Here is a 72,089-nt window from a genome sequence, read left to right as displayed (position 1 = left end):
ATATGTTTGCTATACATGAATTCTGAACACACGACCATATATGTTTGCTATACCTGAATTATGAACACACGACCATATATGTTTGCTATACCTGAATTATGAAAATATATGTTTGCTATACCTGAATTATGAACACACGACCATATATGTTTGCTATACCTGAATTATGAAAATATATGTTTGCTATACCTGAATTATGAACACACGACCATATATGTTTGATATACCTGAATTATGAACACACGACCATATATGTTTGCTATACCTGAATTATGAAAATATATGTTTTCTATACATGAATTATGAACACACGACCATATATGTTTGCTATACATGAATTATGAAAATATATGTTTGCTATACCTGAATTATGAACACACGACCATATATGTTTGCTATACATGAATTCTGAACACACGACCATATATGTTTGCTATACCTGAATTATGAACACACGACCATATATGTTTGCTATACCTGAATTATGAAAATATATGTTTGCTATACCTGAATTATGAACACACGACCATATATGTTTGCTATACATGAATAATGAACACACGACCATATATGTTTGCTATACATGAATTATGAACACACGACCATATATGTTTGCTATACCTGAATTATGAACACACGACCATATATGTTTGATATACCTGAATTATGAACACACGACCATATATGTTTGCTATACCTGAATTATGAAAATATATGTTAGCTATACATGAATTATGAACACACGACCATATATGTTTGCTATACCTGAATTATGAAAATATATGTTTGCTATACCTGAATTATGAACAAACGACCATATATGTTTGATATACCTGAATTATGAACACACGACCATATATGTTTGCTATACCTGAATTATGAAAATATATGTTTGCTATACATGAATTATGAACACACGACCATATATGTTTGCTATACATGAATTATGAAAATATATGTTTGCTATACCTGAATTATGAACACACGACCATATATGTTTGCTATACATGAATTCTGAACACACGACCATATATGTTTGCTATACCTGAATTATGAACACACGACCATATATGTTTGCTATACCTGAATTATGAAAATATATGTTTGCTATACCTGAATTATGAACACACGACCATATATGTTTGCTATACCTGAATTATGAAAATATATGTTTGCTATACCTGAATTATGAACACACGACCATATATGTTTGATATACCTGAATTATGAACACACGACCATATATGTTTGCTATACCTGAATTATGAAAATATATGTTTGCTATACATGAAAATATATGTTTGCTATACATGAATTGTGAACACACGACCATATATGTTTGCTATACATGAATTATGAAAATATATGTTTGCTATACCTGAATTATGAACACACGACCATATATGTTTGCTATACATGAATTCTGAACACACGACCATATATGTTTGCTATACCTGAATTATGAACACACGACCATATATGTTTGCTATACATGAATTCTGAACACACGACCATATATGTTTGCTATACCTGAATTATGAACACACGACCATATATGTTTGCTATACCTGAATTATGAAAATATATGTTTGCTATACCTGAATTATGAACACACGACCATATATGTTTGCTATACATGAATAATGAACACACGACCATATATGTTTGCTATACATGAATTATGAACACACGACCATATATGTTTGCTATACATGAATTATGAACACACGACCATATATGTTTGCTATACCTGAATTATGAACACACGACCATATATGTTTGATATACCTGAATTATGAACACACGACCATATATGTTTGCTATACCTGAATTATGAAAATATATGTTTGCTATACATGAATTATGAACACACGACCATATATGTTTGCAATACATGAATTATGAAAATATATGTTTGCTATACATGAATTATGAACACACGACCATATATGTTTGCTATACATGAATTATGAACACACGACCATATATGTTTGATATACCTGAATTATGAACACACGACCATATATGTTTGCTATACCTGAATTATGAACACACGACCATATATGTTTGATATACCTGAATTATGAACACACGACCATATATGTTTGCTATACCTGAATTATGAAAATATATGTTTGCTATACCTGAATTATGAACACACGACCATATATGTTTGATATACCTGAATTATGAACACACGACCATATATGTTTGCTATACCTGAATTATGAAAATATATGTTTGCTATACATGAATTATGAACACACGACCATACATGTTTGCTATACATGAATTATGAAAATATATGTTTGCTATACCTGAATTATGAACACACGACCATATATGTTTGCTATACATGAATTCTGAACACACGACCATATATGTTTGCTATACCTGAATTATGAACACACGACCATATATGTTTGCTATACCTGAATTATGAAAATATATGTTTGCTATACCTGAATTATGAACACACGACCATATATGTTTGCTATACATGAATTCTGAACACACGACCATATATGTTTGCTATACCTGAATTATGAACACACGACCATATATGTTTGCTATACCTGAATTATGAAAATATATGTTTGCTATACCTGAATTATGAACACACGACCATATATGTTTGATATACCTGAATTATGAACACACGACCATATATGTTTGCTATACCTGAATTATGAAAATATATGTTTGCTATACATGAATTGTGAACACACGACCATATATGTTTGCTATACATGAATTATGAAAATATATGTTTGCTATACCTGAATTATGAACACACGACCATATATGTTTGCTATACATGAATTCTGAACACACGACCATATATGTTTGCTATACCTGAATTATGAACACACGACCATATATGTTTGCTATACCTGAATTATGAAAATATATGTTTGCTATACCTGAATTATGAACACACGACCATATATGTTTGCTATACATGAATAATGAACACACGACCATATATGTTTGCTATACATGAATTATGAACACACGACCATATATGTTTGCTATACATGAATTATGAACACACGACCATATATGTTTGCTATACCTGAATTATGAACACACGACCATATATGTTTGCTATACCTGAATTATGAACACACGACCATATATGTTTGATATACCTGAATTATGAACACACGACCATATATGTTTGCTATACCTGAATTATGAACACACGACCATATATGTTTGATATACCTGAATTATGAACACACGACCATATATGTTTGCTATACCTGAATTATGAAAATATATGTTTGCTATACATGAATTATGAACACACGACCATATATGTTTGCTATACAAGAATTATGAAAATATATGTTTGCTATACCTGAATTATGAACACACGACCATATATGTTTGCTATACATGAATTCTGAACACACGACCATATATGTTTGCTATACCTGAATTATGAACACACGACCATATATGTTTGCTATACCTGAATTATGAAAATATATGTTTGCTATACCTGAATTATGAACACACGACCATATATGTTTGCTATACCTGAATTATGAAAATATATGTTTGCTATACCTGAATTATGAACACACGACCATATATGTTTGCTATACCTGAATTATGAAAATATATGTTTGCTATACCTGAATTATGAACACACGACCATATATGTTTGATATACCTGAATTATGAACACACGACCATATATGTTTGCTATACCTGAATTATGAACACACGACCATATATGTTTGCTATACCTGAATTATGAAAATATATGTTTGCTATACCTGAATTATGAACACACGACCATATATGTTTGCTATACATGAATAATGAACACACGACCATATATGTTTGCTATACATGAATTATGAACACACGACCATATATGTTTGCTATACATGAATTATGAACACACGACCATATATGTTTGCTATACCTGAATTATGAACACACGACCATATATGTTTGATATACCTGAATTATGAACACACGACCATATATGTTTGCTATACCTGAATTATGAAAATATATGTTTGCTATACATGAATTATGAACACACGACCATATATGTTTGCTATACCTGAATTATGAAAATATATGTTTGCTATACCTGAATTATGAACACACGACCATATATGTTTGATATACCTGAATTATGAACACACGACCATATATGTTTGCTATACCTGAATTATGAAAATATATGTTTGCTATACCTGAATTATGAACACACGACCATATATGTTTGATATACCTGAATTATGAACACACGACCATATATGTTTGATATACATGAATTATGAAAATATATGTTTGCTATACCTGAATTATGAACACACGACCATATATGTTTGCTATACCTGAATTATGAAAATATATGTTTGCTATACCTGAATTATGAACACACGACCATATATGTTTGATATACCTGAATTATGAACACACGACCATATATGTTTGATATACATGAATTATGAACACACGACCATATATGTTTGATATACCTGAATTATGAACACACGACCATATATGTTTGATATACCTGAATTATGAACACACGACCATATATGTTTGCTATACCTGAATTATGAAAATATATGTTTGCTATACCTGAATTATGAACACACGACCATATATGTTTGATATACCTGAATTATGAACACACGACCATATATGTTTGCTATACCTGAATTATGAAAATATATGTTTGCTATACATGAATAATGAACACACGACCATATATGTTTGCTATACATGAATTATGAACACACGACCATATATGTTTGCTATACATGAATTATGAACACACGACCATATATGTTTGCTATACCTGAATTATGAACACACGACCATATATGTTTGCTATACCTGAATTATGAACACACGACCATATATGTTTGCTATACCTGAATTATGAACACACGACCATATATGTTTGCTATACCTGAATTATGAACACACGACCATATATGTTTGCTATACCTGAATTATGAACACACGACCATATATGTTTGCTATACCTGAATTATGAAAATATATGTTTGCTATACCTGAATTATGAAAATATATGTTTGCTATACATGAATTATGAACACACGACCATATATGTTTGCTATACATGAATTATGAACACACGACCATATATGTTTGCTATACATGAATTATGAAAATATATGTTTGCTATACCTGAATTATGAACACACGACCATATATGTTTGCTATACCTGAATTATGAACACACGACCATATATGTTTGCTATACCTGAATTATGAAAATATATGTTTGCTATACCTGAATTATGAACACACGACCATATATGTTTGCTATACCTGAATTATGAAAATATATGTTTGCTATACCTGAATTATGAACACACGACCATATATGTTTGATATACCTGAATTATGAACACACGACCATATATGTTTGCTATACCTGAATTATGAAAATATATGTTTGCTATACATGAATTGTGAACACACGACCATATATGTTTGCTATACATGAATTATGAAAATATATGTTTGCTATACCTGAATTATGAACACACGACCATATATGTTTGCTATACCTGAATTATGAACACACGACCATATATGTTTGCTATACCTGAATTATGAACACACGACCATATATGTTTGCTATACCTGAATTATGAACACACGACCATATATGTTTGCTATACCTGAATTATGAAAATATATGTTTGCTATACCTGAATTATGAACACACGACCATATATGTTTGCTATACATGAATAATGAACACACGACCATATATGTTTGCTATACATGAATTATGAACACACGACCATATATGTTTGCTATACCTGAATTATGAACACACGACCATATATGTTTGCTATACATGAATTCTGAACACACGACCATATATGTTTGCTATACCTGAATTATGAACACACGACCATATATGTTTGCTATACCTGAATTATGAAAATATATGTTTGCTATACCTGAATTATGAACACACGACCATATACGTTTGCTATACATGAATAATGAACACACGACCATATATGTTTGCTATACATGAATTATGAACACACGACCATATATGTTTGCTATACATGAATTATGAACACACGACCATATATGTTTGCTATACCTGAATTATGAACACACGACCATATATGTTTGATATACCTGAATTATGAACACACGACCATATATGTTTGCTATACCTGAATTATGAAAATATATGTTTGCTATACATGAATTATGAACACACGACCATATATGTTTGCAATACATGAATTATGAAAATATATGTTTGCTATACATGAATTATGAACACACGACCATATATGTTTGCTATACATGAATTATGAACACACGACCATATATGTTTGATATACCTGAATTATGAACACACGACCATATATGTTTGCTATACATGAATTATGAACACACGACCATATATGTTTGCTATACATGAATTATGAACACACGACCATATATGTTTGCAATACATGAATTATGAAAATATATGTTTGCTATACATGAATTATGAACACACGACCATATGTTTGCTATACCTGAATTATGAACACACGACCATATATGTTTGCTATACATGAATTATGAACACACGACCATATATGTTTGCTATACATGAATTATGAACACACGACCATATATGTTTGCTATACATGAATTATGAACACACGACCATATATGTTTGATATACCTGAATTATGAACACACGACCATATATGTTTGCTATACCTGAATTATGAACACACGACCATATATGTTTGCTATACATGAATTATGAACACACGACCATATATGTTTGCTATACCTGAATTATGAACACACGACCATATATGTTTGCTATACCTGAATTATGAACACACGACCATATATGTTTGCTATACATGAATTATGAACACACGACCATATATGTTTGCTATACATGAATTATGAACACACGACCATATATGTTTGCAATACATGAATTATGAAAATATATGTTTGCTATACATGAATTATGAACACACGACCATATATGTTTGCTATACATGAATTATGAACACACGACCATATATGTTTGATATACCTGAATTATGAACACACGACCATATATGTTTGCTATACCTGAATTATGAAAATATATGTTTGCTATACCTGAATTATGAACACACGACCATATATGTTTGCTATACATGAATAATGAACACACGACCATATATGTTTGCTATACATGAATTATGAACACACGACCATATATGTTTGCTATACATGAATTATGAACACACGACCATATATGTTTGCTATACATGAATTATGAACACACGACCATATATGTTTGCTATACCTGAATTATGAACACACGACCATATATGTTTGCTATACATGAATTATGAACACACGACCATATATGTTTGATATACCTGAATTATGAACACACGACCATATATGTTTGCTATACCTGAATTATGAACACACGACCATATATGTTTGCTATACATGAATTATGAACACACGACCATATATGTTTGCTATACATGAATAATGAACACACGACCATATATGTTTGCTATACATGAATTATGAACACACGACCATATATGTTTGCTATACATGAATTATGAACACACGACCATATATGTTTGCTATACCTGAATTATGAAAATATATGTTTGCTATACCTGAATTATGAACACACGACCATATATGTTTGATACACCTGAATTATGAACACACGACCATATATGTTTGCTATACCTGAATTATGAACACACGACCATATATGTTTGCTATACATGAATTATGAACACACGACCATATATGTTTGCTATACATGAATTATGAACACACGACCATATATGTTTGCTATACATGAATTATGAACACACGACCATATATGTTTGCTATACATGAATTATGAACACACGACCATATATGTTTGATATACCTGAATTATGAACACACGACCATATATGTTTGCTATACCTGAATTATGAACACACGACCATATATGTTTGCTATACCTGAATTATGAACACACGACCATATATGTTTGATATACCTGAATTATGAACACACGACCATATATGTTTGCTATACCTGAATTATGAAAATATATGTTTGCTATACATGAATTATGAACACACGACCATATATGTTTGCTATACATGAATTATGAACACACGACCATATATGTTTGCAATACATGAATTATGAAAATATATGTTTGCTATACATGAATTATGAACACACGACCATATATGTTTGCTATACATGAATTATGAACACACGACCATATATGTTTGATATACCTGAATTATGAACACACGACCATATATGTTTGCTATACCTGAATTATGAACACACGACCATATATGTTTGATATACCTGAATTATGAACACACGACCATATATGTTTGCTATACCTGAATTATGAAAATATATGTTTGCTATACCTGAATTATGAACACACGACCATATATGTTTGATATACCTGAATTATGAACACACGACCATATATGTTTGCTATACCTGAATTATGAAAATATATGTTTGCTATACATGAATTATGAACACACGACCATATATGTTTGCTATACATGAATTATGAAAATATATGTTTGCTATACCTGAATTATGAACACACGACCATATATGTTTGCTATACATGAATTCTGAACACACGACCATATATGTTTGCTATACCTGAATTATGAACACACGACCATATATGTTTGCTATACCTGAATTATGAAAATATATGTTTGCTATACCTGAATTATGAACACACGACCATATATGTTTGCTATACCTGAATTATGAAAATATATGTTTGCTATACCTGAATTATGAACACACGACCATATATGTTTGATATACCTGAATTATGAACACACAACCATATATGTTTGCTATACCTGAATTATGAAAATATATGTTTTCTATACATGAATTATGAACACACGACCATATATGTTTGCTATACATGAATTATGAAAATATATGTTTGCTATACCTGAATTATGAACACACGACCATATATGTTTGCTATACATGAATTCTGAACACACGACCATATATGTTTGCTATACCTGAATTATGAACACACGACCATATATGTTTGCTATACCTGAATTATGAAAATATATGTTTGCTATACCTGAATTATGAACACACGACCATATATGTTTGCTATACATGAATAATGAACACACGACCATATATGTTTGCTATACATGAATTATGAACACACGACCATATATGTTTGCTATACATGAATTATGAACACACGACCATATATGTTTGCTATACCTGAATTATGAACACACGACCATATATGTTTGATATACCTGAATTATGAACACACGACCATATATGTTTGCTATACCTGAATTATGAAAATATATGTTAGCTATACATGAATTATGAACACACGACCATATATGTTTGCTATACCTGAATTATGAAAATATATGTTTGCTATACCTGAATTATGAACACACGACCATATATGTTTGATATACCTGAATTATGAACACACGACCATATATGTTTGCTATACCTGAATTATGAAAATATATGTTTGCTATACATGAATTATGAACACACGACCATATATGTTTGCTATACATGAATTATGAAAATATATGTTTGCTATACCTGAATTATGAACACACGACCATATATGTTTGCTATACATGAATTCTGAACACACGACCATATATGTTTGCTATACCTGAATTATGAACACACGACCATATATGTTTGCTATACCTGAATTATGAAAATATATGTTTGCTATACCTGAATTATGAACACACGACCATATATGTTTGCTATACCTGAATTATGAAAATATATGTTTGCTATACCTGAATTATGAACACACGACCATATATGTTTGATATACCTGAATTATGAACACACGACCATATATGTTTGCTATACCTGAATTATGAAAATATATGTTTGCTATACATGAATTGTGAACACACGACCATATATGTTTGCTATACATGAATTATGAAAATATATGTTTGCTATACCTGAATTATGAACACACGACCATATATGTTTGCTATACATGAATTCTGAACACACGACCATATATGTTTGCTATACCTGAATTATGAACACACGACCATATATGTTTGCTATACCTGAATTATGAAAATATATGTTTGCTATACCTGAATTATGAACACACGACCATATATGTTTGCTATACATGAATAATGAACACACGACCATATATGTTTGCTATACATGAATTATGAACACACGACCATATATGTTTGCTATACATGAATTATGAACACACGACCATATATGTTTGCTATACCTGAATTATGAACACACGACCATATATGTTTGATATACCTGAATTATGAACACACGACCATATATGTTTGCTATACCTGAATTATGAAAATATATGTTTGCTATACATGAATTATGAACACACGACCATATATGTTTGCAATACATGAATTATGAAAATATATGTTTGCTATACATGAATTATGAACACACGACCATATATGTTTGCTATACATGAATTATGAACACACGACCATATATGTTTGATATACCTGAATTATGAACACACGACCATATATGTTTGCTATACCTGAATTATGAACACACGACCATATATGTTTGATATACCTGAATTATGAACACACGACCATATATGTTTGCTATACCTGAATTATGAAAATATATGTTTGCTATACCTGAATTATGAACACACGACCATATATGTTTGATATACCTGAATTATGAACACACGACCATATATGTTTGCTATACCTGAATTATGAAAATATATGTTTGCTATACATGAATTATGAACACACGACCATACATGTTTGCTATACATGAATTATGAAAATATATGTTTGCTATACCTGAATTATGAACACACGACCATATATGTTTGCTATACATGAATTCTGAACACACGACCATATATGTTTGCTATACCTGAATTATGAACACACGACCATATATGTTTGCTATACCTGAATTATGAAAATATATGTTTGCTATACCTGAATTATGAACACACGACCATATATGTTTGCTATACATGAATTCTGAACACACGACCATATATGTTTGCTATACCTGAATTATGAACACACGACCATATATGTTTGCTATACCTGAATTATGAAAATATATGTTTGCTATACCTGAATTATGAACACACGACCATATATGTTTGATATACCTGAATTATGAACACACGACCATATATGTTTGCTATACCTGAATTATGAAAATATATGTTTGCTATACATGAATTGTGAACACACGACCATATATGTTTGCTATACATGAATTATGAAAATATATGTTTGCTATACCTGAATTATGAACACACGACCATATATGTTTGCTATACATGAATTCTGAACACACGACCATATATGTTTGCTATACCTGAATTATGAACACACGACCATATATGTTTGCTATACCTGAATTATGAAAATATATGTTTGCTATACCTGAATTATGAACACACGACCATATATGTTTGCTATACATGAATAATGAACACACGACCATATATGTTTGCTATACATGAATTATGAACACACGACCATATATGTTTGCTATACATGAATTATGAACACACGACCATATATGTTTGCTATACCTGAATTATGAACACACGACCATATATGTTTGATATACCTGAATTATGAACACACGACCATATATGTTTGCTATACCTGAATTATGAAAATATATGTTTGCTATACATGAATTATGAACACACGACCATATATGTTTGCAATACATGAATTATGAAAATATATGTTTGCTATACATGAATTATGAACACACGACCATATATGTTTGCTATACATGAATTATGAACACACGACCATATATGTTTGATATACCTGAATTATGAACACACGACCATATATGTTTGCTATACCTGAATTATGAACACACGACCATATATGTTTTATATACCTGAATTATGAACACACGACCATATATGTTTCCTATACCTGAATTATGAAAATATATGTTTGCTATACCTGAATTATGAACACACGACCATATATGTTTGATATACCTGAATTATGAACACACGACCATATATGTTTGCTATACCTGAATTATGAAAATATATGTTTGCTATACATGAATTGTGAACACACGACCATATATGTTTGCTATACATGAATTATGAAAATATATGTTTGCTATACCTGAATTATGAACACACGACCATATATGTTTGCTATACCTGAATTATGAACACACGACCATATATGTTTGCTATACCTGAATTATGAACACACGACCATATATGTTTGCTATACCTGAATTATGAACACACGACCATATATGTTTGATATACCTGAATTATGAACACACGACCATATATGTTTGCTATACCTGAATTATGAACACACGACCATATATGTTTGATATACCTGAATTATGAACACACGACCATATATGTTTGCTATACCTGAATTATGAAAATATATGTTTGCTATACATGAATTATGAACACACGACCATATATGTTTGCTATACATGAATTATGAAAATATATGTTTGCTATACCTGAATTATGAACACACGACCATATATGTTTGCTATACATGAATTCTTAACACACGACCATATATGTTTGCTATACCTGAATTATGAACACACGACCATATATGTTTGCTATACCTGAATTATGAAAATATATGTTTGCTATACCTGAATTATGAACACACGACCATATATGTTTGCTATACCTGAATTATGAAAATATATGTTTGCTATACCTGAATTATGAAAATATATGTTTGCTATACCTGAATTATGAACACACGACCATATATGTTTGATATACCTGAATTATGAACACACGACCATATATGTTTGCTATACCTGAATTATGAACACACGACCATATATGTTTGCTATACCTGAATTATGAAAATATATGTTTGCTATACCTGAATTATGAACACACGACCATATATGTTTGCTATACATGAATAATGAACACACGACCATATATGTTTGCTATACATGAATTATGAACACACGACCATATATGTTTGCTATACATGAATTATGAACACACGACCATATATGTTTGCTATACCTGAATTATGAACACACGACCATATATGTTAGATATACCTGAATTATGAACACACGACCATATATGTTTGCTATACCTGAATTATGAAAATATATGTTTGCTATACATGAATTATGAACACACGACCATATATGTTTGCTATACCTGAATTATGAAAATATATGTTTGCTATACCTGAATTATGAACACACGACCATATATGTTTGATATACCTGAATTATGAACACACGACCATATATGTTTGCTATACCTGAATTATGAAAATATATGTTTGCTATACCTGAATTATGAACACACGACCATATATGTTTGATATACCTGAATTATGAACACACGACCATATATGTTTGATATACATGAATTATGAAAATATATGTTTGCTATACCTGAATTATGAACACACGACCATATATGTTTGCTATACCTGAATTATGAAAATATATGTTTGCTATACCTGAATTATGAACACACGACCATATATGTTTGATATACCTGAATTATGAACACACGACCATATATGTTTGATATACATGAATTATGAACACACGACCATATATGTTTGATATACCTGAATTATGAACACACGACCATATATGTTTGATATACCTGAATTATGAACACACGACCATATATGTTTGCTATACCTGAATTATGAAAATATATGTTTGCTATACCTGAATTATGAACACACGACCATATATGTTTGATATACCTGAATTATGAACACACGACCATATATGTTTGCTATACCTGAATTATGAAAATATATGTTTGCTATACATGAATAATGAACACACGACCATATATGTTTGCTATACATGAATTATGAACACACGACCATATATGTTTGCTATACATGAATTATGAACACACGACCATATATGTTTGCTATACCTGAATTATGAACACACGACCATATATGTTTGCTATACCTGAATTATGAACACACGACCATATATGTTTGCTATACCTGAATTATGAACACACGACCATATATGTTTGCTATACCTGAATTATGAACACACGACCATATATGTTTGCTATACCTGAATTATGAACACACGACCATATATGTTTGCTATACCTGAATTATGAAAATATATGTTTGCTATACCTGAATTATGAAAATATATGTTTGCTATACCTGAATTATGAACACACGACCATATATGTTTGCTATACCTGAATTATGAACACACGACCATATATGTTTGCTATACCTGAATTATGAAAATATATGTTTGCTATACCTGAATTATGAACACACGACCATATATGTTTGATATACCTGAATTATGAACACACGACCATATATGTTTGCTATACCTGAATTATGAAAATATATGTTTTCTATACATGAATTATGAACACACGACCATATATGTTTGCTATACATGAATTATGAAAATATATGTTTGCTATACCTGAATTATGAACACACGACCATATATGTTTGCTATACATGAATTCTGAACACACGACCATATATGTTTGCTATACCTGAATTATGAACACACGACCATATATGTTTGCTATACCTGAATTATGAAAATATATGTTTGCTATACCTGAATTATGAACACACGACCATATATGTTTGCTATACATGAATAATGAACACACGACCATATATGTTTGCTATACATGAATTATGAACACACGACCATATATGTTTGCTATACATGAATTATGAACACACGACCATATATGTTTGCTATACCTGAATTATGAACACACGACCATATATGTTTGATATACCTGAATTATGAACACACGACCATATATGTTTGCTATACCTGAATTATGAAAATATATGTTTGCTATACATGAATTATGAACACACGACCATATATGTTTGCTATACCTGAATTATGAAAATATATGTTTGCTATACCTGAATTATGAACACACGACCATATATGTTTGATATACCTGAATTATGAACACACGACCATATATGTTTGCTATACCTGAATTATGAAAATATATGTTTGCTATACATGAATTATGAACACACGACCATATATGTTTGCTATACATGAATTATGAAAATATATGTTTGCTATACCTGAATTATGAACACACGACCATATATGTTTGCTATACATGAATTCTGAACACACGACCATATATGTTTGCTATACCTGAATTATGAACACACGACCATATATGTTTGCTATACCTGAATTATGAAAATATATGTTTGCTATACCTGAATTATGAACACACGACCATATATGTTTGCTATACCTGAATTATGAAAATATATGTTTGCTATACCTGAATTATGAACACACGACCATATATGTTTGATATACCTGAATTATGAACACACGACCATATATGTTTGCTATACCTGAATTATGAAAATATATGTTTGCTATACATGAATTGTGAACACACGACCATATATGTTTGCTATACATGAATTATGAAAATATATGTTTGCTATACCTGAATTATGAACACACGACCATATATGTTTGCTATACATGAATTCTGAACACACGACCATATATGTTTGCTATACCTGAATTATGAACACACGACCATATATGTTTGCTATACCTGAATTATGAAAATATATGTTTGCTATACCTGAATTATGAACACACGACCATATATGTTTGCTATACATGAATAATGAACACACGACCATATATGTTTGCTATACATGAATTATGAACACACGACCATATATGTTTGATATACCTGAATTATGAACACACGACCATATATGTTTGATATACCTGAATTATGAACACACGACCATATATGTTTGCTATACCTGAATTATGAAAATATATGTTTGCTATACATGAATTATGAACACACGACCATATATGTTTGCTATACATGAATTATGAAAATATATGTTTGCTATACCTGAATTATGAACACACGACCATATATGTTTGCTATACATGAATTCTGAACACACGACCATATATGTTTGCTATACCTGAATTATGAACACACGACCATATATGTTTGCTATACCTGAATTATGAAAATATATGTTTGCTATACCTGAATTATGAACACACGACCATATATGTTTGCTATACCTGAATTATGAAAATATATGTTTGCTATACCTGAATTATGAACACACGACCATATATGTTTGATATACCTGAATTATGAACACACGACCATATATGTTTGCTATACCTGAATTATGAAAATATATGTTTTCTATACATGAATTATGAACACACGACCATATATGTTTGCTATACATGAATTATGAAAATATATGTTTGCTATACCTGAATTATGAACACACGACCATATATGTTTGCTATACATGAATTCTGAACACACGACCATATATGTTTGCTATACCTGAATTATGAACACACGACCATATATGTTTGCTATACCTGAATTATGAAAATATATGTTTGCTATACCTGAATTATGAACACACGACCATATATGTTTGCTATACATGAATAATGAACACACGACCATATATGTTTGCTATACATGAATTATGAACACACGACCATATATGTTTGCTATACATGAATTATGAACACACGACCATATATGTTTGCTATACCTGAATTATGAACACACGACCATATATGTTTGATATACCTGAATTATGAACACACGACCATATATGTTTGCTATACCTGAATTATGAAAATATATGTTAGCTATACATGAATTATGAACACACGACCATATATGTTTGCTATACCTGAATTATGAAAATATATGTTTGCTATACCTGAATTATGAACACACGACCATATATGTTTGATATACCTGAATTATGAACACACGACCATATATGTTTGCTATACCTGAATTATGAAAATATATGTTTGCTATACATGAATTATGAACACACGACCATATATGTTTGCTATACATGAATTATGAAAATATATGTTTGCTATACCTGAATTATGAACACACGACCATATATGTTTGCTATACATGAATTCTGAACACACGACCATATATGTTTGCTATACCTGAATTATGAACACACGACCATATATGTTTGCTATACCTGAATTATGAAAATATATGTTTGCTATACCTGAATTATGAACACACGACCATATATGTTTGCTATACCTGAATTATGAAAATATATGTTTGCTATACCTGAATTATGAACACACGACCATATATGTTTGATATACCTGAATTATGAACACACGACCATATATGTTTGCTATACCTGAATTATGAAAATATATGTTTGCTATACATGAATTGTGAACACACGACCATATATGTTTGCTATACATGAATTATGAAAATATATGTTTGCTATACCTGAATTATGAACACACGACCATATATGTTTGCTATACATGAATTCTGAACACACGACCATATATGTTTGCTATACCTGAATTATGAACACACGACCATATATGTTTGCTATACCTGAATTATGAAAATATATGTTTGCTATACCTGAATTATGAACACACGACCATATATGTTTGCTATACATGAATAATGAACACACGACCATATATGTTTGCTATACATGAATTATGAACACACGACCATATATGTTTGCTATACATGAATTATGAACACACGACCATATATGTTTGCTATACCTGAATTATGAACACACGACCATATATGTTTGATATACCTGAATTATGAACACACGACCATATATGTTTGCTATACCTGAATTATGAAAATATATGTTTGCTATACATGAATTATGAACACACGACCATATATGTTTGCAATACATGAATTATGAAAATATATGTTTGCTATACATGAATTATGAACACACGACCATATATGTTTGCTATACATGAATTATGAACACACGACCATATATGTTTGATATACCTGAATTATGAACACACGACCATATATGTTTGCTATACCTGAATTATGAACACACGACCATATATGTTTGATATACCTGAATTATGAACACACGACCATATATGTTTGCTATACCTGAATTATGAAAATATATGTTTGCTATACCTGAATTATGAACACACGACCATATATGTTTGATATACCTGAATTATGAACACACGACCATATATGTTTGCTATACCTGAATTATGAAAATATATGTTTGCTATACATGAATTATGAACACACGACCATACATGTTTGCTATACATGAATTATGAAAATATATGTTTGCTATACCTGAATTATGAACACACGACCATATATGTTTGCTATACATGAATTCTGAACACACGACCATATATGTTTGCTATACCTGAATTATGAACACACGACCATATATGTTTGCTATACCTGAATTATGAAAATATATGTTTGCTATACCTGAATTATGAACACACGACCATATATGTTTGCTATACATGAATTCTGAACACACGACCATATATGTTTGCTATACCTGAATTATGAACACACGACCATATATGTTTGCTATACCTGAATTATGAAAATATATGTTTGCTATACCTGAATTATGAACACACGACCATATATGTTTGATATACCTGAATTATGAACACACGACCATATATGTTTGCTATACCTGAATTATGAAAATATATGTTTGCTATACATGAATTGTGAACACACGACCATATATGTTTGCTATACATGAATTATGAAAAATCACTATGTTTGCTATACCTGAATTATGAACACACGACCATATATGTTTGCTATACATGAATTCTGAACACACGACCATATATGTTTGCTATACCTGAATTATGAACACACGACCATATATGTTTGCTATACCTGAATTATGAAAATATATGTTTGCTATACCTGAATTATGAACACACGACCATATATGTTTGCTATACATGAATAATGAACACACGACCATATATGTTTGCTATACATGAATTATGAACACACGACCATATATGTTTGCTATACATGAATTATGAACACACGACCATATATGTTTGCTATACCTGAATTATGAACACACGACCATATATGTTTGATATACCTGAATTATGAACACACGACCATATATGTTTGCTATACCTGAATTATGAAAATATATGTTTGCTATACATGAATTATGAACACACGACCATATATGTTTGCAATACATGAATTATGAAAATATATGTTTGCTATACATGAATTATGAACACACGACCATATATGTTTGCTATACATGAATTATGAACACACGACCATATATGTTTGATATACCTGAATTATGAACACACGACCATATATGTTTGCTATACCTGAATTATGAACACACGACCATATATGTTTGATATACCTGAATTATGAACACACGACCATATATGTTTGCTATACCTGAATTATGAAAATATATGTTTGCTATACCTGAATTATGAACACACGACCATATATGTTTGATATACCTGAATTATGAAACACACGACCATATATGTTTGCTATACCTGAATTATGAAAATATATGTTTGCTATACATGAATTGTGAACACACGACCATATATGTTTGCTATACATGAATTATGAAAATATATGTTTGCTATACCTGAATTATGAACACACGACCATATATGTTTGCTATACCTGAATTATGAACACACGACCATATATGTTTGCTATACCTGAATTATGAACACACGACCATATATGTTTGCTATACCTGAATTATGAACACACGACCATATATGTTTGATATACCTGAATTATGAACACACGACCATATATGTTTGCTATACCTGAATTATGAACACACGACCATATATGTTTGATATACCTGAATTATGAACACACGACCATATATGTTTGCTATACCTGAATTATGAAAATATATGTTTGCTATACATGAATTATGAACACACGACCATATATGTTTGCTATACATGAATTATGAAAATATATGTTTGCTATACCTGAATTATGAACACACGACCATATATGTTTGCTATACATGAATTCTGAACACACGACCATATATGTTTGCTATACCTGAATTATGAACACACGACCATATATGTTTGCTATACCTGAATTATGAAAATATATGTTTGCTATACCTGAATTATGAACACACGACCATATATGTTTGCTATACCTGAATTATGAAAATATATGTTTGCTATACCTGAATTATGAACACACGACCATATATGTTTGCTATACCTGAATTATGAAAATATATGTTTGCTATACCTGAATTATGAACACACGACCATATATGTTTGATATACCTGAATTATGAACACACGACCATATATGTTTGCTATACCTGAATTATGAACACACGACCATATATGTTTGCTATACCTGAATTATGAAAATATATGTTTGCTATACCTGAATTATGAACACACGACCATATATGTTTGCTATACATGAATAATGAACACACGACCATATATGTTTGCTATACATGAATTATGAACACACGACCATATATGTTTGCTATACATGAATTATGAACACACGACCATATATGTTTGCTATACCTGAATTATGAACACACGACCATATATGTTAGATATACCTGAATTATGAACACACGACCATATATGTTTGCTATACCTGAATTATGAAAATATATGTTTGCTATACATGAATTATGAACACACGACCATATATGTTTGCTATACCTGAATTATGAAAATATATGTTTGCTATACCTGAATTATGAACACACGACCATATATGTTTGATATACCTGAATTATGAACACACGACCATATATGTTTGCTATACCTGAATTATGAAAATATATGTTTGCTATACCTGAATTATGAACACACGACCATATATGTTTGATATACCTGAATTATGAACACACGACCATATATGTTTGATATACATGAATTATGAAAATATATGTTTGCTATACCTGAATTATGAACACACGACCATATATGTTTGCTATACCTGAATTATGAAAATATATGTTTGCTATACCTGAATTATGAACACACGACCATATATGTTTGATATACCTGAATTATGAACACACGACCATATATGTTTGATATACATGAATTATGAACACACGACCATATATGTTTGATATACCTGAATTATGAACACACGACCATATATGTTTGATATACCTGAATTATGAACACACGACCATATATGTTTGCTATACCTGAATTATGAAAATATATGTTTGCTATACCTGAATTATGAACACACGACCATATATGTTTGATATACCTGAATTATGAACACACGACCATATATGTTTGCTATACCTGAATTATGAAAATATATGTTTGCTATACATGAATAATGAACACACGACCATATATGTTTGCTATACATGAATTATGAACACACGACCATATATGTTTGCTATACATGAATTATGAACACACGACCATATATGTTTGCTATACCTGAATTATGAACACACGACCATATATGTTTGCTATACCTGAATTATGAACACACGACCATATATGTTTGCTATACCTGAATTATGAACACACGACCATATATGTTTGCTATACCTGAATTATGAACACACGACCATATATGTTTGCTATACCTGAATTATGAACACACGACCATATATGTTTGCTATACCTGAATTATGAAAATATATGTTTGCTATACCTGAATTATGAAAATATATGTTTGCTATACATGAATTATGAACACACGACCATATATGTTTGCTATACATGAATTATGAACACACGACCATATATGTTTGCTATACATGAATTATGAAAATATATGTTTGCTATACCTGAATTATGAACACACGACCATATATGTTTGCTATACCTGAATTATGAACACACGACCATATATGTTTGCTATACCTGAATTATGAAAATATATGTTTGCTATACCTGAATTATGAACACACGACCATATATGTTTGATATACCTGAATTATGAACACACGACCATATATGTTTGCTATACCTGAATTATGAAAATATATGTTTTCTATACATGAATTATGAACACACGACCATATATGTTTGCTATACATGAATTATGAAAATATATGTTTGCTATACCTGAATTATGAACACACGACCATATATGTTTGCTATACATGAATTCTGAACACACGACCATATATGTTTGCTATACCTGAATTATGAACACACGACCATATATGTTTGCTATACCTGAATTATGAAAATATATGTTTGCTATACCTGAATTATGAACACACGACCATATATGTTTGCTATACATGAATAATGAACACACGACCATATATGTTTGCTATACATGAATTATGAACACACGACCATATATGTTTGCTATACATGAATTATGAACACACGACCATATATGTTTGCTATACCTGAATTATGAACACACGACCATATATGTTTGATATACCTGAATTATGAACACACGACCATATATGTTTGCTATACCTGAATTATGAAAATATATGTTTGCTATACATGAATTATGAACACACGACCATATATGTTTGCTATACCTGAATTATGAAAATATATGTTTGCTATACCTGAATTATGAACACACGACCATATATGTTTGCTATACATGAATTATGAAAATATATGTTTGCTATACCTGAATTATGAACACACGACCATATATGTTTGCTATACATGAATTCTGAACACACGACCATATATGTTTGCTATACCTGAATTATGAACACACGACCATATATGTTTGCTATACCTGAATTATGAAAATATATGTTTGCTATACCTGAATTATGAACACACGACCATATATGTTTGCTATACCTGAATTATGAAAATATATGTTTGCTATACCTGAATTATGAACACACGACCATATATGTTTGATATACCTGAATTATGAACACACGACCATATATGTTTGCTATACCTGAATTATGAAAATATATGTTTGCTATACATGAATTGTGAACACACGACCATATATGTTTGCTATACATGAATTATGAAAATATATGTTTGCTATACCTGAATTATGAACACACGACCATATATGTTTGCTATACATGAATTCTGAACACACGACCATATATGTTTGCTATACCTGAATTATGAACACACGACCATATATGTTTGCTATACCTGAATTATGAAAATATATGTTTGCTATACCTGAATTATGAACACACGACCATATATGTTTGCTATACATGAATAATGAACACACGACCATATATGTTTGCTATACATGAATTATGAACACACGACCATATATGTTTGATATACCTGAATTATGAACACACGACCATATATGTTTGCTATACCTGAATTATGAACACACGACCATATATGTTTGCTATACATGAATTATGAACACACGACCATATATGTTTGCTATACATGAATTATGAACACACGACCATATATGTTTGATATACCTGAATTATGAACACACGACCATATATGTTTGCTATACCTGAATTATGAACACACGACCATTTATGTTTGCTATACATGAATTATGAACACACGACCATAAATGTTTGATATACCTGAATTATGAAAATATATGTTTGCTATACCTGAATTATGAACACACGACCATATATGTTTGCTATACCTGAATTATGAACACACGACCATATATGTTTGATATACCTGAATTATGAAATTATATATTTGCTATACATGAATTATGAACACACGACCATATATGTTTGATATACCTGAATTATGAACACACGACCATGTATGTTTGCTATACCTGAATTATGAACACACGACCATATATGTTTGCTATACATGAATTATGAACACACGACAATATATGTTTGCTATACCTGAATTATGAACACACGACCATGTATGTTTGCTATACCTGAATTATGAAATTATATATTTGCTATACATGAATTATGAACACACGACCATATATGTTTGATATACCTGAATTATGAAATTATATGTTTGCTATACATGAATTATGAACACACGACCATATATGTTTGATATACCTGAATTATGAAAATATATGTTTGCTATACCTGAATTATGAACACACGACCATATATGTTTGCTATACCTGAATTATGAACACACGACCATATATGTTTGATATACCTGAATTATGAAAATATATGTTTGCTATACCTGAATTATGAACACACGACCATATATGTTTGCTATACCTGAATTATGAACACACGACCATATATGTTTGCTATACCTGAATTATGAACACACGACCATATATGTTTGCTATACATGAATTATGAACACACGACCATATATGTTTGCTATACATGAATTATGAACACACGACCATATATGTTTGATATACCTGAATTATGAACACACGACCATATATGTTTGCTATACCTGAATTATGAACACACGACCATATATGTTTGCTATACATGAATTATGAACACACGACCATATATGTTTGATATACCTGAATTATGAAAATATATGTTTGCTATACCTGAATTATGAACACACGACCATATATGTTTGCTATACCTGAATTATGAACACACGACCATATATGTTTGATATACCTGAATTATGAAATTATATATTTGCTATACATGAATTATGAACACACGACCATATATGTTTGATATACCTGAATTATGAACACACGACCATATATGTTTGCTATACCTGAATTATGAACACACGACCATATATGTTTGCTATACCTGAATTATGAACACACGACCATATATGTTTGCTATACCTGAATTATGAACACACGACCATATATGTTTGCTATACATGAATTATGAACACATGACCATATATGTTTGCTATACCTGAATTATGAAAATATATGTTTGCTATACCTGAATTATGAACACACGACCATATATGTTTGCTATACCTGAATTATGAACACACGACCATAGATGTTTGATATACCTGAATTATGAACACACGACCATATATGTTTGCAATACCTGAATTATGAAAATATATGTTTGCTATACCTGAATTATGAAATTATATATTTGCTATACATGAATTATGAACACACGACCATATATGTTTGATATACCTGAATTATGAACACACGACCATATATGTTTGCTATACCTGAATTATGAACACACGACCATATATGTTTGCTATACCTGAATTATGAACACACGACCATATATGTTTGCTATACCTGAATTATGAACACACGACCATATATGTTTGCTATACATGAATTATGAACACATGACCATATATGTTTGCTATACCTGAATTATGAAAATATATGTTTGCTATACCTGAATTATGAACACACGACCATATATGTTTGCTATACCTGAATTATGAACACACGACCATATATGTTTGCTATACCTGAATTATGAACACACGACCATATATGTTTGCTATACCTGAATTATGAAAATATATGTTTGCTATACCTGAATTATGAACACACGACCATATATGTTTGCTATACCTGAATTATGAACACACGACCATATATGTTTGCTATACATGAATTATGAACACACGACCATATATGTTTGCTATACATGAATTATGAAAATATATGTTTGCTATACCTGAATTATGAACACACGACCATATATGTTTGCTATACCTGAATTATGAACACACGACCATATATGTTTGCTATACATGAATTATGAAAATATATGTTTGCTATACCTGAATTATGAACACACGACCATATATGTTTGCTATACATGAATTATGAACACACGACCATATATGTTTGCTATACATGAATTATGAAAATATATGTTTGCTATACCTGAATTATGAACACACGACCATATATGTTTGCTATACATGAATTATGAACACACGACCATATATGTTTGCTATACCTGAATTATGAACACACGACCATATATGTTTGCTATACATGAATTATGAACACATGACCATATATGTTTGCTATACCTGAATTATGAAAATATATGTTTGCTATACCTGAATTATGAACACACGACCATATATGTTTGCTATACCTGAATTATGAAAATATATGTTTGCTATACCTGAATTATGAACACACGACCATATATGTTTGCTATACATGAATTATGAACACACGACCATATATGTTTGATATACCTGAATTATGAACACACGACCATATATGTTTGCTATACATGAATTATGAACACACGACCATATATGTTTGCTATACCTGAATTATGAACACACGACCATATATGTTTGCTATACCTGAATTATGAACACACGACCATATATGTTTGATATACCTGAATTATGAAATTATATATTTGCTATACATGAATTATGAACACACGACCATATATGTTTGATATACCTGAATTATGAACACACGACCATATATGTTTGCTATACCTGAATTATGAACACACGACCATATATGTTTGCTATACCTGAATTATGAACACACGACCATATATGTTTGCTATACCTGAATTATGAACACACGACCATATATGTTTGCTATACCTGAATTATGAACACACGACCATATATGTTTGCTATACCTGAATTATGAACACACGACCATATATGTTTGCTATACCTGAATTATGAAAATATATGTTTGCTATACCTGAATTATGAACACACGACCATATATGTTTGCTATACCTGAATTATGAACACACGACCATATATGTTTGCTATACATGAATTATGAACACACGACCATATATGTTTGCTATACATGAATTATGAAAATATATGTTTGCTATACCTGAATTATGAACACACGACCATATATGTTTGCTATACCTGAATTATGAACACACGACCATATATGTTTGCTATACATGAATTATGAAAATATATGTTTGCTATACCTGAATTATGAACACACGACCATATATGTTTGCTATACATGAATTATGAACACACGACCATATATGTTTGCTATACATGAATTATGAAAATATATGTTTGCTATACCTGAATTATGAACACACGACCATATATGTTTGCTATACATGAATTATGAACACACGACCATATATGTTTGCTATACCTGAATTATGAACACACGACCATATATGTTTGCTATACATGAATTATGAACACATGACCATATATGTTTGCTATACCTGAATTATGAAAATATATGTTTGCTATACCTGAATTATGAACACACGACCATATATGTTTGCTATACCTGAATTATGAAAATATATGTTTGCTATACCTGAATTATGAACACACGACCATATATGTTTGCTATACATGAATTATGAACACACGACCATATATGTTTGATATACCTGAATTATGAACACACGACCATATATGTTTGCTATACATGAATTATGAACACACGACCATATATGTTTGCTATACCTGAATTATGAACACACGACCATATATGTTTGCTATACCTGAATTATGAACACACGACCATATATGTTTGATATACCTGAATTATGAAATTATATATTTGCTATACATGAATTATGAACACACGACCATATATGTTTGATATACCTGAATTATGAACACACGACCATATATGTTTGCTATACCTGAATTATGAACACACGACCATATATGTTTGCTATACCTGAATTATGAACACACGACCATATATGTTTGCTATACCTGAATTATGAACACACGACCATATATGTTTGATATACCTGAATTATGAAATTATATATTTGCTATACATGAATTATGAACACACGACCATATATGTTTGCTATACCTGAATTATGAAAATATATGTTTGCTATACCTGAATTATGAACACACGACCATATATGTTTGCTATACCTGAATTATGAACACACGACCATATATGTTTGCTATACATGAATTATGAACACATGACCATATATGTTTGCTATACCTGAATTATGAAAATATATGTTTGCTATACCTGAATTATGAACACACAACCATATATGTTTGCTATACCTGAATTATGAACACACGACCATATATGTTTGATATACCTGAATTATGAACACACGACCATATATGTTTGCTATACCTGAATTATGAACACACGACCATATATGTTTGCTATACATGAATTATGAACACACGACCATATATGTTTGCTATACCTGAATTATGAACACACGACCATATATGTTTGCTATACCTGAATTATGAACACACGACCATATATGTTTGCTATACATGAATTATGAACACACGACCATATATGTTTGCTATACATGAATTATGAACACACGACCATATATGTTTGCAATACATGAATTATGAAAATATATGTTTGCTATACATGAATTATGAACACACGACCATATATGTTTGCTATACATGAATTATGAACACACGACCATATATGTTTGATATACCTGAATTATGAACACACGACCATATATGTTTGCTATACCTGAATTATGAAAATATATGTTTGCTATACCTGAATTATGAACACACGACCATATATGTTTGCTATACATGAATAATGAACACACGACCATATATGTTTGCTATACATGAATTATGAACACACGACCATATATGTTTGCTATACATGAATTATGAACACACGACCATATATGTTTGCTATACATGAATTATGAACACACGACCATATATGTTTGCTATACCTGAATTATGAACACACGACCATATATGTTTGCTATACCTGAATTATGAACACACGACCATATATGTTTGCTATACATGAATTATGAACACACGACCATATATGTTTGATATACCTGAATTATGAACACACGACCATATATGTTTGCTATACCTGAATTATGAACACACGACCATATATGTTTGCTATACATGAATTATGAACACACGACCATATATGTTTGCTATACATGAATAATGAACACACGACCATATATGTTTGCTATACATGAATTATGAACACACGACCATATATGTTTGCTATACATGAATTATGAACACACGACCATATATGTTTGCTATACCTGAATTATGAAAATATATGTTTGCTATACCTGAATTATGAACACACGACCATATATGTTTGATACACCTGAATTATGAACACACGACCATATATGTTTGCTATACCTGAATTATGAACACACGACCATATATGTTTGCTATACATGAATTATGAACACACGACCATATATGTTTGCTATACATGAATTATGAACACACGACCATATATGTTTGCTATACATGAATTATGAACACACGACCATATATGTTTGATATACCTGAATTATGAACACACGACCATATATGTTTGCTATACCTGAATTATGAACACACGACCATATATGTTTGCTATACCTGAATTATGAACACACGACCATATATGTTTGATATACCTGAATTATGAACACACGACCATATATGTTTGCTATACCTGAATTATGAAAATATATGTTTGCTATACATGAATTATGAACACACGACCATATATGTTTGCTATACATGAATTATGAACACACGACCATATATGTTTGCAATACATGAATTATGAAAATATATGTTTGCTATACATGAATTATGAACACACGACCATATATGTTTGCTATACATGAATTATGAACACACGACCATATATGTTTGATATACCTGAATTATGAACACACGACCATATATGTTTGCTATACCTGAATTATGAACACACGACCATATATGTTTGATATACCTGAATTATGAACACACGACCATATATGTTTGCTATACCTGAATTATGAAAATATATGTTTGCTATACCTGAATTATGAACACACGACCATATATGTTTGATATACCTGAATTATGAACACACGACCATATATGTTTGCTATACCTGAATTATGAAAATATATGTTTGCTATACATGAATTATGAACACACGACCATATATGTTTGCTATACATGAATTATGAAAATATATGTTTGCTATACCTGAATTATGAACACACGACCATATATGTTTGCTATACATGAATTCTGAACACACGACCATATATGTTTGCTATACCTGAATTATGAACACACGACCATATATGTTTGCTATACCTGAATTATGAAAATATATGTTTGCTATACCTGAATTATGAACACACGACCATATATGTTTGCTATACCTGAATTATGAAAATATATGTTTGCTATACCTGAATTATGAACACACGACCATATATGTTTGATATACCTGAATTATGAACACACGACCATATATGTTTGCTATACCTGAATTATGAAAATATATGTTTTCTATACATGAATTATGAACACACGACCATATATGTTTGCTATACATGAATTATGAAAATATATGTTTGCTATACCTGAATTATGAACACACGACCATATATGTTTGCTATACATGAATTCTGAACACACGACCATATATGTTTGCTATACCTGAATTATGAACACACGACCATATATGTTTGCTATACCTGAATTATGAAAATATATGTTTGCTATACCTGAATTATGAACACACGACCATATATGTTTGCTATACATGAATAATGAACACACGACCATATATGTTTGCTATACATGAATTATGAACACACGACCATATATGTTTGCTATACCTGAATTATGAACACACGACCATATATGTTTGATATACCTGAATTATGAACACACGACCATATATGTTTGCTATACCTGAATTATGAAAATATATGTTAGCTATACATGAATTATGAACACACGACCATATATGTTTGCTATACCTGAATTATGAAAATATATGTTTGCTATACCTGAATTATGAACAAACGACCATATATGTTTGATATACCTGAATTATGAACACACGACCATATATGTTTGCTATACCTGAATTATGAAAATATATGTTTGCTATACATGAATTATGAACACACGACCATATATGTTTGCTATACATGAATTATGAAAATATATGTTTGCTATACCTGAATTATGAACACACGACCATATATGTTTGCTATACATGAATTCTGAACACACGACCATATATGTTTGCTATACCTGAATTATGAACACACGACCATATATGTTTGCTATACCTGAATTATGAAAATATATGTTTGCTATACCTGAATTATGAACACACGACCATATATGTTTGCTATACCTGAATTATGAAAATATATGTTTGCTATACCTGAATTATGAACACACGACCATATATGTTTGCTATACCTGAATTATGAACACACGACCATATATGTTTGATATACCTGAATTATGAACACACGACCATATATGTTTGCTATACCTGAATTATGAAAATATATGTTTGCTATACATGAAAATATATGTTTGCTATACATGAATTGTGAACACACGACCATATATGTTTGCTATACATGAATTATGAAAATATATGTTTGCTATACCTGAATTATGAACACACGACCATATATGTTTGCTATACATGAATTCTGAACACACGACCATATATGTTTGCTATACCTGAATTATGAACACACGACCATATATGTTTGCTATACCTGAATTATGAAAATATATGTTTGCTATACCTGAATTATGAACACACGACCATATATGTTTGCTATACATGAATAATGAACACACGACCATATATGTTTGCTATACATGAATTATGAACACACGACCATATATGTTTGCTATACATGAATTATGAACACACGACCATATATGTTTGCTATACCTGAATTATGAACACACGACCATATATGTTTGATATACCTGAATTATGAACACACGACCATATATGTTTGCTATACCTGAATTATGAAAATATATGTTTGCTATACATGAATTATGAACACACGACCATATATGTTTGCAATACATGAATTATGAAAATATATGTTTGCTATACATGAATTATGAACACACGACCATATATGTTTGCTATACATGAATTATGAACACACGACCATATATGTTTGATATACCTGAATTATGAACACACGACCATATATGTTTGCTATACCTGAATTATGAACACACGACCATATATGTTTGATATACCTGAATTATGAACACACGACCATATATGTTTGCTATACCTGAATTATGAAAATATATGTTTGCTATACCTGAATTATGAACACACGACCATATATGTTTGATATACCTGAATTATGAACACACGACCATATATGTTTGCTATACCTGAATTATGAAAATATATGTTTGCTATACATGAATTATGAACACACGACCATACATGTTTGCTATACATGAATTATGAAAATATATGTTTGCTATACCTGAATTATGAACACACGACCATATATGTTTGCTATACATGAATTCTGAACACACGACCATATATGTTTGCTATACCTGAATTATGAACACACGACCATATATGTTTGCTATACCTGAATTATGAAAATATATGTTTGCTATACCTGAATTATGAACACACGACCATATATGTTTGCTATACATGAATTCTGAACACACGACCATATATGTTTGCTATACCTGAATTATGAACACACGACCATATATGTTTGCTATACCTGAATTATGAAAATATATGTTTGCTATACCTGAATTATGAACACACGACCATATATGTTTGATATACCTGAATTATGAACACACGACCATATATGTTTGCTATACCTGAATTATGAAAATATATGTTTGCTATACATGAATTGTGAACACACGACCATATATGTTTGCTATACATGAATTATGAAAATATATGTTTGCTATACCTGAATTATGAACACACGACCATATATGTTTGCTATACATGAATTCTGAACACACGACCATATATGTTTGCTATACCTGAATTATGAACACACGACCATATATGTTTGCTATACCTGAATTATGAAAATATATGTTTGCTATACCTGAATTATGAACACACGACCATATATGTTTGCTATACATGAATAATGAACACACGACCATATATGTTTGCTATACATGAATTATGAACACACGACCATATATGTTTGCTATACATGAATTATGAACACACGACCATATATGTTTGCTATACCTGAATTATGAACACACGACCATATATGTTTGCTATACCTGAATTATGAACACACGACCATATATGTTTGATATACCTGAATTATGAACACACGACCATATATGTTTGCTATACCTGAATTATGAACACACGACCATATATGTTTGATATACCTGAATTATGAACACACGACCATATATGTTTGCTATACCTGAATTATGAAAATATATGTTTGCTATACATGAATTATGAACACACGACCATATATGTTTGCTATACAAGAATTATGAAAATATATGTTTGCTATACCTGAATTATGAACACACGACCATATATGTTTGCTATACATGAATTCTGAACACACGACCATATATGTTTGCTATACCTGAATTATGAACACACGACCATATATGTTTGCTATACCTGAATTATGAAAATATATGTTTGCTATACCTGAATTATGAACACACGACCATATATGTTTGCTATACCTGAATTATGAAAATATATGTTTGCTATACCTGAATTATGAACACACGACCATATATGTTTGCTATACCTGAATTATGAAAATATATGTTTGCTATACCTGAATTATGAACACACGACCATATATGTTTGATATACCTGAATTATGAACACACGACCATATATGTTTGCTATACCTGAATTATGAACACACGACCATATATGTTTGCTATACCTGAATTATGAAAATATATGTTTGCTATACCTGAATTATGAACACACGACCATATATGTTTGCTATACATGAATAATGAACACACGACCATATATGTTTGCTATACATGAATTATGAACACACGACCATATATGTTTGCTATACATGAATTATGAACACACGACCATATATGTTTGCTATACCTGAATTATGAACACACGACCATATATGTTTGATATACCTGAATTATGAACACACGACCATATATGTTTGCTATACCTGAATTATGAAAATATATGTTTGCTATACATGAATTATGAACACACGACCATATATGTTTGCTATACCTGAATTATGAAAATATATGTTTGCTATACCTGAATTATGAACACACGACCATATATGTTTGATATACCTGAATTATGAACACACGACCATATATGTTTGCTATACCTGAATTATGAAAATATATGTTTGCTATACCTGAATTATGAACACACGACCATATATGTTTGATATACCTGAATTATGAACACACGACCATATATGTTTGATATACATGAATTATGAAAATATATGTTTGCTATACCTGAATTATGAACACACGACCATATATGTTTGCTATACCTGAATTATGAAAATATATGTTTGCTATACCTGAATTATGAACACACGACCATATATGTTTGATATACCTGAATTATGAACACACGACCATATATGTTTGATATACATGAATTATGAACACACGACCATATATGTTTGATATACCTGAATTATGAACACACGACCATATATGTTTGATATACCTGAATTATGAACACACGACCATATATGTTTGCTATACCTGAATTATGAAAATATATGTTTGCTATACCTGAATTATGAACACACGACCATATATGTTTGATATACCTGAATTATGAACACACGACCATATATGTTTGCTATACCTGAATTATGAAAATATATGTTTGCTATACATGAATAATGAACACACGACCATATATGTTTGCTATACATGAATTATGAACACACGACCATATATGTTTGCTATACATGAATTATGAACACACGACCATATATGTTTGCTATACCTGAATTATGAACACACGACCATATATGTTTGCTATACCTGAATTATGAACACACGACCATATATGTTTGCTATACCTGAATTATGAACACACGACCATATATGTTTGCTATACCTGAATTATGAACACACGACCATATATGTTTGCTATACCTGAATTATGAACACACGACCATATATGTTTGCTATACCTGAATTATGAAAATATATGTTTGCTATACCTGAATTATGAAAATATATGTTTGCTATACATGAATTATGAACACACGACCATATATGTTTGCTATACATGAATTATGAACACACGACCATATATGTTTGCTATACATGAATTATGAAAATATATGTTTGCTATACCTGAATTATGAACACACGACCATATATGTTTGCTATACCTGAATTATGAACACACGACCATATATGTTTGCTATACCTGAATTATGAAAATATATGTTTGCTATACCTGAATTATGAACACACGACCATATATGTTTGCTATACCTGAATTATGAAAATATATGTTTGCTATACCTGAATTATGAACACACGACCATATATGTTTGATATACCTGAATTATGAACACACGACCATATATGTTTGCTATACCTGAATTATGAAAATATATGTTTGCTATACATGAATTGTGAACACACGACCATATATGTTTGCTATACATGAATTATGAAAATATATGTTTGCTATACCTGAATTATGAACACACGACCATATATGTTTGCTATACCTGAATTATGAACACACGACCATATATGTTTGCTATACCTGAATTATGAACACACGACCATATATGTTTGCTATACCTGAATTATGAACACACGACCATATATGTTTGCTATACCTGAATTATGAAAATATATGTTTGCTATACCTGAATTATGAACACACGACCATATATGTTTGCTATACATGAATAATGAACACACGACCATATATGTTTGCTATACATGAATTATGAACACACGACCATATATGTTTGCTATACCTGAATTATGAACACACGACCATATATGTTTGCTATACATGAATTCTGAACACACGACCATATATGTTTGCTATACCTGAATTATGAACACACGACCATATATGTTTGCTATACCTGAATTATGAAAATATATGTTTGCTATACCTGAATTATGAACACACGACCATATACGTTTGCTATACATGAATAATGAACACACGACCATATATGTTTGCTATACATGAATTATGAACACACGACCATATATGTTTGCTATACATGAATTATGAACACACGACCATATATGTTTGCTATACCTGAATTATGAACACACGACCATATATGTTTGATATACCTGAATTATGAACACACGACCATATATGTTTGCTATACCTGAATTATGAAAATATATGTTTGCTATACATGAATTATGAACACACGACCATATATGTTTGCAATACATGAATTATGAAAATATATGTTTGCTATACATGAATTATGAACACACGACCATATATGTTTGCTATACATGAATTATGAACACACGACCATATATGTTTGATATACCTGAATTATGAACACACGACCATATATGTTTGCTATACCTGAATTATGAACACACGACCATATATGTTTGATATACCTGAATTATGAACACACGACCATATATGTTTGCTATACCTGAATTATGAAAATATATGTTTGCTATACCTGAATTATGAACACACGACCATATATGTTTGATATACCTGAATTATGAACACACGACCATATATGTTTGCTATACCTGAATTATGAAAATATATGTTTGCTATACATGAATTATGAACACACGACCATATATGTTTGCTATACATGAATTATGAAAATATATGTTTGCTATACCTGAATTATGAACACACGACCATATATGTTTGCTATACATGAATTATGAAAATATATGTTTGCTATACCTGAATTATGAACACACGACCATATATGTTTGATATACCTGAATTATGAACACACGACCATATATGTTTGCTATACCTGAATTATGAAAATATATGTTTGCTATACCTGAATTATGAACACACGACCATATATGTTTGCTATACCTGAATTATGAAAATATATGTTTGCTATACCTGAATTATGAACACACGACCATATATGTTTGATATACCTGAATTATGAACACACGACCATATATGTTTGCTATACCTGAATTATGAAAATATATGTTTGCTATACATGAATTATGAACACACGACCATATATGTTTGCTATACATGAATTATGAAAATATATGTTTGCTATACCTGAATTATGAACACACGACCATATATGTTTGCTATACATGAATTCTGAACACACGACCATATATGTTTGCTATACCTGAATTATGAACACACGACCATATATGTTTGCTATACCTGAATTATGAAAATATATGTTTGCTATACCTGAATTATGAACACACGACCATATATGTTTGCTATACATGAATAATGAACACACGACCATATATGTTTGCTATACATGAATTATGAACACACGACCATATATGTTTGCTATACCTGAATTATGAACACACGACCATATATGTTTGATATACCTGAATTATGAACACACGACCATATATGTTTGCTATACCTGAATTATGAAAATATATGTTTGCTATACATGAATTATGAACACACGACCATATATGTTTGCTATACATGAATTATGAAAATATATGTTTGCTATACCTGAATTATGAACACACGACCATATATGTTTGCTATACCTGAATTATGAACACACGACCATATATGTTTGCTATACCTGAATTATGAACACACGACCATATATGTTTGATATACCTGAATTATGAACACACGACCATATATGTTTGCTATACATGAATTATGAACACACGACCATATATGTTTGATATACCTGAATTATGAACACACGACCATATATGTTTGCTATACATGAATTATGAACACACGACCATATATGTTTGATATACCTGAATTATGAACACACGACCATATATGTTTGCTATACCTGAATTATGAAAATATATGTTTGCTATACCTGAATTATGAACACACGACCATATATGTTTGATATACCTGAATTATGAACACATGACCATATATGTTTGCTATACCTGAATTATGAAAATATATGTTTGCTATACCTGAATTATGAACACACGACCATATATGTTTGATATACCTGAATTATGAACACACGACCATATATGTTTGCTATACATGAATTATGAACACACGACCATATATGTTTGCTATACCTGAATTATGAACACACGACCATATATGTTTGATATACCTGAATTATGAACACACGACCATATATGTTTGCTATACATGAATTATGAAAATATATGTTTGCTATACCTGAATTATGAACACACGACCATATATGTTTGATATACCTGAATTATGAACACACGACCATATATGTTTGCTATACCTGAATTATGAAAATATATGTTTGCTATACATGAATTATGAACACACGACCATATATGTTTGCTATACATGAATTATGAACACACGACCATATATGTTTGATATACCTGAATTATGAACACACGACCATATATGTTTGATATACCTGAATTATGAACACACGACCATATATGTTTGATATACCTGAATTATGAACACACGACCATATATGTTTGCTATACCTGAATTATGAACACACGACCATATATGTTTGATATACCTGAATTATGAACACACGACCATATATGTTTGCTATACCTGAATTATGAAAATATATGTTTGCTATACCTGAATTATGAACACACGACCATATATGTTTGATATACCTGAATTATGAACACATGACCATATATGTTTGCTATACCTGAATTATGAAAATATATGTTTGCTATACCTGAATTATGAACACACGACCATATATGTTTGCTATACCTGAATTATGAACACACGACCATATATGTTTGCTATACATGAATTATGAACACACGACCATATATGTTTGCTATACCTGAATTATGAACACACGACCATATATGTTTGATATACCTGAATTATGAACACACGACCATATATGTTTGCTATACATGAATTATGAAAATATATGTTTGCTATACCTGAATTATGAACACACGACCATATATGTTTGATATACCTGAATTATGAACACACGACCATATATGTTTGCTATACCTGAATTATGAAAATATATGTTTGCTATACCTGAATTATGAACACACGACCATATATGTTTGCTATACCTGAATTATGAAAATATATGTTTGCTATACCTGAATTATGAACACACGACCATATATGTTTGATATACCTGAATTATGAACACACGACCATATATGTTTGCTATACCTGAATTATGAAAATATATGTTTGCTATACATGAATTATGAACACACGACCATATATGTTTGCTATACATGAATTATGAAAATATATGTTTGCTATACCTGAATTATGAACACACGACCATATATGTTTGCTATACATGAATTCTGAACACACGACCATATATGTTTGCTATACCTGAATTATGAACACACGACCATATATGTTTGCTATACCTGAATTATGAAAATATATGTTTGCTATACCTGAATTATGAACACACGACCATATATGTTTGCTATACATGAATAATGAACACACGACCATATATGTTTGCTATACATGAATTATGAACACACGACCATATATGTTTGCTATACCTGAATTATGAACACACGACCATATATGTTTGATATACCTGAATTATGAACACACGACCATATATGTTTGCTATACCTGAATTATGAAAATATATGTTTGCTATACATGAATTATGAACACACGACCATATATGTTTGCTATACATGAATTATGAAAATATATGTTTGCTATACCTGAATTATGAACACACGACCATATATGTTTGCTATACCTGAATTATGAACACACGACCATATATGTTTGCTATACCTGAATTATGAACACACGACCATATATGTTTGATATACCTGAATTATGAACACACGACCATATATGTTTGCTATACATGAATTATGAACACACGACCATATATGTTTGATATACCTGAATTATGAACACACGACCATATATGTTTGCTATACATGAATTATGAACACACGACCATATATGTTTGATATACCTGAATTATGAACACACGACCATATATGTTTGCTATACCTGAATTATGAAAATATATGTTTGCTATACCTGAATTATGAACACACGACCATATATGTTTGATATACCTGAATTATGAACACATGACCATATATGTTTGCTATACCTGAATTATGAAAATATATGTTTGCTATACCTGAATTATGAACACACGACCATATATGTTTGATATACCTGAATTATGAACACACGACCATATATGTTTGCTATACATGAATTATGAACACACGACCATATATGTTTGCTATACCTGAATTATGAACACACGACCATATATGTTTGATATACCTGAATTATGAACACACGACCATATATGTTTGCTATACATGAATTATGAAAATATATGTTTGCTATACCTGAATTATGAACACACGACCATATATGTTTGATATACCTGAATTATGAACACACGACCATATATGTTTGCTATACCTGAATTATGAAAATATATGTTTGCTATACATGAATTATGAACACACGACCATATATGTTTGCTATACATGAATTATGAACACACGACCATATATGTTTGATATACCTGAATTATGAACACACGACCATATATGTTTGATATACCTGAATTATGAACACACGACCATATATGTTTGCTATACCTGAATTATGAACACACGACCATATATGTTTGCTATACCTGAATTATGAACACACGACCATATATGTTTGATATACCTGAATTATGAACACACGACCATATATGTTTGCTATACCTGAATTATGAAAATATATGTTTGCTATACCTGAATTATGAACACACGACCATATATGTTTGATATACCTGAATTATGAACACATGACCATATATGTTTGCTATACCTGAATTATGAAAATATATGTTTGCTATACCTGAATTATGAACACACGACCATATATGTTTGCTATACCTGAATTATGAACACACGACCATATATGTTTGCTATACATGAATTATGAACACACGACCATATATGTTTGCTATACCTGAATTATGAACACACGACCATATATGTTTGATATACCTGAATTATGAACACACGACCATATATGTTTGCTATACATGAATTATGAAAATATATGTTTGCTATACCTGAATTATGAACACACGACCATATATGTTTGATATACCTGAATTATGAACACACGACCATATATGTTTGCAATACATGAATTATGAAAATATATGTTTGCTATACATGAATTATGAACACACGACCATATATGTTTGCTATACATGAATTATGAACACACGACCATATATGTTTGATATACCTGAATTATGAACACACGACCATATATGTTTGCTATACATGAATAATGAACACACGACCATATATGTTTGCTATACCTGAATTATGAACACACGACCATATATATGTTTGCTATACCTGAATTATGAACACACGACCATATATGTTTGATATACCTGAATTATGAACACACGACCATATATGTTTGCTATACATGAATAATGAACACACGGCCATATATGTTTGCTATACCTGAATTATGAACACACGACCATATATGTTTGATATACCTGAATTATGAACACACGACCATATATGTTTGCTATACATGAATAATGAACACACGGCCATATATGTTTGATATACCTGAATTATGAACACACGACCATATATGTTTGCTATACCTGAATTATGAAAATATATGTTTGCTATACACGAATAATGAACACACGACCATATATGTTTGCTATACCTGAATTATGAACACACGACCATATATGTTTGCTATACCTGAATTATGAAAATATATGTTTGCTATACATGAATTATGAACACACGACCATATATGTTTGCTATACATGAATTATGAAAATATATGTTTGCTATACATGAATTATGAACACACGACCATATATGTTTGCTATACATGAATTATGAACACACGACCATATATGTTTGATATACCTGAATTATGAACACACGACCATATATGTTTGCTATACATGAATAATGAACACACGACCATATATGTTTGCTATACCTGAATTATGAACACACGACCATATATATGTTTGCTATACCTGAATTATGAACACACGACCATATATATGTTTGCTATACCTGAATTATGAACACACGACCATATATGTTTGCTATACATGAATAATGAACACACGACCATATATGTTTGCTATACCTGAATTATGAACACACGACCATATATATGTTTGCTATACATGAATAATGAACACACGACCATATATGTTTGCTATACCTGAATTATGAACACACGACCATATATGTTTGCTATACATGAATAATGAACACACGACCATATATGTTTGATATACCTGAATTATGAACACACGACCATATATGTTTGCTATACCTGAATTATGAAAATATATGTTTGCTATACATGAATAATGAACACACGACCATATATGTTTGCTATACCTGAATTATGAAAATATATGTTTGCTATACATGAATTATGAACACACGACCATATATGTTTGCTATACATGAATTATGAACACACCACCATATATGTTTGCAATACATGAATTATGAAAATATATGTTTGCTATACCTGAATTATGAAATTATATGTTTGCTATACATGAATTATGAACACACGACCATATATGTTTGATATACCTGAATTATGAACACACGACCATATATGTTTGCAATACATGAATTATGAAAATATATGTTTGCTATACATGAATTATGAACACACGACCATAAATGTTTGCTATGTTTGCTACTCTTTGGCCGCATTTACGGAGAGGATCAGGAAAATAATCTGGATAATATTTAGCGAATAATAACTTTAATTCCGCTCTGCACCTCAAACAAAACCTACTGTATTCTGCCAGAGAGGACTGCGGCTGCAAAAACATCGCCATTTGGATTACTTTTTGGTATGGCTGTTGATATTTTGCATTAAATAAATGATTGTAATTGCAATTTTTTGTCTGTCATGTTTTTTTTTTATTATTATTACTGTACTGAGAGAGCACCTTGGTCCTGGAGGAACGTTGTTTCGTTTCACTGTGTACTGAACTGTATATGGTTGGAATGACAATAAAACCTACTTGAACTTGAACTTGAATATGGTTAACATTAGGTTTAGAGGTAGGAGTGTGATTAGTGACTATAAAAATATTTTTATGCTATATTGTTAGTAAAAATGGTAATTTCCCTGCATATATTTTTGTCAGTTACGATTTATATTCTTTTATATTTGCTATAAAATGGGTAGCTTTAGGTTTGGGGGTAGGTTAAGGGGGCTAAAAATATTAACAGCCATTAACCTGAAACTTCTGCGACAATTCACAGTGTCGTTAACTGACGAAAACCCCCTTTTTCATGCAGTGTACAACCTCTAGTGTCTTCATGTACAGATCTGGCCATTTAAAATGCGGGCGGGAAGTAAAGTGGTCTCGCGTGACGCCGGTGTATTCCAAGGGAACACGGAAAATACAATGACATAGGAAAGACATGATCAGTAGGGGGCAGTCATGTAACGCACTGGACTGGAGCAGGCTGAAAACATTGCTGCAAACTAAAGGGTACGGTAACCTGGAGGGGACACCTTCGGTTCACTTATGTTTGTCGTGGCCACACAAATGAATTCGTAGGAACGTCATATTACTTTTTGTCATTGCCACGAGATATTAATTCCTGGGAATGTCATATTATGTCGTGGCCACAAGATTATTTTGTCGAGGTAACGACATCCTTATGTTTAATGCATAAACAAACCTGCGTAACCATAACCCAGGATTATCAGAGATAGGTTTGTTAATATTTTTTATTTTGAGTTAAGAAATGATTATATTAATTGTTATAGAAATTAATGCAATATTAAGTTATATATTAACAATAGGCAATGCTGTATATGCGAATGTCTGTGCGCGATGTAGACAGCATTCAAAAGTTTATCAAGAATAAATATTACATAAGTACTTCAAATTAAATAGCCCTGCAAGAAACATTTTATGCATCCTAAAGTCTTATCCATTAATTGATCCTCTTTTTTCTGTAATAAATTTATTATTCGTTTATATTCATTATGTCCCCCTTAATTTCGATCTCTTAACATTCCGAATCTAAATGATAAATGCTGACATGCCATTAAAGCTTTGATTATGCTATGGCTGGGATTTTAAATATATATATATATATTCATTTTTAGTCTAATTATAACCTTTATAGTGTTTCATTGTCGAGTGAATCATTCACGTTCCATTTGTAAATCGTTTATGGTCACACACGGGCATTAATACAATCATAAAGTCAAAACTTTATTGGCATAATTGTCGTTCACAATATTTGCTAAATATATGCCAAATAGCATATACAGAAAGTTATTTAGGTTAAGCGATTCACAATAAAGAAAAAAGTAGATAGCTCTAAATCACTTATTATTTATTTATTATTATAGGTTATTATTATTTCAATACCTGGTTAGGGCTATTTATTTTTAACGCCTGACAATTATGCCAATAACGTTTTGACTTTTTGATTGTATTTATCCCCGTGTGTGACGATAAATGAGCATGTTTTCATTTACAAATGAAACTACGTGATGATTCATTTCTCAGTAAAACAGTTTAGTATTTATATAGTCTAGTCTATTAATTAGACGAAACAAAATAAAATATGTTCAATTCAACCTTTAAACTACATTCCAGTAAAAATCAGTCATATAGCATATGTCAAGCATGTACAGAATCATTTACATGAACGTTAAAGAGAGCCAAATTAAGGGGTGGAAACGCACGGAAATAAAAATATATACAAAAATAACAGGCTAATAAAAATAATATTAGTAATAGTAATACTAATGATAATGATAATAATATTAAGACAAATACGAAAAAAAGACTATTAGTTAATAGAAGGAATGTAGGCCTATTTTACCGTGTGACGATAAATTATTTCCAAATGAAACTACGTGAATGATTCACTCTTCAATTATTTGTCTATTAATTAGACTAAATAAAATACAATATATGTTAAATTTAAGCTTTAAACTGCATTCCAGTAAAAACCGCAGTCATAGAACCTTTACAGTATCATTTACATTCAGAATGTTATGTAACGAGATCAAAATGAAGGAAAAAATAACTAATATAAACGAATAATACAAATATTACGGAAAAAAAGAAGGTCAGTCAATGGACAAGATTGTGGGATGCATGAAATGTTTCTTGCAGGGCTATTTAATTTGAAGTAGGCCTACATGTAATACATGTAAACACTTGTGAAAGCTGTCTACATTGCGCACAGACAGCATTAGCATATACAGCATCGAATATATAATTATTTAATATTGTATTAATTTCAATAACAATTAATATAATAATTTCTTAACTCAAAATAAAATATCTCAAATAATTCTGGGTTACTAATGTCACGCAGGTTTGTTTATTCATTAAACTCGTGGCCACGAGAAATGCATGTTGAGCAAAAATACCTTTCACGAAAATAATATAAAATTACAAAACAAAGAAAACAAATGGAATGAGGGATATGCTTTAAAGTTCACGTAAAAGCCAAATATTAAGCGGCATCCTTCATGTTTTCTTTAATCAGCAAATACTTTACAGTTTTGAATTATGTTCAGCTTCTGTTTTTATGACCATAAATGACAGAGTTTTAGTTTTTTTTTTTTTTTAGAAAAACGTCCGAACACCGGTCTCAAAAGAAGCGAAAGTCTTGTTTCCACCAGCGCGGCATTTTTTTATTCACCGTAATTGATGGATGTCTAAAACAAAAATAAGGAGAATCCTAAAACATATTAATATACATTTCTTAAAATAATAACATCTGAACTTCGTACACAACAATACGGCAACGACTTTACAACAGGACACATTATTTTATTTTAAAGTAGCTTGTACACCAATGGATTTCAGATGTCAGGATATTTCAGACCGCATCTCCACAGCATAATCACTCTAATATTAAACATGCGGGTCAGGAGGCGGGTCGGGTACAATATTTTATTTTTTTATTCGGCGGTCCGAGTTGCGGGCGGGTTAGTTGAAAACGTCGGTCGGGTTCGGGTTGTTTATCCACTGACCCGCGCATCACTGGTGTCAGGGCCGTGGACACTAATGTTTTGAAAAAAGTGGAGCGAGTGAGGAAAGCTTTCCCCTTCTCCCTGGCATGCATTTGAATGCTGAATTCGAAATGCAACTGAATGCAGTCGGAATCCGCCCCCAGCACCCCCAAAAATAGTCTCCAAATGTTGATTACAACAAGGCAAAGACAGCATTCAACACCCCACCCCACCCCCACTCTGCCATTCATAAACATTTCGCTCTTTATACTGCATGCCGCTTAACGCTGATGCCTCATTAACGGCTACTTTTCAGAAAACTGAAAAAAAAGAAAAAAAAAAAAAAACACTTCCCTTTGGTTTCCCAGAACAGACTTAAGCCTGGTTCCAGGCTTAACGATCTTCTTCGAAATAGAAGAACTACTTTTCCACTTTAAAAAAAAGAAAAAGAAAAAAGGTGGGGAAAAATTGCATAACTCACAGGAGCACTTTTGTTACTTAACAACTGTATTCGTTGTCAGTCATATAAGCTTTATTGTTTTGAAAAGTGAGCCTTCTGTTTATTTGTCTAAATTATTTTCTATATTAGGATATAATACTAGGCTATAGTATTTACATGGACATTAGGCCAAATCTACATGGGTTTCTTCCCTTTCACTTCAATTAGTTTAAAAAAAAAAAAAAAAAAAAACTGCATGGGCAGTGCGCCATCTTAATGTACAGCATCAAAAATGTAAGAACAAATCTAAAGACAATAATAATAATAATAATAATAATAATAATAATAATAAAATTAATTATTAACACTCCTAAAAGTACAGTATAGTGCTCAGATACACTTAAGTTAGGTGACCTAACCCTAGTTGATACTTTATTTCAACTTTTCAATTGTTTCATTAATTTACAAATAAACAAATGCCTTTCCGATATGATATAAGTGAAAAGGGAGACGATTTCGAAAATGATTTCACCAAAAGGCGGATGCGAACTCGGGTCTCCCGCGTCAAAAACAATATGTTACTCGTATTATCACTTGCGCCACTGAAAATGATGCACAATAGCCATCTTTTGTAATATTTGTAAATATGGCCTATTTGCATTGTGTAAAAACATTAAATAAAAGGCACCAGACTACAGAAAATGGCATATACTAAAGTATTTTTTTCTGTTTTTACATTTATTTTGCTTCCGACGCCCATGCTTGATGATGAAGTATAGTCTATAGGATATAACAAAGTGCTTTTCCAGTCCCGATTCCACAAGGTTTTATTCCGCATCCACCCGCTCCCGCTGTATTAACTATATTATTTGCCCGCTGCCTACTTAGAATACATTTCTAAGCACCTAAATCGCAAAAACAAATCAAAATAATACTAATAATAATAATAATAAATAAATAAATTAATTAATTTTTAACTCTATAAAAACTGTAGTTTATATTTATCCTCTCCATTTCTATTTGTCTCTACTCAAATTAATTGTCAGTGTATCTAAAATTGTGTATCTTAGAAAAAGAAAAAGACGAACTACCTCTTAAACATGCATATCTTAATTTGATGTTGCTTTAAAACGCTGAAATATATAATGTATTTTATTCTGAAGGTGAAAGTTGTCGAGTTATTCAACTGCCCGCGGCGCCGTCAGGATCACTTTTTTCCCCCTTTAATTAAGTGGATACAGCTTACAATACTCCTTCAAGAGTACGGGATTGCTCAAAACTATGCTATTTTACACATTTCTGTTATTTGTATACAATCACAACGAAAAAACAGATGTGTATGCTATTTGTAAAAAAAAAAAAATGGAAACGAGATGCTAGTTTAAGGGCGCAACACAGAAATTGCCTACAATTCTGCATATAGGCTTGCTACTTATTAATTTTATTTTATTTCGTTTTGTTAAATTATTATTCATTAAGAAAATTACATTTCGCATAAGGGCATTTTTATTTATTTTACATACAGCTTTTTGGGGGTTTTCTCTGTGCATAAGCTCTGCGCGTGACGTTCTGATGTTTCTGCTGCTTTTTGCTTGTGTACAATTAACCCCTCAAAACGAATTTAGCTGTTATTAATGTGACACAGCCCCGTTTCAAATTAAATTTAAATGTAATTTAACACAATCTGGTCGTTAAACTGAAATTAACATTTCTATTTCCGATGCAGTCTAATAAATGTTCGTCAGGAAAACAAAGAAAGAAAACAAAACAACAATACAACTGCACCTGCTTATGAATAGGCTATCTTTTTGCTATTGGTTTGAACCATAATTTCAGGAAAGAGGAATCATTGAACTATTGTACTGGTATTTGTGACCAACGCCCCCTAGAGCTGGCCATGGTGTTTGGCTACAGAATGTTGTTCCTTGCGCCACCTGGTGGATATTATATGAAGTGCAACAACGTTGTAAAAAAATCAAAAAAAGCCGCTGCGGTAGGACGCGTGCCGAATTGCAGGCTGCCGCGTGAAAATAGACGCATTTTTAATGGCCAGATCTGTACTGTATATTGAAGTTTAGACAGTTTGCAAGAATATTTAGTATCACTGGTGTGAAAATGCTGTTAGATGGCGGTGGAGTAAACGGGAGTTGAGAAAGTTGAAAGTGAGGGACAGACGCATCCTTCACTGGACTGGCAGATCCAGCTATTTTAGGCTACTTTGAATTTAAAGTTCAGGTTGCATTGTCCGATAAAAAAAAAAAAAAAAAATGATCAGAACTATCAGCACAGTATATAATAGTAATCTGGTTGCACAATAGAAAGAAATATGCAAACACTAGCCATGAGCCGTGTCAATTTCGACACAAAGGGAAGTGGGAACTATTTGTTTTTTTCAGTTATTTTAAAAGTAGCAGTTAATGAGGCGATCAGCGGCAGTATAAAGAGCGAAATGTTTATGAATAGCCGAATGGGGATGGGGGTGAATGCTGCCTGTTGCCTTGTAATCAACATATTATTGAGACTGTTTTTTGGGGGGTCCAACTGTGTAGCATTCGGTTTAATTGCGGATTCAGCATTCAAATGCATGCCAGGGAAAAGGGGAAAGCTTTCCTCACACGCTCCACCTATGATACACCCTCTTATCACAAAACATTAGTGTCCACACCCCTGACACACTGTACGAATATATACAGTCCATCCATCTGTAAAGTCATCTCACAATGACCAAAAGGTGAGGTCTGCTGGAAGTTCTATTCAAGAAATATCCCGACATCTGAAATCCATTGGTGTACACGCTACATTGAGCACTATCCGGAGACACTACAAAGAAAGATCATCACACAAACGTAATCCTCGCAAAATAACGGAGTAAGTTACCCACTGCATGACGCGAACACAAACACTGGCCTAAATACTGGTTAATGCAAAGTGGTGGTTATGCATAAACTGTCAAATGTTTAACTATTTTCTGTTTTGCCCTTGATTTTAAGGACATTGTCCTATCCATAGAGAATATCACTCATCAGAATGATGAACTGGTGTCATGTTCCGTGAAAAAACAGCTATGGCGTGACAGCGGAGTGGAAATAAGCGAGCAATCCATTCGGAGGATAAGGCAAAAGCTTGGGTGGAAGTATGGGAAAACTCAACATTGTCCCATGATCAGAGACAAAAATAAAGAGTTACGTCTCCAACAAGCCCAAAAATGGATTGCTGAGGAGGAGTCATTTCACGATGTCATTTTCACTGATGAAACAACAGTGGCTTTGGACCGCTTTGCCACCATGTCATTTCGTAGGAGTGGGAGACACGTGTCTAAACCAAAGCCAAAGCACCCGCTAAAAGTTCATGTTTGGGGAGCAATATCCAGACTGGGTCCGGGACCGATTGCAATCTTCGAAGGCATAATGGACCGGTCTTTCTTTGAAAATGCTATTGTAACAGAAACTGCTGCCCCATACATTAGGGAAAACTTCGAGCACATCACCGTTTTTTCAGAATCAGAATCAGAATCAGAATGAGCTTTATTGCCAGGTATGTTTACACATACTAGGAATTTGTTTTAGTGACAGCAGCTCCACAGTGCAACAGAGTGACAGTGACAAGACAAGACATAGATTATAAAAAAGAACAATATACAAGTACACAAGACAAAGTGCAAAGTGCAAAATAGCAAAAACACAATATACAGAATATGCCATTACTATGTACAGGTATTTTAGGTGCAAATTTGGATGTAAGTAGGTATTAACTTAACTGAACGAGTCCACTCCGCCCGGGTTTGTTTACATCTGCCAGCCCCGCACGTGCGGCCGCCGGGGTGGAGGTCTCGCGATGATACACCGCGAGAGTTGGAAAGTCGTTCCTGTGTTTGCTGCTCCTACGTTCTCCTCCTTTGAGTACTCTGCCTCCCTTCTCCCTGGACCTACTCCTACAGTTATTGCCATCATCTACCGCCCACCAAAACAGAACAAGGATTTTTTAAATGACTTTTCTCAGCTGCTGACACATTTTTCATCTCTGGCTCACAATGCTATTATTCTTGGTGACTTTAATACCCATATGGACAATGTCAATAATGCTCTCTCTAAAGAGTTTTCATCCTGCTTAGAAAGTTTTGGTTTGCAACAATTTATACATTTCCCAACTCACTGTAAAAATCACATTCTGGACTTGGTCTGTTGCTCTGGCATCACCCCCACGGTCTGTAAACCTCATTCACTTCCTTATTCTGACCATGTGCTCATTACTTTTAACATTAATCTCACCCTTTCTAAAATCATCCTCCCCCGAACTATTTCTTTTCGCAAAATAAAAGACATTAACATTACCACTTTCTCCACAGACATTAATAACTACCTCAGTACTTATCCCAATAGTTCTCCGGATGCTCTGGTCCTTCATTATAATAGCACGCTCCATAACCTCTTGGACGACCCATGCTCCACTGAAGTCCAGATCTGTCTCCTTCGCACGCTCTGCACCCTGGTTCACCCCTGCCCTCCACAAACTTAAATCCAAAGGACGCCAACTTGAACGACTTTACAACAGAACTGGTCTCACTATACATAAAGAAATGTACAACAACCATGTTATTGAATACAAGAATCACCTTTCCTCTGCCAAATCTGTCTACTACTCTGATCTAATTCACTCAAATCAACATAGTTCCAAAACCCTCTTCTCACTCCTTACCATTATAACGAAACCCCCCGATTCTCTTCCTCATCACATACAATCCTCTGACTTTTGTAATTCGCTCATGTCCTTTTTTGTCTCTAAAACCTCTGATATTCACCAATACCTGACCTCATCCGGAGCTGCAGCCGCTGGAGTGGACTTCTCCCTTCCTTATTTACCCATATCAGCCACATTTTTCAGCTTCACCCTCCCCTCCATCCAAGATGTTTCAGAACTCATCTGCAAATCTAAACCCTCAACCTGTCAGCTTGATCCCGTCCCCACCACTCTGGTGAAATCCTGTCTTCCCTCTCTAGCTCCCCTCATTACCAACATTATTCATTCATCTCTCCTCTCTGGTATTGTCCCTCTATCATTTAAAACAGCCATAATCTCACCCATACTGAAAAAACCTGGCTTAGATCCCACTAATTTCAATAACCTTCGTCCTATTTCAAACCTTCCCTTTGTTTCCAAAATTCTAGAAAAATCTGTGGCTACTCAACTTCATTCCCATCTCACTACTAATAATATTTATGAGCATTTTCAATCCGGTTTCCGTCCCCTTCACAGCACTGAAACAGCCCTCCTTAAAATAACCAACGACCTGCTTATAGCCTGCGATTCTGGTTTGCTCTCCATTCTCATTCTCCTTGATCTCACAGCAGCGTTCGATACTATTTCTCACTCTATCCTCCTTGACAGACTCTCCTACATCGGTTTGATCAACACTCCCCTTGCCTGGTTCACTTCATATTTATCTGGTCGCACACAGTTTATCCAACTTAAATCTCATAGGTCTGACTCTTCCCCTGTTTCTGCTGGTGTCCCTCAGGGCTCTGTCCTGGGACCCCTCCTCTTCATCATTTACATTCTTCCACTCGGTTACATATTCCGTAAATACAACATCCATTTTCACTGTTATGCTGATGACACCCAGCTCTACCTCTCCACTAAACCAATCGAGTCTCTCCCTCCATCCTCCCTTACCCTCTGCTTACAAGAAATTCACTCCTGGTTCTCCGCCAACTTTCTCAAACTTAATAGTTCTAAAACTGAAGTCCTTCTCATAGGGACCCCCTCCATTCTATCCAAATCTAAATGCTCTTCAATTGTTATTAATAACTTATCTGTTTTACCTTCCCTTCAAGTCAAGAGCCTGGGCGTCATCCTTGACAGCACATTATCCTTTCGGTCACACATCAACACCATCACTCGATCTGCATACTTTCACTTACGCAATATCTCTCGTCTCCGTCCCTCACTCAACCCCCATACCACTGCTATCCTCGTGCACAGCCTTGTCACTTCCCGGATTGATTACTGCAATTCACTTCTCTTTGGTCTTCCTAATAAATCCCTCCAGAAACTGCAGCTCCTCCAAAATTCTGCAGCTCGGATCATAACTCAGACTCCGACCTTTCACCATATCACCTCTACTTTGCAACAACTTCACTGGCTCCCCATAAAACAAAGAATTAACTTTAAAATACTCCTCATTACTTTTAAAGCACTTCACCTGTTTGATGTTCTGATCGGAACGGTAGAACGGTGTTTTGACCCTCGACTATGCCGCCTCACAGTCACCCAATTGCCCTGCTGCATGGGCGTTGTTACCAGGAACCGAACAATGTACAGGGCTTTCTGAGCTAGTCGCATCCAAAACCGTATCTAAGGCCCTCACATTCTTACTATCCTCCATTAAAGTTTGGATGCGTGACTCTAGTTCTGAAATCTTCTCTGTCAGCCTGACTATATTCCCGCATTTATCACATGTATAAGGCTCACTGCTGACAGAGATAGATAAGCTATACATGTGGCAAGCAGTGCAGACTACAATTGTAGGAGAAGAAGCCATTACTCACCGTGATTGTAGAATGATTTCAACTTACCAATGTTGTTAGAGTTCCTGAAGAACAGATCAGGGGGAGAAAAAACGGAACGGAACCGGCTAAAAGAGTACTAACGATATTAAACACGAGAAAAAATAAATAAAAACGTGAATGGAACGCAGATGGCAAGTTAACCGGCCAGCGCAATGCTAAAAATAGTAAACAAGAGTTAAAAGCGTGAATGGAGTGCGAGCGGCAAATTAACCGGCTATGGAATGCTAACGCGCTGCACTCGTGATTATAGAGTAAGGCGAACAATCAAATTAGTCAGATTAGTTTGATGGATAAGACCAGAAATTAAGTTAAGCTATATCTATCAATTTAAAACGGCAGAATTAACAATAAGATAGAGAATCCAGTAGAAAATCCAGTAGAAAAACGAAGCTGCAGAGAGCTACAAACAAACAAACAGACCACTCTGCAGCAAGGCAAACAGGAAGCAGGGAAACAGCGAAACAGCGACACCCACTGGTTTGGGTGAAGACTCCCGCCGAATCCCCCGACATTAATCCCATTGAAATGGTGTGGCATGCTCTGAAAGATTATATTCGAAAAGTAGCAAAACCAACTACAAAGTCTGACTTACTTGATGCCATAAATAAATTCTGGTTTGAGGAACTTACAGCAGTGGCATGCAACAAGTACATAAACAGACTGTTTAAAGTTCTTCCGGCTGTGGTGAAACATCAGGGTGGGCATACTGGAATGTAACAATGTATAAAGTTGTTTAAAAATGTCTAAGCATTGGCAAAACTGTAAAATGAAAATAAAATGTACATTAATGATCACTTGAATAAATAAGCTTTTTTAAAGTTGTTGTTCAGAATCTGCTGTTATCAAAAACATAAAATAATACTGATAATACTGATAAAAATGCATAAACACGAGTTTAATGCATAAATAAACCTGAGTGAGCATAGTAACCCGGGATTATCAGAGATAGGTTTATTAATATTTCATTTTGAGTTAAGAAATTATTATATTAATTGTTATAGAAATTAATACAATATTACATAATTATATAGGCGATGCTGTATATGCCAATGCTGTCTGTGCGCGATTTAGACAGCATTCACAAGTGTATCATGAATAAATATTACATGTACTTCAAATTAAAAAGCCCTACAAGAAACATTTCATGCATCACACACAGTCTTGTCCATTAACTGATCCTCTTTTTTTCTGTATTATTCGTTTATATTCATTATTTTCAACTTCATTTTGATCTCTTTACATAACATTCTGGGCTGTGTTTCGATTAATTTTAGTGCTTAAAAGCGTTTTCTACGAGTCATTTTGTGAACGTTCGTTATTGTTTCACGTGCCTTTCCCAAAAGTGCACTTAACACAATTGCAAATTGCAATTAATATACAAATCATTGAAGAGTTAATTATTCACGTAGTTTCATTTGGAAATAATTTATCGTCACACAGTGAAATAGGCCTACATTCCTTAACTGATAGTATTTTTTTCCGTGTTGGTATTAATATTATCATCATTATCATTATTATTACTATTAGCCAGTTATTATTGTATATATTTTTATTTTCGTTTATATTCGTTTCCACCCCTTAATTTTGCTCTCTTTACTTAACGTTCATGTAAATGATGCTGTAAATGCTTGACATATGCTATATGACTGAATTTTACTGGAATGTAGTTTAAAGGTTGAATTGAACACATTTTATTTTGTTTCGTCAAATTAATAGACTAGACTATATAATTACTAAACTGTTTTACTGAGGAATGCATCATTCACGTAGTTTCATTTGTAAATGAAAACATGCTCATTTATCGTCACACACGGGGATAAACACAATCAAAAATTCAAAACTTTATTGGCATAATTGTCAGGTGTTAAAAATAAATAGCCCTAACCAGATATTAAAATAATAATAGCCTATTAATAATAATAAAGTGATTTAGAGCTATCTACTTTTTTGTTTATTGTGAATCGCTTAACCTAAATAACGTTCTGTATATCCTATTTGCCGTATATTTAGCAAATATTGTAAACGACAATTAAGCCAATAAGGTTTTGCCTTTATGATTGTATTAATGCCCGTGTGTGACCATAAACGATTTACAAATGGAACGTGAATGATTCACTCGACAATGAAACACTTTATAGGTTATCTATTAATTAGAAAAAAGATATATATATATATTAGTGGTGGGCCGTTATCGGCGTTAACGTGCTGCGTTAACGTGAGACTCTTATCGCGCGATAAAAAAAATATCGCCGTTAATCTATTCTCAAAGTTGGGTTGGGAGCTGGGTCTAAACTACGCAAGATATGACGACTTTCACTTTGATATTTTAGCGCGGATAATGGATATCTAGTTGAATTGCAATGTAGGGGGCGAGAACGAGTCTTCAACTTCTGTGAAATTACCACATCAAATGAGACGCGCAGACATGGATGCAGTTATGAAGCCGCTTCAGGGCAGGTGTGTGCGTTGCTAGACCCTTTTTACTGGGGCACGTGCCTCAGTGAAAATCTGCTGTGCCCCAGTAAAATCTCAAGTTTGAGTTATAATTTACTTTGATAATCCCAAAATAAAGACATATATGCAACAACTGAATTGACGCTTCTAAAAGCAACGCAGTTTTTTGTAAGATGCACGCAGATAGGCTATCCATACCCGCGCACCTGTATATTTTACTGGAACGCGCACGTCGTACAGCCTTTTGCGCAGAAGTACTTGGTTACACAAGTTTGTATAGTTAATTGTGTTTTAAATGCAATTGTCAAGCAGTTTGTAATGCATTTTGGAAACAAGAGATGAGCGCCTGGTCTAATGCGCCACCTGGCTTGAGAAACCCGTTCTCAAAGACTTACTTTTAGTCATTATTTGGGTAGCACACATATTCTGAATGCTTTCAGAAGAATTCAAATTAGCCATTTTAATCTAGATTAATCTAGATTAATTTCAAGATTTAATCTAGATTAATCTAGATTAAAAAAATTAATCTATGCCCACCACTAATATATATATATATATATATATATGAGATCGAAATGATAGGAAAATTAACGAATATAAACGAATAATGTCCGAAGAAGATGTCCCCTCCAGGTCACCGTACAAACGAGTCATTCGGGCTTAGAGCCATGTTTGCTGCCGCTTCAGTTCAGTGCTTTACATGACTGCCCCCTACTCATTGTATTTTCCGTGTTCCCTTGGAATACACCGGCGTCACGGGAGACCACTTTACTTCCCGCGCGCATTTTAAATGGCCAGATCTGTAGGGTAAACGAGCGACCAAAGGATTTTACAGCAAGCAACTGAGGGAACGCATGGGTTTTAAGGTAAAAGAGCTAACGCGACAGGTTGAAGAGTGAACGAGCACGAAGTGTACGAGGGTGAATGAGCGATCATGTTCCCCCATTGCTTACTCTGAAGCCCATTGCACAAATGAACGGGAGGAGTTGAGGAAGGAGAAAAGCAAGATTTTAGATTAAGTGACAGGGCGAACGCATGGGTCATAAGGTAAACGAGCGAACAATGGATTTTAGAGCAAGCAACTGAGGGAACGCATGGGTTATAGGGTAAACGAGCTAACGCGACAGGTTGAAGAGTGAACGAGCACCAAGTGTACGAGGGTGATTGAGCGATCATGTTCCCCCATTGCTTACTCTGAAGCCCATTGCACAAGTGAACGGGAGGAGTTGAGGAAGGAGAAAAGCAAGATTTTAGATTAAGTGACAGGGCGAACGCATGGGTCACAAGGTAAACGAGCGACCAATGGATTTTAGAGCAAGCAACTGAGGGAACGCATGGGTTTTTTAGGTAAAAGAGCTAACGCGACAGGTTGAAGAGTGAACGAGCACCAAGTGTACGAGGGTGAATGAGCGATCATGTTCCCCCATTGCTTACTCTGAAGCCCATTGCACAAGTGAACAGGAGGAGTTGAGGAAGGAGAAAAGCAAGATTTTAGATTAAGTGACAGGGCGAACGCATGGGTTATAGGGTAAACGAGCTAACGCAACGGGTTGAAGAGTGAACGAGCACGAAGTGTACGAGGGTGATTGAGCGATCATGTTCCCCCATTGCTTACTCTGAAGCCCATTGCACAAGTGAACGGGAGGAGTTGAGGAAGGAGAAAAGCAAGATTTTAGATTAAGTGACAGGGCGAACGCATGGGTTATAGGGTAAACGAGCGAACAATGGATTTTAGAGCACGCAACTGCGATTGTAGAGAACTCATCAGGTTCCTGTGGTGTAGCGCAGACGGCCGTCTAGGTTGGCGAGGTCTTTAGTGATGATCGGTCTCTGGAGCTCATCTGGTTGACATCCACGGCTATTGAAGTCATCTCCAGGTGGTGATCCATGATCCAGGATCCGGGGGACTGCAGTGACCATCTGATCCGGATCCAGGCTGGGTCTGGTGGCTACAGTGACCTCGGAATAAGAATGAAACAGACTAATATTAGCGTAGTGTTTTCGGTTCGGGTTGACCTAATTAATGCAGCCTAACAATCCTTTAACGGATTTGAATTATAGGAATGTGTTAATGTTTTTGTGTAAGCCAGGTTAAAGAGATGTGTCTTTAATCTAGATTTAAACTGACAGAGTGTGTCTGCCTCCCGAACAGTGTTAGGTAGATTGTTCCAGAGTTTAGGCGCTAGATAAGAACATGATCTGCCTCCGGCAGTTGATTTTGATATTCTAGGTATTATCAAATGGCCAGAGTTTAGAGAACGCAGCGGACGTGAGGGACTATAATGCGATAGGAGCTCGCTCAAGTACTGAGGAGCTAAACCATTGAGGGCTTTATAAGTAATTAGCAAGATTTTAAAATATATACGATGTTTTATAGGGAGCCAGTGCAGTGTTGACAGAACCGGGCTAATATGGTCATACTTTCTGGTTCTAGTAAGAACGCTAGCTGCTGCATTTTGGACCAGCTGGAGTTTGTTTATTAAGCGTGCAGAACAACCACCCAATAAAGCTTTACAATAATCTACCCCTGAGGTCATGAACGCATGAATTAATGTTTCAGCATTTGACATTGATAGCATAGGTCGTAATTTTGATATATTTTTAAGATGGTAAAATACGGTTTTGCAAATGCTAGAAATGTGGCTTTCAAAGGAGTTATTGCTGTCGAATAGGATGCCTAGTTTCCAAACTGATGACGACGAATTTACAGAGCAGCCATCTAGTATTAGACTGTTTTAGGTTTTTATTTGTGGAGGTTTTAGTTCCAATAATTATCACCTGTTTTTTCAGAATTTAACAGTAAGTTATTCGCCATCCAGTTTTTAATATCAGCTATGCATTCTGTTAGTTTTTCGAATTGATGTTTTGCCGGGCTGCGAAGAAATACAGAGCTGAGTATCATCAGCGTAACAGTGAAAGCTAACACCATGTTTCCTGATGATATCTCCCAAGGGTAACATGTAAAGCGTAAAAAGTAATGGCCCTAGTACTGAGCCTTGAGGTACTCCATACTGCACTTGCGATTTAAATGATACCTCTTCATTTATTGCCACAAACTGATGACGATCAGATAAGTACGATTCGAACCAAGCCAGTGCACTACCATTAATGCCTACATAATTTAAGTCTATTTAAAAGAATGTTGTGGTCAATAGTATCAAATGCAGCACTAAGATCCAGTAGCACTAATAGAGAGATGCAACCACGATCGGTTGACAAGAGCAGGTCATTTTTAAGTCTAATAACAGCCGTCTCAGTACTATGATATGGTCTAAAACCTGACTGGAAATCCTCACAGATACCATTTTTCTCTAAGGAGGAGCATAATTGTGAGGATACTACCTTTTCTAGTATCTTTGACAGAAAAAGGAGATTCGAAATTGGTCTGTAGTTAATTAATTCAGTGGGGTCAAGTTGTGGTTTAATGAGTGGCTTAACAGCCAGGTTGAAGGTTTTGGGCACACATCTGAATATTATTAATTCATCACTATCATTAGGAAGAGGATCTATGACTTCTGGAAGTACCTCCTTTAGTAGCTTAGATGGAATAGGGTCTAACATGCATTTCGTAGGTTTAGATGATTTAACAATTTTATACAATTCTTCCTCTCCTATAATAGAGAATTGTTCCTCAGGAGATCTACAGTGCATTATCTGATGCGTTACTGTAACGGGCGGCTGTATGGTTACAATTGTATCTCTAATATTGTCTATCTTGAAGTAGTAAACCCTCCCGCTTTTGTAAGACTGTAGAAAACAAATTTAAAATTATATATATATATTAAGCAGTAACTTAAGTACATGGTAGGGGTGTAAGAAATTTCATGACAGATTATAATGTAAGTAAATGTGCATTAAAAATTAAAGAATGTTGTTATAAACTGAAAGCTGCAAATTTGCATCACAGCAGGATGGTGGTTGGTCATGAGATGACCTCTGGGGACCACCGCAGCTCCGAGATCCCTTGCCAAGTTAGCCTGAGGCCACAGTGCACTCAGTTACCGTGTGTAGCCGCGAGGAGGCCTGACAGGAGTCTTGGTGAAGGAGAGGCTTTGAGAACTGGCATGAGAAGGCTTACAGACAAGGTTGCTTCCCAGTTCACCACCAAGGGCTAGCCAGCAGCAGCAGACAGTGAGCGAGAGGCAATTCTCCCTTACTTGCTACACCACTGCACAGACGCATCACAACACCCTGTGTATCACACATACACACGGACGAGGACTCAATCAGCAGGAAGCCGAGGTGCATGGGGACAACCTCGACATCCACACAGTTCGCCCATCGCCCCCAACGGCTGATGCAAGGACTCAATCCGCAAGGAGTCATGGCATCCCCCCAGGGCTGACCACTAAACCCACACGTTTCACCCACTGTCCCTCAACCGTCAGCCCGAGGACTCAGTCCGCAAGGAGTCATGGCATCCCCTCAGAGATTACCATAAAACCTAAACGCTTTGTCCACCAAACCTTCTTTGGGACAGCGAGATCAGTACGCAGGGAGCCGTGGCATCCCCCCAGGGCTGACCACAAAACCCAAACGCTTCGTCCACAACCGTCAGCGCCCAAGGACTCAGTCGGCAGGGAGTCATGGAATCCCCCTAGAGATTACCATAAAACCCAAACCAAACCAAACCTTCTTTGGGACAGCGAGCTCAGTCCGCAGGGAACAGTGGCATCCGGGGATCACCACTAAACCCACACGTTTCACCCACCGTCCCTCAACTGTCAGCCCTAGGACTCAGTACGCAGGGAGTCATGGCATCCCTCCCAGAGATTACCATAAAACCCAAACGCTTTGTCCACCAAACCTTCTTTGGGACAGCGAGCTCAGTCCGCAGGGAACAGTGGCATCCGGGGATCACCACTAAACCCACACGTTTCACCCACCGTCCCTCAACTGTCAGCCCGAGGACTCAGTCCGCAAGGAGTCATGGCATCCCCCCCAGAGATTACCATAAAACCTAAACGCTTTGTCCACCAAACCTTCTTTGGGACAGCGAGATCAGTACGCAGGGAGCCGTGGCATCCAGGGCTGACCACAACACCCACACGTTTCACCCGCTGTCCCAAGGATCGAATCACTCATGCACGCACGTACGTCTTAACAGGACGGGAGAGAGATGGCGGAAAGATTATAGGTTAGACAAATCAACTTATGAGTTAGGCGAACGCATGGGTTGTAGGGTAACGAGCGAACAATGGATTTTAGTGCAAGCAACTGAGGGAACGCATGGGTTATAGGGTAAACGAGCGACCAATGGATTTAAGAGCAAGCAACTGAGGGAACACATGGGTTTTAAGGTAAACGAGCTAACGCTACAGGTTGAAGAGTGAACGAGCAGGAAGTGCACGAGGGTGAATGAGCGATCATGTTCCCCCATTGCTTACTCTGAAGCCCATTGCACAAATGAACGGGAGGAGTTGAGGAAGGAGAAAAGCAAGATTTTAGATTAAGTGACAGGGCGAACGCATGGGTTATAAGGTAAACGAGCGAACAGTGGATTTTAGAGCAAGCAACTGAGGGTACGCATGGGTTATAGGGTAAACGAGCGAACAATGGATTTTACAGCAAGCAACTGAGGGAAAGCATGGGTTTTAACATAAAACAGCTAACGCAACGGGTTGAAGAGTGAACGAGCACGAAGTGTACGAGGGTGAATGAGCGATCATGTTCCCCCATTGCTTACTCTGAAGCCCATTGCACAAATGAACGGGAGGAGTTGAGGAAGGAGAAAAGCAAGATTTTAGATTAAGTGACAGGGCGAACGCATGGGTCATAAGGTAAACGAGCGAACAGTGGATTTTAGAGCAAGCAACTGAGGGTACGCATGGGTTATAGGGTAAACGAGCGACCAATGGATTTAAGAGCAAGCAACTGAGGGAACACATGGGTTTTAAGATAAACGAGCTAACGCTACAGGTTGAAGAGTGAACGAGCAGGAAGTGCACGAGGGTGAATGAGCAATCATGTTCCCCCATTGCTTACTCTGAAGCCCATTGCACAAGTGAACGGGAGGAGTTGAGGAAGGAGAAAAGCAAGATTTTAGATTAAGTGACAGGGCGAACGCATGGGTCATAAGGTAAACGAGCGACCAATGGATTTTAGAGCAAGCAACTGAGGGTACGCATGGGTTATAGGGTAAACGAGCGAACAATGGATTTTAGAGCAAGCAACTGAGGGAACGCATGGGTTATAGGGTAAACGAGCTAACGCGACAGGTTGAAGAGTGAACGAGCACCAAGTGTACGAGGGTGAATGAGCGATCATGTTCCCCCATTGCTTACTCTGAAGCCCATTGCACAAATGAACGGGAGGAGTTGAGGAAGGAGAAAAGCAAGACTTTAGATTAAGTGACAGGGCGAACGCATGGGTCATAAGGTAAACGACCGAACAATGGATTTTAGAGCAAGCAACTGAGGGTACGCATGGGTTATAGGGTAAACGAGCGACCAATGGATTTAAGAGCAAGCAACTGAGGGAACACATGGGTTTTAAGATAAACGAGCTAACGCTACAGGTTGAAGAGTGAACGAGCAGGAAGTGCACGAGGGTGAATGAGCGATCATGTTCCCCCATTGCTTACTCTGAAGCCCATTGCACAAGTGAACGGGAGGAGTTGAGGAAGGAGAAAAGCAAGATTTTAGATTAAGTGACAGGGCGAACGCATGGGTCATAAGGTAAACGAGCGACCAATGGATTTTAGAGCAAGCAACTGAGGGAACGCATGGGTTATAGGGTAAAGGAGCGAACAATGGATTTTACAGCAAGCAACTGAGGGAACGCATGGGTTATAGGGTAAACGACCGAACAATGGATTTTACAGCAAGCAACTGAGGGAACGCATGGGTTATAGGGTAAACGAGCGAACAATGGATTTTAGAGCAAGCAACTGAGGGAACGCATGGGTTATAGGGTAAACGAGCTAACGCGACAGGTTGAAGAGTGAACGAGCACCAAGTGTACGAGGGTGAATGAGCGATCATGTTCCCCCATTGCTTACTCTGAAGCCCATTGCACAAATGAACGGGAGGAGTTGAGGAAGGAGAAAAGCAAGATTTTAGATTAAGTGACAGGGCGAACGCATGGGTTATAAGGTAAACGAGCGAACAGTGGATTTTAGAGCAAGCAACTGAGGGAACGCATGGGTTTTAAGGTAAAACAGCTAACGCAACGGGTTGAAGAGTGAACGAGCACCAAGTGTACTAGGGTGAATGAGCGATCATGTTCCCCCATTGCTTACTCTGAAGCCCATTGCACAAATGAACGGGAGGAGTTGAGGAAGGAGAAAAGCAAGATTTTAGATTAAGTGACAGGGCGAACGCATGGGTCATAAGGTAAACGAGCGAACAATGGATTTTACAGCAAGCAACTGAGGGAACGCATGGGTTATAGGGTAAACGAGCTAACGCTACAGGTTGAAGAGTGAACGAGCAGGAAGTGTACGAGGGTGAATGAGCGATCATGTTCCCCCATTGCTTACTCTGAAGCCCATTGCACAAGTGAACGGGAGGAGTTGAGGAAGGAGAAAAGCAAGATTTTAGATTAAGTGACAGGGCGAACGCATGGGTTATAAGGTAAACGAGCGAACAGTGGATTTTAGAGCAAGCAACTGAGGGAACGCATGGGTTTTAAGGTAAAAGAGCGAACAGTGGATTTTAGAGCAAGCAACTGAGGGAACGCATGGGTTTTAAGGTAAACGAGCTAACGCTACAGGTTGAAGAGTGAACGAGCAGGAAGTGCACGAGGGTGAATGAGCAATCATGTTCCCCCATTGCTTACTCTGAAGCCCATTGCACAAATGAACGGGAGGAGTTGAGGAAGGAGAAAAGCAAGACTTTAGATTAAGTGACAGGGCGAACGCATGGGTCATAAGGTAAACGACCGAACAATGGATTTTAGAGCAAGCAACTGAGGGTACGCATGGGTTATAGGGTAAACGAGCGACCAATGGATTTAAGAGCAAGCAACTGAGGGAACACATGGGTTTTAAGATAAACGAGCTAACGCTACAGGTTGAAGAGTGAACGAGCAGGAAGTGCACGAGGGTGAATGAGCGATCATGTTCCCCCATTGCTTACTCTGAAGCCCATTGCACAAGTGAACGGGAGGAGTTGAGGAAGGAGAAAAGCAAGATTTTAGATTAAGTGACAGGGCGAACGCATGGGTCATAAGGTAAACGAGCGACCAATGGATTTTAGAGCAAGCAACTGAGGGAACGCATGGGTTATAGGGTAAAGGAGCGAACAATGGATTTTACAGCAAGCAACTGAGGGAACGCATGGGTTATAGGGTAAACGACCGAACAATGGATTTTACAGCAAGCAACTGAGGGAACGCATGGGTTATAGGGTAAACAAGCGAACAATGGATTTTAGAGCAAGCAACTGAGGGAACGCATGGGTTATAGGGTAAACGAGCTAACGCGACAGGTTGAAGAGTGAACGAGCACCAAGTGTACGAGGGTGAATGAGCGATCATGTTCCCCCATTGCTTACTCTGAAGCCCATTGCACAAGTGAACGGGAGGAGTTGAGGAAGGAGAAAAGCAAGATTTTAGATTAAGTGACAGGGCGAACGCATGGGTTATAAGGTAAACGAGCAAACAGTGGATTTTAGAGCAAGCAACTGAGGGAACGCATGGGTTTTAAGGTAAAACAGCTAACGCAACGGGTTGAAGAGTGAACGAGCACCAAGTGTACTAGGGTGAATGAGCGATCATGTTCCCCCATTGCTTACTCTGAAGCCCATTGCACAAATGAACGGGAGGAGTTGAGGAAGGAGAAAAGCAAGATTTTAGATTAAGTGACAGGGCGAACGCATGGGTTATAAGGTAAACGAGCGAACAGTGGATTTTAGAGCAAGCAACTGAGGGAACGCATGGGTTTTAAGGTAAAACAGCTAACGCAACGGGTTGAAGAGTGAACGAGCACCAAGTGTACTAGGGTGAATGAGCGATCATGTTCCCCCATTGCTTACTCTGAAGCCCATTGCACAAATGAACGGGAGGAGTTGAGGAAGGAGAAAAGCAAGATTTTAGATTAAGTGACAGGGCGAACGCATGGGTCATAAGGTAAACGAGCGAACAATGGATTTTACAGCAAGCAACTGAGGGAACGCATGGGTTATAGGGTAAACGAGCTAACGCTACAGGTTGAAGAGTGAACGAGCAGGAAGTGTACGAGGGTGAATGAGCGATCATGTTCCCCCATTGCTTACTCTGAAGCCCATTGCACAAGTGAACGGGAGGAGTTGAGGAAGGAGAAAAGCAAGATTTTAGATTAAGTGACAGGGCGAACGCATGGGTTATAAGGTAAACGAGCGAACAGTGGATTTTAGAGCAAGCAACTGAGGGAACGCATGGGTTTTAAGGTAAAAGAGCGAACAGTGGATTTTAGAGCAAGCAACTGAGGGAACGCATGGGTTTTAAGGTAAAAGAGCTAACGCGACAGGTTGAAGAGTGAACGAGCACCAAGTGTACGAGGGTGAATGAGCGATCATGTTCCCCCATTGCTTACTCTGAAGCCCATTGCACAAATGAACGGGAGGAGTTGAGGAAGGAGAAAAGCAAGATTTTAGATTAAGTGACAGGGCGAACGCATGGGTCATAAGGTAAACGAGCGAACAATGGATTTTAGAGCAAGCAACTGAGGGAACGCATGGGTTATAGGGTAAACGAGCTAACGCGACAGGTTGAAGAGTGAACGAGCAGGAAGTGTACGAGGGTGAATGAGCGATCATGTTCCCCCATTGCTTACTCTGAAGCCCATTGCACAAATGAACGGGAGGAGTTGAGGAAGGAGAAAAGCAAGATTTTAGATTAAGTGACAGGGCGAACGCATGGGTTATAAGGTAAACGAGCGAACAGTGGATTTTAGAGCAAGCAACTGAGGGAACGCATGGGTTTTAAGGTAAAAGAGCGAACAGTGGATTTTAGAGCAAGCAACTGAGGGAACGCATGGGTTTTAAGGTAAAAGAGCTAACGCGACAGGTTGAAGAGTGAACGAGCACCAAGTGTACGAGGGTGAATGAGCGATCATGTTCCCCCATTGCTTACTCTGAAGCCCATTGCACAAATGAACGGGAGGAGTTGAGGAAGGAGAAAAGCAAGATTTTAGATTAAGTGACAGGGTGAACGCATGGGTTATAAGGTAAACGAGCGACCAATGGATTTTAGAGCAAGCACCTGAGGGAACGCATGGGTTATAGGGTAAACGAGCAAACAATGGATTTTACAGCAAGCAACTGAGGGAACGCGTGGGTTATAGGGTAAAGGAGCGAACAATGGATTTTACAGCAAGCAACTGAGGGTACGCATGGGTTATAGGGTAAACGAGCGAACAATGGATTTTACAGCAAGCAACTGAGGGAAAGCATGGGTTTTAACATAAAACAGCTAACGCAACGGGTTGAAGAGTGAACGAGCACGAAGTGTACGAGGGTGAATGAGCGATCATGTTTCCCCCATTGCTTACTCTGAAGCCCATTGCACAAATGAACGGGAGGAGTTGAGGAAGGAGTAAAGCAAGATTTTAGATTAAGTGACAGGGCGAACGCATGGGTTATAGGGTAAACAAGCTAACGCGACAGGTTGAAGAGTGAACGAGCACCAAGTGTACGAGGGTGAATGAGCGATCATGTTCCCCCATTGCTTACTCTGAAGCCCATTGCACAAATGAACGGGAGGAGTTGAGGAAGGAGTAAAGCAAGATTTTAGATTAAGTGACAGGGCGAACGCATGGGTTATAAGGTAAACGAGCGACCAATGGATTTTAGAGCAAGCAACTGAGGGAACGCATGGGTTATAAGGTAAACGAGCGAACAGTGGAATTTAGAGCAAGCAACTGAGGGAAAGCATGGGTTTTAACATAAAACAGCTAACGCAACGGGTTGAAGAGTGAACGAGCACCAAGTGTACGAGGGTGAATGAGCGATCATGTTCCCCCATTGCTTACTCTGAAGCCCATTGCACAAATGAACGGGAGGAGTTGAGGAAGGAGAAAAGCAAGATTTTAGATTAAGTGACAGGGCGATCGCATGGGTCATAAGGTAAACGAGCGAACAATGGATTTTACAGCAAGCAACTGAGGGAACGCATGGGTTATAGGGTAAACGAGCTAACGCTACAGGTTGAAGAGTGAACGAGCACGAAGTGTACGAGGGTGAATGAGCGATCATGTTCCCCCATTGCTTACTCTGAAGCCCATTGCACAAGTGAACGGGAGGAGTTGAGGGAGGAGAAAAGCAAGATTTTAGATTAAGTGACAGGGCGAACGCATGGGTCATAAGGTAAACGAGCGACCAATGGATTTTAGAGCAAGCAACTGAGGGAACGCATGGGTTATAGGGTAAACGAGAGAACAATGGATTTTACAGCAAGCAACTGAGGGAACGCATGGGTTTGAAGGTAAAAGAGCTAACGCGACAGGTTGAAGAGTGAACGAGCACCAAGTGTACGAGGGTGAATGAGCGATCATGTTCCCCCATTGCTTACTCTGAAGCCCATTGCACAAGTGAACGGGAGGAGTTGAGGGAGGAGAAAAGCAAGATTTTAGATTAAGTGACAGGGCGAACGCATGGGTCATAAGGTAAACGAGCGACCAATGGATTTTAGAGCAAGCAACTGAGGGAACGCATGGGTTATAGGGTAAACGAGCGAACAATGGATTTTACAGCAAGCAACTGAGGGAACGCATGGGTTATAGGGTAAACGAGCGAACAATGGATTTTACAGCAAGCAACTGAGGGAACGCATGGGTTTTAAGGTAAAAGAGCTAACGCGACAGGTTGAAGAGTGAACGAGCACGAAGTGTACGAGGGTGATTGAGCGATCATGTTCCCCCATTGCTTACTCTGAAGCCCATTGCACAAGTGAACGGGAGGAGTTGAGGAAGGAGAAAAGCAAGATTTTAGATTAAGTGACAGGGCGAACGCATGGGTTATAAGGTAAACGAGCGACCAATGGATTTTAGAGCAAGCAACTGAGGGAACGCATGGGTTATAGGGTAAACGAGCGACCAATGGATTTTACAGCAAGCAACTGAGGGAACGCATGGGTTATAGGGTAAACGAGCGACCAATGGATTTTAGAGCAAGCAACTGAGGGAACGCATGGGTTATAGGGTAAACGAGCGAACAATGGATTTTACAGCAAGCAACTGAGGGAGCGCATGGGTTTTAAGGTAAAAGAGCGAACAGTGGATTTTAGAGCAAGCAACTGAGGGAAAGCATGGGTTTTAACATAAAACAGCTAACGCAACGGGTTGAAGAGTGAACGAGCACGAAGTGTACGAGGGTGATTGAGCGATCATGTTCCCCCATTGCTTACTCTGAAGCCCATTGCACAAATGAACGGGAGGAGTTGAGGAAGGAGAAAAGCAAGATTTTAGATTAAGTGACAGGGCGAACGCATGGGTCATAAGGTAAACGACCGAACAATGGATTTTAGAGCAAGCAACTGAGGGTACGCATGGGTTATAGTGTAAACGAGCGAACAGTGGATTTTAGAGCAAGCAACTGAGGGAACGCATGGGTTATAGGGTAAACGAGCTAACGCGACAGGTTGAAGAGTGAACGAGCACCAAGTGTACGAGGGTGATTGAGCGATCATGTTCCCCCATTGCTTACTCTGAAGCCCATTTCACAAGTGAACTGGAGGAGTTTTGAGGAAGGAGAAAAGATTTTAGATTAAGTGACAGGGCGAACGCATGGGTTATAAGGTAAACGAGCGAACAGTGGATTTTAGAGCAAGCAACTGAGGGTACGCATGGGTTATAGGGTAAACGAGCGAACAATGGATTTTACAGCAAGCAACTGAGGGAAAGCATGGGTTTTAACATAAAACAGCTAACGCAACGGGTTGAAGAGTGAACGAGCACGAAGTGTACGAGGGTGAATGAGCGATCATGTTCCCCCATTGCTTACTCTGAAGCCCATTGCACAAATGAACGGGAGGAGTTGAGGAAGGAGAAAAGCAAGATTTTAGATTAAGTGACAGGGCGAACGCATGGGTCATAAGGTAAACGAGCGACCAATGGATTTTAGAGCAAGCAACTGAGGGAACGCATGGGTTTTAAGGTAAAAGAGCGAACAGTGGATTTTAGAGCAAGCAACTGAGGGAACGCATGGGTTTTAAGGTAAAAGAGCGAACAGTGGATTTTAGAGCAAGCAACTGAGGGAACGCATGGGTTATAGGGTAAACGAGCTAAAGCGACAGGTTGAAGAGTGAACGAGCACCAAGTGTACGAGGGTGAATGAGCGATCATGTTCCCCCATTGCTTACTCTGAAGCCCATTGCACAAGTGAACGGGAGGAGTTGAGGAAGGAGAAAAGCAAGATTTTAGATTAAGTGACTGAGGGAACGCATGGGTTATAGGGTAAACAAGCGAACAATGGATTTTAGAGCAAGCAACTGAGGGAACGCATGGGTTATAGGGTAAACGAGCGAACAATGGATTTTAGAGCAAGCAATTGAGGGAACGCATGGGTTATAGGGTAAACGAGCTAACGCGACAGGTTGAAGAGTGAACGAGCACGAAGTGTACGAGGGTGAATGAGCGATCATGTTCCCCCATTGCTTACTCTGAAGCCCATTGCACAAGTGAACTGGAGGAGTTTTGAGGAAGGAGAAAAGATTTTAGATTAAGTGACAGGGCGAACGCATGGGTTATAAGGTAAACGAGCGAACAGTGGATTTTAGAGCAAGCAACTGAGGGTACGCATGGGTTATAGGGTAAACGAGCGACCAATGGATTTAAGAGCAAGCAACTGAGGGAACACATGGGTTTTAAGATAAACGAGCTAACGCTACAGGTTGAAGAGTGAACGAGCAGGAAGTGCACGAGGGTGAATGAGCAATCATGTTCCCCCATTGCTTACTCTGAAGCCCATTGCACAAGTGAACGGGAGGAGTTGAGGAAGGAGAAAAGCAAGATTTTAGATTAAGTGACAGGGCGAACGCATGGGTCATAAGGTAAACGAGCGACCAATGGATTTTAGAGCAAGCAACTGAGGGTACGCATGGGTTATAGGGTAAACGAGCGAACAATGGATTTTAGAGCAAGCAACTGAGGGAACGCATGGGTTATAGGGTAAACGAGCTAACGCGACAGGTTGAAGAGTGAACGAGCACCAAGTGTACGAGGGTGAATGAGCGATCATGTTCCCCCATTGCTTACTCTGAAGCCCATTGCACAAATGAACGGGAGGAGTTGAGGAAGGAGAAAAGCAAGACTTTAGATTAAGTGACAGGGCGAACGCATGGGTCATAAGGTAAACGACCGAACAATGGATTTTAGAGCAAGCAACTGAGGGTACGCATGGGTTATAGGGTAAACGAGCGACCAATGGATTTAAGAGCAAGCAACTGAGGGAACACATGGGTTTTAAGATAAACGAGCTAACGCTACAGGTTGAAGAGTGAACGAGCAGGAAGTGCACGAGGGTGAATGAGCGATCATGTTCCCCCATTGCTTACTCTGAAGCCCATTGCACAAGTGAACGGGAGGAGTTGAGGAAGGAGAAAAGCAAGATTTTAGATTAAGTGACAGGGCGAACGCATGGGTCATAAGGTAAACGAGCGACCAATGGATTTTAGAGCAAGCAACTGAGGGAACGCATGGGTTATAGGGTAAAGGAGCGAACAATGGATTTTACAGCAAGCAACTGAGGGAACGCATGGGTTATAGGGTAAACGACCGAACAATGGATTTTACAGCAAGCAACTGAGGGAACGCATGGGTTATAGGGTAAACGAGCGAACAATGGATTTTAGAGCAAGCAACTGAGGGAACGCATGGGTTATAGGGTAAACGAGCTAACGCGACAGGTTGAAGAGTGAACGAGCACCAAGTGTACGAGGGTGAATGAGCGATCATGTTCCCCCATTGCTTACTCTGAAGCCCATTGCACAAATGAACGGGAGGAGTTGAGGAAGGAGAAAAGCAAGATTTTAGATTAAGTGACAGGGCGAACGCATGGGTTATAAGGTAAACGAGCGAACAGTGGATTTTAGAGCAAGCAACTGAGGGAACGCATGGGTTTTAAGGTAAAACAGCTAACGCAACGGGTTGAAGAGTGAACGAGCACCAAGTGTACTAGGGTGAATGAGCGATCATGTTCCCCCATTGCTTACTCTGAAGCCCATTGCACAAATGAACGGGAGGAGTTGAGGAAGGAGAAAAGCAAGATTTTAGATTAAGTGACAGGGCGAACGCATGGGTCATAAGGTAAACGAGCGAACAATGGATTTTACAGCAAGCAACTGAGGGAACGCATGGGTTATAGGGTAAACGAGCTAACGCTACAGGTTGAAGAGTGAACGAGCAGGAAGTGTACGAGGGTGAATGAGCGATCATGTTCCCCCATTGCTTACTCTGAAGCCCATTGCACAAGTGAACGGGAGGAGTTGAGGAAGGAGAAAAGCAAGATTTTAGATTAAGTGACAGGGCGAACGCATGGGTTATAAGGTAAACGAGCGAACAGTGGATTTTAGAGCAAGCAACTGAGGGAACGCATGGGTTTTAAGGTAAAAGAGCGAACAGTGGATTTTAGAGCAAGCAACTGAGGGAACGCATGGGTTTTAAGGTAAACGAGCTAACGCTACAGGTTGAAGAGTGAACGAGCAGGAAGTGCACGAGGGTGAATGAGCAATCATGTTCCCCCATTGCTTACTCTGAAGCCCATTGCACAAATGAACGGGAGGAGTTGAGGAAGGAGAAAAGCAAGACTTTAGATTAAGTGACAGGGCGAACGCATGGGTCATAAGGTAAACGACCGAACAATGGATTTTAGAGCAAGCAACTGAGGGTACGCATGGGTTATAGGGTAAACGAGCGACCAATGGATTTAAGAGCAAGCAACTGAGGGAACACATGGGTTTTAAGATAAACGAGCTAACGCTACAGGTTGAAGAGTGAACGAGCAGGAAGTGCACGAGGGTGAATGAGCGATCATGTTCCCCCATTGCTTACTCTGAAGCCCATTGCACAAGTGAACGGGAGGAGTTGAGGAAGGAGAAAAGCAAGATTTTAGATTAAGTGACAGGGCGAACGCATGGGTCATAAGGTAAACGAGCGACCAATGGATTTTAGAGCAAGCAACTGAGGGAACGCATGGGTTATAGGGTAAAGGAGCGAACAATGGATTTTACAGCAAGCAACTGAGGGAACGCATGGGTTATAGGGTAAACGACCGAACAATGGATTTTACAGCAAGCAACTGAGGGAACGCATGGGTTATAGGGTAAACAAGCGAACAATGGATTTTAGAGCAAGCAACTGAGGGAACGCATGGGTTATAGGGTAAACGAGCTAACGCGACAGGTTGAAGAGTGAACGAGCACCAAGTGTACGAGGGTGAATGAGCGATCATGTTCCCCCATTGCTTACTCTGAAGCCCATTGCACAAGTGAACGGGAGGAGTTGAGGAAGGAGAAAAGCAAGATTTTAGATTAAGTGACAGGGCGAACGCATGGGTTATAAGGTAAACGAGCAAACAGTGGATTTTAGAGCAAGCAACTGAGGGAACGCATGGGTTTTAAGGTAAAACAGCTAACGCAACGGGTTGAAGAGTGAACGAGCACCAAGTGTACTAGGGTGAATGAGCGATCATGTTCCCCCATTGCTTACTCTGAAGCCCATTGCACAAATGAACGGGAGGAGTTGAGGAAGGAGAAAAGCAAGATTTTAGATTAAGTGACAGGGCGAACGCATGGGTTATAAGGTAAA

The sequence above is a fragment of the Garra rufa genome, chromosome 1 (genome assembly GCF_049309525.1).
Source record: "Garra rufa chromosome 1, GarRuf1.0, whole genome shotgun sequence".
Lineage (NCBI taxonomy): Eukaryota > Metazoa > Chordata > Actinopteri > Cypriniformes > Cyprinidae > Garra > Garra rufa.
The sequence above is the reverse complement of the archived record's forward strand: the minus strand, read 5'-3'. Positions refer to the sequence as shown.